This window comes from Vulpes vulpes, chromosome 11, assembly GCF_048418805.1.
Source record: "Vulpes vulpes isolate BD-2025 chromosome 11, VulVul3, whole genome shotgun sequence".
NCBI classification, from domain to species: domain Eukaryota; kingdom Metazoa; phylum Chordata; class Mammalia; order Carnivora; family Canidae; genus Vulpes; species Vulpes vulpes.
The window spans coordinates 81,710,991-81,777,500 of record NC_132790.1 but is presented as its reverse complement, the minus strand read 5'-3'; the positions used below and the strand labels follow the sequence as shown (position 1 = coordinate 81,777,500).

The window sequence follows — 66,510 nt, the reverse complement described above, 5'->3', positions numbered from 1 at the left end:
CTCTCTAGGACTCTGGCCCTCACACTTTCTGCTCCAGCCACACTGCCCTCCTTATTGCTCTGCAGACACCATTGGGCATACACCGGCCTCAGAGCCTTTGCATTTGCTGTTCCCTCTACCTGGAAAACTCTTCCCCCAGACTTCAACACTGCTAGTGCCCTTGTTTCTCTTCCCCAGGAAAACTTCCCCTAACCACCTTATCCAAAATTTCACCCTTTATGCAAATGTTCATATTCCCTTCCTTACTACTGTCGAACCAACTATGCAATTTACTTGTTTGTTTGGCTTATTTTCTATCTCCAGTGGAGGATGATGTATGCTCCATGTATGATGACCATCCCAGTTTGGCCAGGGCTCTCGCTATTCAAGCACTGAAATTACTATGTCCCAGGAAATCCTTGGGAAACTGAGATCGAGGTCATCTATAAGGCAAGGGTTTTCTCTATTTTGTTCACAACTTCTTTTTCTGGTGCCTAGCACATTGCCTGGCACTCAGTAAAATAGTGGCCAAATGAATGAATGAACAGCCACAGCGATCATCTGAGAATTTTAGTCAGATCACCTCTCCCAGGCTAAAAAATTTTTCAGTGGCTCCACATTGCACTTAAAACCTAAACTGCTCACCATGGCTACAAAGCCTGCCTATGCTGGCCCTCACCCGCAGCAAATGGTACCTTCTCTCCCAACATTGTCTCTGAGCTGGGGAGCCTACCCCCCTTCTAGCCTCCTCAAGGACACCAACCCTTCCATACATCTCCATCTTTGCTAGTTTTCTTGGCCTGCAATACACTTCCCTTGAAAGCTCCTGTTCATTCTTCAGTTCAGATGGGGTCCTCAGAGAAGCCTTGCCAGGCTGCCCTATCTAAGAGCATCCTCCCAGCCCTCCAGCTCTCCACCCTGTTTATTTCCTGCACACCACTCATCACTAACTGTAATCACTCCTGTTTGTTTGTTTATGACCTGCTGCCCATGAGGGCAGGAGCTGTCTGCCTCATTCTCTGCCACAGCACCACTGTCTAGAACACACTGCATGCTCTTAAATGTCTGCTGCGGCCATGCTCTGTGGTCAGAAAAGGAGCACAGGGAGCTGGTAGCAGTTAATTTCACTGGGGACCAAATGGGCTTTTTGAGCAATGAAGGAATTCTTTGGACTTTGTCAAGGAGGATCCTAACTGTAATAAAAATAATATATACTGTTTATTCAGCACTTAACATGGGCCAGGCACAGTGGCAAGCACCTTACATGCATCACCTCATTTAACCCCACAAGGACCTCATCATTATCTCCTCTTGAGTAAGGAACTAAGTGTAAAAGACACTGCCCATTGCCTGCCTAATACCCATTCTCCACATCTTCTTTGTTCCTAGAACCTTTGTGGGGGTGAGAATGTGTCCAAGCTTGGGTGACAGGTCACAAAAATTCTATTCCCTGCACTTCCAGACTCCCTTGCAACTAGGGGTGGCCATGTGAGCCTATTCTGGACAATGTGAAATAAGCGGGAGCCTACTGGGGAGAAAGTATTCTGAGAAAGTTTCTATTTCTCCCACATCCTTCTTTCTGCCTTAAAGTTATATGTTTTCTGGAGCCCTGGCAGTTATCTTGTGGCCATGGGTAAACAAGCCCAAGAATGAAGGCAATACAGCTAAGCTTGGTAAATCAGCAAAGGGGGAGCTCTTTGGTATTCTGACAAATCATCTGAATCAACACAAGCAACTGCCTATCTCCAGTCTTTGTGTTATGTGAGGGAAGCAAACCCCTATTTGTTTAAGCCACCCTTAGCCAAATTCAGTGCAGTGACTTGCAACTGAATGCATTTTGAATCAATAGACTGTAGCTCAGATAACCTTTGAAGAGAATCAAATCTAGAGAGGAAGAGTCTAGTCAGGAGGTTGACTGTGGAAGCCCAGCAATGTAATGACTGGAACTTGAGACCAGATTTTGTTGTGGTGATTGAAAGTAAACAGACCCTGAAGACATTGATTTTAATCAATTGAAAAAAAAAAAAAAACAGCAAAGGGGAAAAAAAGGGAGACAAATGAAGAAACAGATTCTTAACTATAAAGAATAAACTGATTGTTACCAGAGGGGAGGTATGTAGGGGGGTGGGGGAAATAGGTGATGGGGATGAAGGAGTGTGATGAGCACAGGGTGATGTAAGGAAGTGCTGAATCACTATATTGTACACCTGAACTAATATTACACTGTATATTAACTAACTGGAATTTAAATACAAGCTTAAAAAAATAAAGTCCATCTTGTCATAAGGGGAAGAAAGAAAGAATTGGTACAAAGATAAACAAATAAATCAATAGAATAGAATAGAATATCCAGAAACAAACCCATGCATATAAAAACAACTAGTCTGACAAAGCACAAAAGTAATGCAGTGGAGAAAGGACAGCGTTTGCAGCAAATAGTGCTGGAGTAATTGGATAAGTACATTGCAAAACAAAGACTATGAAGAAAGAGGAATAAGGGCCAAGGGGAGGAGAGAACCTGGAGTCATTTCTTGCACCATTCATAAAAATGAACACAAAACAAATCATAATCCTTAACATAAGAGCTGATACTGTACAACTCTTAGAAAACATATGAGCAAATCTTCATGACTTTGTGTTATTCATCATTCACAGAAGCTTTGTTTATAATAGCTAAATGCCAGACAAAAAAAGCAAATGTTGGGGCACCTGGATGGCTCAGTGGTTGAGCACCTGCCTTTGGCTCAGGACGTGATCCCGGGGATCCAGGATGAAGTCCCACATTGGGCTCCTTGTGGGGAGCCTGCTTCTCCCTCTTCCTGTGTGTCTCTGCCTCTCTTTCTGTGTCTTAAATAAATAAATAAATAAATAAATAAATAAATAAATAAATATCTTTTAAAAAAAAGGAAATGTCCCTCAAACAATGAATAGATTAACAAATGATAGTGCAACCATATAACGGAATACTGCCTAGAATAGAAGAAAGTGTTGATACACGCAATGGCATGGATGAAACTCAAGGGAGCCATGCTCAGTGAAAGAAGCCAGATAAAAGGAGTACCTATTGGAGGATTCCATTTCTATAAAAGTTTAGAAAAGGTAAATTCATCTATAGGAACAGAAAGCAGGGAAGGGCTATAAGGGGCACAGGGAACTTTCGGGGGGGATGGATATCTTCATTACCTTGGTTGTGGTGACAATTTTCTGGTGTATATATTAAGCCAAAACTTAACACATTGTTCCGTGGAGTTTATTATATGCCAATGATACCTCAATAAAACTGTTTTTAAAAACTATCCAGGGGCACCTGGGTGGCTCAGTGGTTGAGTGTCTGTCTGCCTTTGGCTCCAGTTGTGATCCTGGGGTCCTGGGATCGAGTCCCCACATCAGGCTCCTCGAAAGGAGCCTGCTTCTCCTTCTGCCAATGTCTCTCCCTCTGTGTGCGTGCGTGTGTGTGTCATGAATAAATAACAAAATCTTTAAAAAAAAAAAAAAACACTGTCCAAAAGCATGTAGGGGCTCAGCAGAGAAGCCCTTGCCAGATCCTTAGAGCTCAAGAGCAGAGCTCACTCCACCGCCACAGGCTGCCCCCAGATGGCCAAAGTCTGTTGGCAGGAGCTCTGTGTGTGAAAACTATGGCTGGAATAGCTGGAATTCTTCATATAAATTCCAGGAAATCCAGGGACTTCTGGGCACCATATGAAAACATGAGAGGGGGAAAAAAATGGCTCATTTTCTGAGAAAAATGAAGCATATTTTATGGGGTCATGGAGCCGCTGAAACACCACCACCAACCCGTTTCCTTAGTGCTTGTTGGGCTGGGAGTGGGTGTGGAGAAGAGAAGACCCCAGTTCTGTGTGCCCTTTCCAGCCAGGGTCTCATGCGGAAGCAGGCCACCATCGAGGCTGCCAGAAGGGGGCCAAGGAGATGGAACTCCTATAGGCATCCAGGGAGGTAGAGGCAGGCTGATGCAGAAGCCCCGAACTCAGAGACATGGGGGCAGGGAGGGAGCATTTAGGTGAGTGCAGGGGCACCTGCATGACCCTGAGGGAGGCAGTCACCTGCGGCTTTCCCTTTTGTGCAGACCGAGGTGGTGGCTGTTCCCAGCAAGGGCAAGCTCTTCTCGGCGGGTGGAGGTACACACGTGCACTGCTGCAGCTGCCCTGGCAGTGGGCAGGGCAGCAAATTCATGACCCCGTCTTCCTGACCAGATCAAACTCCATTAGCACCGTTTATCACCTCCTAACAAGGCCTCTTGCATCCAACAGATCCCTAGTGTTTTCCTAAACCAGGCCGTCATCTGGAAATCCCAGCCCTCGTGGAGCTTATGTTGCAGGGGGAAAGCAGACCATACGTGAGACGAGTAAGTAAACACAGAGTGTCAGGTAGCTGGAAACACAGTGCCGAAAAAGAAAGCGGAGACAGGCGATGAGGAGAAAGGGAGGGCCTGTGGGTGCAGCTAGGAGAGGAAGAGGTGGAGTCACAGGAAGTTCTTGGAGGACCCTTGTCTTGTCTCTCTGTGGTGGGTTTTTCCCTGAGAACAGAGCACAGAGAGTCCAGGTGAACTTTGCTGTTCCTCTGGAAGTTATTACCAAGACCCACTTGTATTTGTCAGAGCTTCTGACATCATGGCACCCCCTCACCCGCACACCTACCCACCGCAGGTTGTTCCTGGGGGCTGTTCAGCCCTGGGCCCAGTGGTGAGGTAACTGCCCTCCAAAATGTCGTACTTTCCTCATTTCCCTTCCAAGACTAGTCTCACTAATCCCACCTTCTAAACTCAGGAAGGTGCTGCCCCTCAGACTCTCATTACTTTGAGTTGTGACCTGGTGTATACCTTCCATTTATTCAGGCATATTTGTTTGCCCATCGTCATACCACACCAATTTCCATTTCTAGGCCTTTCTCTTATGCTGCTCCTTGCCTAGAATGCCCTCCTATTCAAACACTCTTCATTCTGAAAGGCAAAGCTCTAACCCACCTCTTTCCAGAACCATTCCCTGTCACGTCAGCCCTATGAATCCCCTCTTCTTGATGTCCGGCAGCGTACCACATTGAGGCAGTGTTGTCCCTATGCCTCCCTGTTATGCCCCTAATGCTGGCCTGGTCACCACAGCCAACTCGGGTCTTCCTCCTACGTCTCTATTTTTTTATATCCCTGAGATGCAAGCTTGTGCTTGAGCACACAGAAGGTACACCACAGATATCATTCATTTCTCCCTCAAAAACAAGACTTTGCTTTGTCCAGATTTTCTCTTCTCCATCTGAGAAATGGTTTGGAAAATTCCAGCAGGGGAGTGTTCAGCCTTATTTGAGTTGTGCAAGTGGGAAAAAATGTGCTTTTCCCCAAATTAACAAATTCCCCAGCCTTTCCTCTGAAAGCAACTCACAAACCTCTGTGCCCAGTGTGTAAACTTGCCAGTGTCTTCACCTCTCTGAAGAATGAATTGTCCTCCTGTCAGTATGTCTTATGCACCCACGCATCTGTGGGTGGATGAGGAGGATGGAATCAGAGTAGCAGTTAACGGATCTTGAAGCTGAACCATGTGACAAGTGGAAAGAGACAAGCCCTTTGATGCCCATGTCCCCTGGCTTTCCAGTGTAGTAAGGGAACAATTTCTTAACAGCAGTATGCCCCCAGCTGTCTCCATTCTCCCTCTGTATGTCTCCAAATTCACTCATCCATCCATTCAACAAACACCAAGTGAAAGTCCAATGGGGTTGGTAGTTTCTAAAATGGTTCCCAGTGATCCTGTTTCCTGGTACTTGTATTCTCGTGTAATTCCCCTCCCCATGAGTGTTAGGCCCCCTGGGCCTAATAACTTGCCTTGACTAGGATACAGTCAAAGTGATGGGAAATCTGGGCAGCCTGGGTGGCTCAACGGTTTGGCGCCGCCTTCAGCCCAGGATATGATCCTGGGGGCCCAGGATCGAGTCCCACGTCGGGCTCCTTGCATGGAGCCTCCTTCTCCCTCTGCCTGTGTCTCTGCCTCTCTCTCTCTCTCTCTCTCTGTCTTCCATGAATAAATAAATAAAATCTTTTTTTAAAAAAAAAGTGACGGGAAATCCAATTCAACACTAGTTAACAAACTTGCTCACACTCTGTCCGTGGCCTGTCTAGTTTACTCACTCTGAGGTCAGCTGTACATCGTGAGATGCTCTATGGAGAAGCCCGAGTGCCGGGAAATGGAGGGCAGATTCTGGCCGACAGCCTGGTGAGGAGCCCAGGCCATCCGTCAGCCGATTGCAAGACATCAAATGCTGCCAACAAGCCCTGGGAGCTGGAAGCCGCTCCTCCCCACTTGAGTCTTCAGAGGATAGCACAACCACAGCCGCTTTGCGAGAGACGCTGAGTGGGGGATCCGGCCACCTGCATCCATGTTCCTGACCTGCAGTCACTGTAAGATGATAAGTGTGTTGTCTCCAGCCTCTACGTTTTGGAGTAATTTGCTATGAGGCAGTAAAAAATTCATACACCAACTATGTGCCCTGGGACCTAGCAGAGGACAAAACATACATCTTTGCCTCCATGTAGCTGACAATCTAATAAAGGGTGGCAGATGATAAATAAAGACAGAAAAGAATAAAGCAGTGAAGGGGAATGGGAGATTGCCGGGTTTCCGGTGGCCAGTAGGTAAGGGGAGGTTGGGGCGGGGGTAGTGGTTTTAGCTTTTTAAATGGGGAGTTTGGAGAAGCCTGAGAAAGTCACATTTGAGCAGAGACCTGCAAGGAGAGCATGATCCATGGGCAACCAGGGGAAAAGTGTTCCAGACAGAAGAACAATCTAGAATGAGTTTTTGTTTTGCTCAGCAAAGTTAAAATTTCATTCTGAAGGAAAGACTTTCAGCTTCTCTTTTTAGCCTGTAGAAAAATAACCAAACATAGACAGCCCACCAGAAATGCATTCCAACTTTCTTCCGGCTCCAGAGAGAGCTCAGAGTCCAGACAGAGGTAAGCTGTGTTTCTATTTTGTTTGTTTCCTGTGTCCTTGATAGAGGCAGTTACTCAACTTGGCAAGGGGGTGCTTTGTGATGTCGAGGGGAGGAAGGAGCCTGTCTGATGCCTCTCTGCCCTGCCTTCCACCTTGGTGTGGCTTTCCTGCTTGATGTGGAATATAGGATGTGGGGGGCTGGGCTGCTCAGTTCACTCTGGGATCCTCGGGGCCTCCAGTTCACATTGGGCCCAACCCTCTCAGGGTCGAAGAATTCCAGCCAGGGCCACTCTGGCTGCCTAGTGTTGGTTGGAGCTGGGGGCACTGAGGACCACCCACTTGCATCTGCTTAGCCTGATCTGAGGACTTCATGGGGAGAGCAGTTTACAAAATGTTTTTTGAGTTGCCCTGTGAAGAAAGTAGGCCTGTTAAAGCTCTTCTTGTTGTGTGAGAAAGTGAAGGTTTGGGTGGACTCCGCGATTCTCCTTCCCTCCTTCCCCTACCACCTGCTCACAGGGAGGCTGGATGCGGAGGCCGATGGACAACGCTGATTTGTCACAGACGGTGCCAAGAGCAGCTCTCCTTCCAAATTCTGACCAGAGCCAGATCTGATCCTCTGGCCCGAGTCTGAATTGAATGACTGCCTCTGACTTCTGTCAAACACTGGCTTTCCTCGATGCCTCTCACACCCAAGTAACAGGGTGTGAACTTTCCACCTGGTCTGTGTTATCCAGAAGGACAGCCTGGCTCTACATGGGCCTTACCTTGGCAGCCATCCAGACACAGAGGGAAGGATGAAATAAAGACATTTCCAACCAGTAAAATTGGGGAGCTTTGACACTGGCAAATCCTCATTCAGGGAGCGCTAACAGAGCAAAAGGAAAATGACCCCACATGGGAGCATGGAGATGAAGAAAGAAATGCAGAGCAATGAGCAGGGTAAATATGTGGAAAAACTAAATGAATATTGATGATATATAAGAAAATCATAATTAGGGCAGCCTGGGTAGCTCAGTGGTTTAGTGCCACCTTCGGCCCAGGACATGATCCTGGAGACCCGGGATCAAGTCCCATGTTAGGCTCCCTGCATGGAGCCTGCTTCTCCCTCTGCCTGTGTCTCTACCGCTCTGTCTCTCTGTTTCTCATGAATAAATAAATAAAATCTTAAAAGAAAAAAGAAAATCATAATTATGTCTTGTGAAGTTTAAAATATACATAGAAATGATGGGGTGCCTGGGTGGCTCAGTCAGTTGAATGTCCAACTCAGGTCATGATATCAGGATCGTGGGATTGAACCCAGTGTTGGGCTTGGCTCTCTCTGCTTATCCCTCTCCCTTTCCTCCTACTCTATCTCAATTAAATAAATACATAAATAAAATATTTTAAAAATACATACGTGTCATTAAAATTCATGACAAGAACACAAAGATGGGAGGACAGTCATGGAGTTAATGTGTCCTGAAATCTTTACGTTATCCTGGAAGTGGCAAAAGTAGTAACGTATATTAAACTTTAATAGGTCAAAAAGGGCATATTGTAATCTCTAGGGTGAGCTCTGAAAACAATAATAATTATATAACAAGCTAAATGGGATGGAATAATAAAATCCACTTACAAAGTAAGAAAGAAGGAAAAGGGGAACATAAAACAAGTGATACAAAAGACAGTGACTTGGTGGGTTTAAACCCAAATATGTTAGCAATTTCATTAAATATAAATAGGCTAAGTGAGCCAATTAAAATTAAAAGTTGTCAACCTGGATTTTTTTAAAGGAAGGCTGACTCAGGGGATCCCTGGGTGGCGCAGTGGGGATCCCTGGGTGGCGCAGTGGTTTGGCGCTTGCCTTTGGCCCAGGGCGCGATCCTGGAGACCCGGGATCGAATCCCACATCAGGCTCCCGGTGCATGGAGCCTGCTTCTCCCTCTGCCTATGTCTCTGCCTCTCTCTCTCTCTCTCTGTGACTATCATAAATAAATAAAAATAAATAAAATAAAATAAAAAAAAAAAGGAAGGCTGACTCAGGGAGCATGCACCCTCTTGCCTGACTCCTCTTAGCCTTAACCCTGTCAATATTTGGGAAGCTGACTTGATAGCTGGAGCTGCAGTGGTCATCTTGCAAGCATGCGGCTCAATCTAGAAGCTGTGAGCAGGGATCCCTGGGTGGCTCAGGAGTTTAGTGCCTGCCTTTGGCCCAGGGCGTGATCCTGGTGTTCTGGGATCGAGTCCCACATTGGGCTCCCTGCATGGAGCCTGCTTCTCCCTCTGCCTGTGTCTCTGCCTCTCTCTCTCTCTGTGTGTGTGTGTGTGTGTGTGTCTCGTGAATAAATAAATAAAATCTTAAAAAAAAAAAAAGAAGCTGTGAGCAAAGGATGAAGGAGCAGAAAGATAAAAGGAGCCTGGAACACCAAAGATGCCAAGATCTACCATAACAGCCCTAGGTGACCCACCTTCAGATTTCATGCTTTGTGAGAGAAAAGTATATCCCTAACTTCTCCCATTCAGTAGGTTGCCTCTCATTTTATTGATGGTTCTCTTTGCTGTGCAAACCTCCTTGTTTGGGTATAGTCTCTGGAGTTTATTTTTTTTTATTTTTTATTTTTTTATTTTTTTTTATTTATTTTTTTTTTTTTGGAGTTTATTTTTGCTCTTGTTTCCCTTGCCTGACGAGACCTACCCAGAAAAATGTTGCTAATGCCAATGTCGAGGAGATTACTACCTACGTTTCCTTCTAGGAGTTTTATAGTTTCAGGTCTCATATTTTGGTCTTCAATCCATGTTGAGTTTATTTTTGTGTATGATGTGAGAAAGTGGTCCAGTTTCATTCCTTTGCATGTAGCTGACCAGTTTTCCTAACACCACTTGTTGAAGAAACTGTCTTTCCCTCATTGTATATTCTTGCCTCCTTTGTCATAGATTAATTGACCGTATATGCATGGGTTTGTTTCCGGGGTCTCTATTCTGTTCAATTGATCTTATGTCTATTTTTGTGCCAGGAGAAAAGGGGACCTTCATGCACTCTTTATTGGTGGGAATGTAAATTGGCATAGTCACTGTGGGAAAACAACATGGAGGCTCCTCAAAAATTAAAAGTACTATGTGATCCAATAATTCCACCACTGAATATTTACTCAAAGAAAATGAAAACACTGGGCAGCCCAGGTGGCTCCGCGGTTTAGTGCCTGCCTTTGGCCCAGGGCGTGATCCTGGAGACCCGGGATCGAGTCCCACATCGGGCTCCCTGCATGGAGCCTGCTTCTCCCTCTGCCTGTGTCTCTGCCTCTGTGTGTTTGTGTGTCTCTTATGAATAAATAAATAACATCTTTAAAAAAACAAAGAAAATGAAAACACTAATTGGAAAAGATATATGCACCCTTGTGTTTATTGTGGCTTTTTTTTTTTTTAGATTTTAAAACTTTATTTATTTGAGAGAGAGAGAAAGAGCATATGTTCACAAGCGCACCTGTGCACACATGAGTAATGGGGGCAGGGGCAGAGGGAGAGGGAGAAGCAGACTCCCTGCTGAGCAGGGAGCCCAATGCAGGGCTCCATCCCAGGACCCTGAGATCATTACCTGAGTCGAAGGCAGACACCTAACTGATGGAAACACCCAGATGCCCTGTGGCATTTTCTTTTTACAAGAGCCAAATTATGGGAGCAACCCAAGTCCATCCATAGATGAATGGATAAAAAAGATATGATACACAAACACACACACACACACACACACACACACACAGGAATATTACTCAGCCATAAAAAAGAGCAAGATCTTGCCATTTGTGACAACATGGATGGACCTAGAAGGTATTATGCTAAGTGAAGTAAGTCAGAGAAAACCAAATACCATGATTTCACTTATGTATGGAATCTAAACAAACAAATCAACAAACTAACAACAGAAACAGAATCATAAAACAGAGGATAAATTGGTGGTTGCAGAGGGGAAGGGATTAGAAGGTGGCGAAATATATGAAGGGAATTATTAGGTACAAACCTCAAGTTATAAAATAAATAAGTCAAGAAGATGAAAAGTAAGGCATAGGGAATATTATCAAAGATATTGTAATAATGTTGTGGTGATAGATGGTGACTACACTTATGATGGTGGGCATAAAGCAATGTATAGAATTGTCAATTCACTGTGAATATTGTGCACCTGAAACCAATATAACATTGTGTTTCAACTATATTTCAATAAAAATAAAATAAAATAAACCCCTAATTTGTTTAAGCCACTCTTTGTGTGGTGTCTAATACTCACACCCATGTACAATCCCTGATACACAAGGCTTAGGACATTATACCTGCAAAACTCACTCAACGTTAAACCAATTAAATCCACTGGGTTGTGTACCATGTAAAACCTCTAATGAGCACAGTGTGACCTCACTCTAAGAGCAGCGGCCACTTAGACCAATTAGACCTCAGGGGAGTTTAATTGATTGAGACCGTCACACAAATACCCCATAAGTGCCCATCCAAAAGCCAAAGGGATATTGCCATTGTGCTTCAAAAGCAACTTAAATAAGTTGGGCAGGGGGATTTCTTGTAGGCAGCCAACAATTATAAAACAATATGGATCCTGCCATGGCAAGAACAGATGTCCCTGAGTTTATTCCATTCATTCAACAGTAGTTATATGGCACCTACTACGTGACAAATATTGCTCTTGCCATCAGGGATACAGCAATGAACAAAACACAAAACTCCCCAGCCTACCACAGTTTACAAACAATAAGCAAATATGTAAGTGAGATTAATCGCATGGAGAAAGGTTAAAAGTTGATGGAGGAAAAAAGTGGAAGGAAGAGAACAGGGAATGGGGTAGGCTGCAATTCAAATAACAATTATTCAGTTTGATCAAGGAAGGCCATACTGGAAGGTGATATTTGATAAAAGACCTGAAGGGAATGAATAGGGGACAAATGACAAGGTAAAATGTTTCAACCAGCTTGTGCCAAAGCAAGAGGAAAGATTCAGGAAGGATATAACTTGTCCTCGTGAATACCTTTGGCTGAGGATGTTGCTGGAGTCCTCGTGAGGGGACACCTGGCATGTGAGAGGTGCCATTGCTACCTGGTTTGTGGTGAGAATTTACGGAACTGTTCTGCAGAGAGGGTGTTATTCCACATTCTGGATACCATTAGAAAGAATGTTCCATTTCATGCTCCCAACAACCCTCTGTATGAGGCAGGCTCTGTTACGATGCTGATTTTACAGAAGAGGAGAGGGAGGCTTGTCTTTCTGCCCAAGGTAGCAAAGCCAGTGAGGGCAGAGGGAGGCTTCCTGAGTTGTCACCATCAGCACCTCACAGGTCCACCCCTCCCTCTCCAGAAATGCCCATCAGGGTGACATGCAGGAAAAGCAGGGGCTGAAGACAGTGTGGAAGGAAAAGAAAGGGAGCAGAGAGCCAGAAGACTTGACTCCCCCTTCCACCTTTGAAGGCCTGGGCTAAGCCTCTTCTTCACCTCTGACTGTGACATTGAAGGGGGTTCTGTGGGCCCCGGGGGCAGTGGCAGCATAGGTACAGGAGACAACTGACCAGGTCTCAGCATTAAGGCTTCGCAGCTGCAGAGACCAAGGCCTCTTCCCTCATGCCTGCCACATCCCACCCGTCCACCCCTCTCCTCCATCTCTATTACTACCCTAGACCTTCCACCCTCGGCCAACTGTTCCTCACTGAGATGAGGTGGCTTTCTTGGCAGCACGTTTATAAGACCCTGACACAAAAGGAGGGGTCTGAAAAGTATAAGGGACAGTAACTCTTCTAGGGAGAATTTATGGGAAGTCTCTGTTTCTCTATCTTCCTGCCCCTTCCTCCCTGCAGACAATGTACCTATGTTGCCTCTGGCCTCAAAAGAAACTCTCCTTGGCCCTCTCCAGGGTCACTCTTTTGCCCCAGCTCTGGGTTTCACCTCTCCTCCAACACCAGCCACTTTGGATTTGGCCTGGGGTTGGAGAAGCGTTTGCCAAAAACATCTGAAAAAGCAGGCCAGGCAGCCAAGACCCACTGGGTTTCAAATAGAGTTTAAGCAAGGACTAAATGTGGACTGCCTTGTCCCTGCCTCCAGCAGCTCTCTTATTTTCCACCAGGATGATAGACTATGTAATTTGATTTGTCCATGCCTGATATCTCCTAAGATTAGTCTAATTTTTAAAAAGATTTTATTTATATATTCATGAGACACAGAGGGAGAGAGGCAGAGATACAGGCAGAGAGAGAAGCAGGCTCCATGCAGGGAGCCAGATATGGGACTCGATCCTGGGACTCCAAGATCATGCCCTGGGGCAAAGACAGGCGCTAAACCACTCAGGCACCCAGATGTGCCCTATCAGTCTAATTTCTTTTAGTCTGTCCTTGCTTATGTTGGTGCCTTCAACAAAATATATGGTTTCTCTCCAGTAGGGATTTTTAGACTCTTCATATAGGTTGATGCCTTTGTGAATCTCTGAAAGAGGACCACTATCTATAGAGTCTGTCTAGCACTTCTGACCGCAGGTTTTGGGGAGCACCTCACAGGGCTAGCACCCACACAACATACCATGAGAGCCCTTGCACAAAATCAGCCAGACATTATGATGCCTTCCAAGTGACTCCAGTGAACTGCCCAGTCAAACAACAAAACTGTTCAATGGGAATGAAAGGCCAGAGACTCTGCCCTCAGGAGGCAGTCAAGGTGGGACTGGCCTATTCTCCTGGTCACCCTGTCCTGTGAATGTACCAAGAAGAAAGGGCCAAGAGTGGAGGCATGGACGCCTCTAGGCCAGCCTTGTCCTGGATACCCAGGTTCGATGAAGGTAAGGTGGCATCTAAATGGAGTACCACATGCCTCCTAGAACCACAGCTCAGCCCCTGGACCTCTAAATCCCCTCAAATTGAAGACCTTCTTTGCAAGGTCTTGGTGGCAGCCCTGCAATATCAGGGCTACCCTGGGAACAGAGTACCATGTGTCATCCAAAGGACTACCAACTACACTACCATCACAAAATCACCCCTACCCCAGGCTTATCCCTACTCCAGGCTTATTGTTGGCAGATGTTTGGGAACCCAGCAAGCCCTGAAGTCGACGAACCAGTTGAACAACCCTGCCCTTGCCAGTTTCCTGCCCCAGGTGCTCACACCAGTCCTGACAAGGCCTGGAATGAGCCATCTCAGTGAGAAAAATCAAGAGGAGGCTGAGTGCAACCACATGGGGAGGACAGAGGGCACCTTCAGCCTGGCTCTGCCCCAAACCTGCCTACTGGGCAGGAAAGAGAGGAAAGGAAGAAGCCTGCCCCCTCAGCAAAAGAATTCAGGAGAGGAGAGAGAACAAGAAAGGGATGTCAACAAAATTCTGGAAGATGGACCGCAGACAAGTGAGGGTTTAGCTTTCTCCCCACAGCTGAGTGCCTGGGAAGGGAAAGAAGTAGCTCAGCAGAGCCTCGGACTATCTTAGCAAATGGAGATACTGGACTCCAGTATCTGGACACCTCCAAGACAGGGGCAAGGGTGCTGCCAAAACCAGGCAGGCTGGTTGAAAGCTTTATGAAGAGGAGGTCCCCTCCCTTGTCACACGAGAAGATCAGCACCTTATTCTGTACCACTCTCCTCCCTCCACCCCTGCTGCTAAGCTGGAGAGACTGAAGATGTGTTGGCGGGGAGGGGGTCTGACTTAACCCACTCCTCCCAACCCTCTTCTGCTTCCCTTCCCTGTTCTTCTCTCCAAACAATGACTGCCAGGCTTTCAGTCTCCAGGCAGGAGATTCAGAGGGTCCTTCACTGGGAGCTGGCTGGCCCGAGGGAAATGCCCTACACATTCTGTTATTTGAGGGTCCCCATCATCAAAGCCAGAACCCAATCCTATCCTCTTTTTGTTGTGGAGCCCTCCAGGAAACCAGCTCTGCATCCACACAGGGTTTCCATCAGCTGTTAAGTGCCTCCTTCTTAAATAGGACCAGACAGCCAAGAATCAAAGTCATTTGAGAGAAGCCTTAACTACGAGAAACAGAGACCAAAACAAACAAACAGAAAAAAATGAACTCCAAGGAAACAGAGATAATGTGAAGATTGGAATAAGAAAACAATTTTCATTATAATTGCTACTCCCGGGGAGATATGAGAAGATAATTAATTCATGAACCAAGATGATATTATAAAAGGGAATGCTGGATTGAAAACAGCTCTTGATAATTAAAAATGATAGCAAAAATATAGGAGGATTGAAATTTCCCAGAAAAATAAAAGATAACGGGGGGAAAATATTGCTTAAAATTTAGAGAATTATTTTGGGAGTTCTAACATCCAAATAACTGGAGTTCAAAAAAGAGAACAGTTAAATTGGAGAACGGTCACAACAAAATCATGTGGGAAACTTCTCAGCACTTAGGAACACGAGGTGCCAGGCTGCAGGACCCACAAAGGACAAAAACATATCAAAAGGCACAATACTGAGAAAGTATAGAACATCAGACATGCAGAGAAAATCCTCAAAGCTTCAGAGCAAGAGAAAACAGTTGATATCCAAGGATCTGCAATTAGAATCACATCATCATTCTCAATGGCAACAGTGGTAGCAAGGACACAATGACGCAACCCTTTCCAATACAGAGGAAAATTATTTCTAACCTAGGCTTTTATACCCAGCCAAGTAATAATACTGTATGAGGGTAGAATGAAGAGGTTTTCACCTCCCACGGATCCATTCTTAGGAAGCTACCAGAAGACAAAGACGAGGAATCTGGGAAACAGAGAAGCAACAGATGAGAAGTGAGGGAAGGGCCCATGATGGAAATAAAGGGAGGTCTCAAGATGAAAGCTGTTTGGTGAGAAGAGACAGCAACCCCTTCCAGCTCCCCAGAAGGGATGCATCAGACCAAACAGGACCTGATAGAGCGCCATGCATGGAATGGAATTTTAGGATTTTTGTCCATTTGAGCACAAGTTAATGCTAGTTATATAGCACACCAAGAAAATAGAAAATGAAGCAGATATTTAACTCCAAGAAAAAGAGAAAGTGTGTAAGAAACATGGCACAGTATGTGATTCGGCTATTAATACTATTTAGTCACAACAATGTAAACACTGAATAGTAATTTAACCAGAAAATTGCATGTAGACATGGGGGGTAGAGAGAATGGGGGTAGAGGGGCACCTGGCTGGCTTAGTCAGTGAAGCATGCAACTCTTGATCTCGGGGTTATGAGCTGGATCCCCACTTTGGGTGTAGAGATTATTTAAAAATTAAATCTTTAGAGCACCTGGGTGGCTCAGTCGGTTAAGTCTGCCTTCGGCTCAGGTCATGATCCCAGGTCCTGGGATCAAGTCCTACATCAGGGTCCCTGCTCCGCGGGGAGCCTACTTCTCCCTCTACCCCTCCCCACTGCTTGTGTTCTCTCCCCCCAGCCTCAGATAAATAAAATTTTTTTAAATAAATCTTTTAAAAAAACTTTAAAGAAAGGGAAAATAGAGGAAGAGGAGGTGAAGTGTGCATGTGTGTAACTGCGTGTGTGCATGGGTCTGTGGTGTGGTGTGTAAGAGAGCTATATCCTAATTTTTCTGGTGGAAAATAGTAGATAATACCTGAAACAGAAACACTGTGAAATAAAAAGGTCTATATTTTTAAAATTTAGGTTTAAACGGTAGAACACATAAGTGATTGTCTCTTGGGAATGGAATTTGATGAGGAAAGAGTGGAACAGGGCACTGATTTTTACATTATAGTGCTCTTTGACTTTTTAAATTTTTTTCTTTTTTGTTGAGGTATTGTTGCAATAATAAACTACACTTATTTAAAGCACACAATTTGATGTTTTGGCATATTTACAGCACACAGTGTCCCTTTGTAATCCCTCCCTCCCAGGATTACTTCTGGGGAAGGACATATAAGTGGCTTTGGCTCAGTGGCTCAACATTTCCTGCTTCTGTTTTAGTGAACCAAGGAGTCTGTGCTTCTAGCACAAGTTCTCCATATGCCAGCCTGGGGAAGACACCTCGCAGTCCATCTTGGCCTTCAGCTCAAGAAGCACCTCCTCCAGGTAGCCTGCCATGACACCCTCCCTGTGTGCATAGTACCTTCTTTCAAGATGGAACTCTCCACTGTCTAGCGTACTACACTCTTTCTCTCCTGCACCCAGTGACCTGTGCATCTGCAAGGACAGAGACCTCTTTCCATTCATAGGGCCTGACTCAGAGCAGGTGCTCAGGAAATATTTGTTGAATGAATACATGAGATACAAAAAAGAAATGCATGGAAAGATGAATAGGTAAGTGCAAGGTATTTTCCCATTTTCAATGATTTAAGGTTGCTTGTGTTAAAGATGGATGGTATCTCTTTAAAGACCATGCAAAAGCCCAGGAGAGGAGAGGCTGAAATAGGAGGAAAGCACAACTGGAGCTAATAATCCATACTTGGAGGAACCTGAGAGACACCTGTCCCCTGTATGAAACCCTGTTCCAGACAACCCCTGTTAACCCTTCTCAAGGACCCAAGACTCACCTTGGGAGCCCTGGGAGGAGCGAACTCAAGCAGCTGGAGATGAGGCTCACTAGGGGGCACTCTTTCATTACACTGGCCCTGCCCCAATGGCCACAGAACCCTGACCTGGGCTCTTTTCTACCAGGACCCTGCAAGCCCCGGGGGCCTCTTTACATGCCCTAGAGCTTCTGCCAATAACGGAGAGGGTCTTTCCAAGTAGCAGCCGCACATTCACCAAACCGGTACCGCTAAGTACAGAAAAGGCAGGTATTTGGGGTCATATCAAAGTTTCAGAGTGATCTTCCCGCCTTTACTACCTTGAATGTGTCAGTTCTTAGATCCCCAGCCCTTGACTGACAGCTGCTCAGGTAAGAATGAACTGAAAGATTCACTCCTGCAGTTTATCTGTTTATTCACTAGACTGGGGACTGTGGAGAGCCTGGGCTGTTACAGCCCCCAGAGCAGGGGGAGGAAATGGGAGCAGTGTTCATAGCTCCCTCGCCAGGGTGGAACCTTACCACCTGCAGGAATCATCCCAGCCTTGGGCCTGTAGGAACATCAGAAGTTAAGGGGCACCGAGGAAGACTGGGAGGTCGAGGGATATATGCAGTTTGGAAAGTCAAGGCTCCTTCATTTTTTAGGACAGTGCTCTCCTACCTCAACCATCGTGGGGCTTAATTCCAAAGATGCGCTGAGTCTGGGGGAATTAATCACCCAAACACACAGACTCTGTGAGGCACCCTGTACCTGATGGAGATTCTGGGCCTGATACCCAGAGTGGTAGGAGAGGATTGAGGAAAAAACCTGACTGGGGGAGGGCCGGGGAAGGGGAAATACAGAAGAACAAAAAGAAGGCTCTTAGCTTGGCTTTTGGAACTGGAACATTGGAACTTCCATCCCACTGTCTACCTAGGTTCTTCTGTGAGTTCACTACCTGCTCCAGATTCTGGGGTGCTTCCTGTTTCCCAAAACCTATCAAAGGAAGTGTCCAGGGGAGGCTGGAAGGGAGAATTCACAACTAGCAGAGTCTTCCTTTGATGTTGCCACCTGGGCCCTGGAGCCCCTCCTCCACCGTTTGGGAAATGAGAAGACCTATCACTTCCCAGCTCCATGGCTGCTACAGCCCAGCTCAAAGCTTGCCCTCATATTCCTGTTTGGTACAGCAGGACACAATGCCAGACTGAGGCCATATCACCGGCACAGATCCAAGGCTCAGCCCAGGTCTCGGCGAAGGAGGATCCCTTGCTAAGCCCCGTACACACCTATGTTGCAGCCACACCCCTAGGAGCTGAATTCTCCAGAGCAAAGGCATCAAGACTGGCTTACTCTGAGAATTGGGTCACCGCTGCATCTTCCCCGGGCAGGATTCCAGACTTAGGCAGCCACACTGTCACCTTGGAAGAATCATTACCTGCAAGGGGAGGGGTGTAAGAGAGAAGAGGACAACATAGGTGGAAAGGGACAAAGCTGGAAGGAAGAAAGCACTGGCTCACTAGAAGAGCCCCTCTTGGGCAGCCCCGGTGGCTCAGTGGTTTAGTGCCACCTTCAGCCCAGGGCATGATCCAGGAGTCTCGGGATCGAGTCCCACATTGGGCTCCCTGCATGGAGCCTGCTTCTCCCTCTGCCTGTGTCTCTGCCTCTCTCTCTCTCTCTCTCTCATAAATAAATAAAATCTTTAAAAAGAAGAAGAAGAAAGAAGAAGAAGAAGAAGAAGAAGAAGAAGAAGAAGAAGAAGAAGAAGAAAGAAAGAAAGAAGAAGAAGAAGAAGAAGAAGAAGAAGAGCCTCTCTTGCCTTCCTATAAGTGAAACTTTATGTACCAGCAGGCTGGCCAACCCTCTGTCCACCTGCGCACACCTGCCTCTGGCACATCTGAGCTGTGGTGACCCTTTCACCTAAACACCCTGCACAGCCAGTGTGGCAGCCAGCTCAGGCAGGCTTCACTTAGGCCCCTGGCTCTGCCCTGCCTGGGAGGCTCTGCCCTCCATCCTGCTTTCAGAGAGGAGGATAAAAGAAGAGGAGAAGGAGGAGGAGGAGGAGGAGGAGGAGGTATGTGTGTAAGTTTCCCACCCAGGTTTTGGGATTCCCACCCCCTCCTGTTGTTCTGGGACACAGAGGTGAGTGATCACAGAGGGCCACTGAGGCCTGCAGGAGGCCTACCCACTCACAGATGTACTTCCTTATCTCTAGCTGCCATGAGCAGCCCCTTTCTGCAACCATTTCAAGAATTTTGTCAAGTATTTTGTCAGGTGGCCCCCTGAAAGTCCCTGAAAGACGGGACTGTACCACATGAACTTTCCCCTGATTTTGCAACCCCAGTGTGCACATGCCCCCGCCTACTCTCATACCTCCACCAAGTGTCTGCACGAAGAATGCTGTCCACAGGGTAAAGGGACCTCTTCTTCTCTCTTCCCTTTCATTTCTAAAATTTCTACCGAGTATATCTATTTGGGACAGTGGCTTATTGGCCTTAGCTTCTCTTTGTGATATGGTCCTGGGCTGGTCAAATATCCCTTAGCTTGGCACAAATGACTTTATTTCCTCATTTACTTCCGAGCCAACCATTATTTGTAAGGCAATATTTGGCTAACAAGTAAATCACACACACATACACACATTTTTGGGGAGGGCTTTATTAAAAATTAACAATGTCCCTGGCTAGTAAATAGCTCTTTGAACTTACAAAGTTTTCTTGGCCCTGGTCTCTCCAGCAGGAAATCCAGGTGAAGGGAAGAAGAGAGGATCCTACTGGGTGGGAGGACTCAGCCTTGACCCTCCCAGTGGACAGGAGACTGAGTCCCTCTCATGCAGATGTCAGGAGGCCCTGTGTGGTCAGGGCTCAGGAATGACACACAGAACTGTGCGGGTTCTGTGGAGAAAGGCAGGTGGGGACAGGGTTGGTTAAGGGCAGGTGGGGAGAGTGTGTCTGAAAAGATGTGTGCCAGCACAGATGGGCCAGCCTAGTGGAAAAGTGAGGGAGTAAGAGTCCTAAGAGCAGAGGAAAGAACTGCATTCAGATGAAGAACAGCAGGAGCAACAGAGGTAGATACTAGGGGAAGGCCCCTGACTGGCAGGTGCCTACGGGGAAATGACAAAGAGACTGGAACAGAGAGAGCAGATGGAGAGAGGAGGGTTCCCAGGGTCTGTCCTGTCCCTCTGGGGAGCCTGGATTCTGGTGGCACCAGGACGGTTTTGAGAATGAAAAACTGGATGAGGGACAGCCCAGGTGGCTCAGTGGTTTAGCGTCACCTTCGGCCCAGGGCATGATCCTGGAGACCTGGGATGGAGTCCCATGCCGGGCTCCCTGCATGGAGCCTGCTTCTCCCTCTGCCTGTGTCTCTGCCTCTCTCTCTCTCTCTCTCTCTCTCTCTCTCTGTGTGTGTGTGTGTGTGTGTGTGTGTCTCATGAATAAATAAAATCTTAAAAATAAAAAAAGTAAGTAAGTAAAACTGGATGGAACTGGAGGGTATTTTGCTGAGTGAAACAAGTCAATCTGAGGACAATCATCATGTGGTTTCACTCATGTGTGGAATATAAGAAATAGTGAAAGGGACCATAAGGGAAAGGAGGCGGGAAACTGAGTGGGGAAAAGTTAGAGAGGGAGACAAACCATGAGGGACTCCTAACTCTGGGAAACAAAGGGTTGCAGAGGGGGAGGTGGGTGAAGGGGTTGGGGTAACTGGATGATGGGCACTAAGGAGGGCATGGGATGAGCACTGAGTGTTATATGTTGGTAAATTGAATTGAATTGAAATTTAAAAAGAGAAAAGAAAAAACTGAGCAGCCATCGGTTACTTGGCTTCATCGCTTCTGCTCCGCGTGACCCTGGGGCAAGCTAATTAACCTCCCTGGGCCTTGGTTTCCTCATTTATAACTCAGGGGTGATAACAGAATTCCCTGGGAGGATGATTTGGGAGCACTGCCTGGGATGACGAGGCGAGGAGCGGGTGGTGGCACACCGTGCACCCTGCGTAAATTCGGGGATGCCCATTACTACCTTTTTCCAGAAATGTTGGACAGAGCGCCTGCCGGCGGGTGATTCAAGTAGTTAGGTGGCTCAAATGAACCGGAAGATTCTCAACCCAGATTCACACTTCCTGTGGAGACAGGCCCTAAAAGAGCTGGCAAAGGTGTTTGTAAACAATAACAGGGCAATTCAAGGGTGGCCGCTGGCGGTGAGAGCAGTGGGGGTTCGGAGACTCGAGCCGGACCGAGGTAGAGTCCAACCAAGCCGGGCGGGTGTGGACCTCTTGACAGTCCTCCTCCCCTTGCACACACACACACACACACACACACACACCCGGGGCCCCTCTCCCTGCAGCAAAGCCCAGAACCCCTTGGGGACCCGCGACTGCCCATCTTCGGTGTCGTTTCGCGGATGGGCTGAAGGAGTGGGTGCAAGGTGGAGGTGGGGCCGGGTCGGGTGGGGGGGGGTGGCAATGGCCGAGGGGATGAATCCGTCCCCAGCAGCCCGGGGGCCCAGCGGCGGTGGCGTGGGGAGGCCGGGAGGGAGGCGCCGCGCGTCCCCCAGGGCCCTGCTCCGCCCGGGGACCGAGCTCCGGGACCGAGCTCCGGGCCGCGCGGCACCGCCTCCCGGGAGGAAGGCGGGGGCCGGGAGGAGGGCGGGGAGGAGGCGGAGGGCGGCGGAGGGCGGAGGAGGGCGGCGCGCTGAGAGGTTATTTGTGGTTCGCTTTGATCCCGAGGGGGAACCTGAAACTCTCACATTCCTGGCATAGCAGCCGCCTCCGGCGCGGGCCGAGTCTGGAGCTGCGCGCTGCGGCCCGGGCGGCCAGAGCGTCGGCGCCGCCGCCGAGTGCACACCGCCACCGCCGCCGCCACCGAGCCGGGCGAGCCGGGCCGGGCCGACCACGCCGAGCACCCGCGGGCCGCAGCGGTAAGGACGGCCGCCCGGCGCCTCGGGGAGCGCGGCCCGGAGCCGCGGTGCAGCCGGAGCCCCCGCGCAGCCCGCCCTTCCCGGGAGCGGGAGCGGGAGCCCGGCGCGGCGAGCGCCCCCGGGTGCGGTGCGCCCGTGCGAGGAAGCGCAGAGGCGCCCGCGGGCCCCCTGGGGCTGGGGGCGGGGGGCAGCCTTCGCGGAGAGCGGGGGGCTGATGCTTCGGGTCGTGCGCTGGGCAGAGGGGCGCCGCTGCGAGTTCGAGGTGCAGGGCGCTGGGGCCGATCTGGTTGGGGGCAGATCACAGGTGTCCTTGCCCCCCAACCAGTCCAAGAATTCCTCTTTGTCTTCCTTGGAAAATCCTCTCTGGAGCCTCGGAATGGCTCTCACTTAGAAGGAATGCGGCCGGCCGGCCAGCCCGGTGACGTCAGCGCTGGGGCATTCGGAAAACAAAGAGGGCTCGGGAGGCTGGGAGGAGGCGGACCCGCGACGCTTAAAGACCTTGCTGGGCCGCCGGCTACCCCCCACCCTCGCCCCCCGCGCGCTCCGGTGCCCGCGGCCGGCGGGGAGCCCGGGTAGGGCTGCATCCCTGGCTGCGGTGCAAGCTGACTTAGAGACCCTCGCGTGGGTTCCGTAGGCGAGGCCGAGCCCCGGCGCCAGCGGAGTTGTCTGCTCACCGGGGAGGGGGCGCGGGTTTTCAGGAAGCCGGGGTGCGCTGGTGCAGCAGAGGTGCATGGCCGGGTCGCGGTCACAGATTTTAGTAACGGCTCAGCCGAAACAATGTGCATCTGAGGGGTCTGACGGGGACAAACGCGGCACAGGGGCCCCGGAGGTGTTCCCGGCTCCCAGGCTCACGGCTGCGGGGAGGACTCGAGGAGCCCGTCCCGAAAGCTCTGCACGCCACCCCCACCCCCTTCTCCCCACCCCGCTCCCCACCGTCATTCTCGGCTGGAGAGTCAGCCCAGACTGATTACTTTAGGAAATGCCCCGCGGAGGAAACTCTAGGGCGAATTGATTGCAGTTTGTTTTGCCTCTGGTAACTCTGGAGTCTTGCATCTCCACGCGCTGGGGTGTAGGGAGAGGGGTGGCCGATTGGGTGCCAAGAAGGATGGGCACAGAGATGCCTTCCAGACTCCTCTCCCTCTCCTCATTTCTGGGCAGCCTGGAGGGAGGAGTAGATTGGCGATGGCTGCTCTGCCAACCTACCAAACCTTAAAGGCAGCAGGGCAATGGGGCTAGTTTTGTGGCCGAGAAGGGACCACATTCTTCCCACTGACCTCCCCCCATACATAAGACCTGTGGGGATAGGGGTTTTGTTTGGTTTTCTCTGAATCTAGTTAGGAGTTTTGTGTGGGAGGAGGCTGTGGAAGGAAGCTGGGTGAGGCAGGCAGCCTCGGGACATGAGCCACTGAGAGCCCAAGCTCAGAGGGCAATACCTTCCTCAGGAGATACTCCCTGCTCTTGAAGCTTCCAGCAGCCCACCCCCGCCCCAGACTCCGGTCCCTGCAACCAAGAGCTTCTCCCTCGCTCCCCTACTCCTCCAGTTAGCTCAGATAAGTGTTACGGATGGCAAAATGCTGAGTGCCCACCCTCTATGTGGCAGAGGGCCATCGGGGTCTTTTCCAAGTAGCAAGTGTACGTGTGTAGGAGGGACAGTCATAAAGTCTAAGACACGGTGCCGCCCTTTGTTTTTCCTGGAGCACCCATGCAGTTGCTGTCAGCACACAGACTATGACTGACCCACAAACCTTGACGGGTGGCATCTTTTTCACCTCATTTCACAAAACCATCGTCCTGTTGTAGCTTCTCCTTTGATCCCTTATTCGCCAAACCAGATGCATTTTTGTCCTTCCTGTTCACCTTGCAGAGTGACCGTCAAGGTCATCCCGTGACAGAGAGGGTTCAGCATGGTAAAGGTGGTAGAGGGTGGTGAGTTACCCGTGCCAAGGCTAGGGCTCAGGCATGCTACATTCTAGAGGGAGCTAGGGGCTGTCTGCCTACGGCTTCTACTAGGCTGGACTCCTTCTTTATCACCTGCCAATAAACTGGGGCCCTGTCTACCCCTAGACTGGCCTGCTCAGTGGTTGTAGCTGAACTACTCCTGCCCTGGAGTCTCTCCTCAGCCTTTTCACTGGGAAGCTGACTGCAGAGGCTGGGTGATGGATTACCTTGGAGGTTACTGGTGGCTTTCTTTAGTAAGTCTCCGTGCATATGACTGTGATGGTGGCCCTTTGCCAAGGATTTACAGTGCACCAGCACTCAGCAGCCATCGCCTTATTTAATTTTCACCTCCATGAGGCAAGTGTTACTCTGATGGAGAAACTGAGGCTCACCAGTTAGGTAATTTGCCTTAATCAGTAGGTGGCAGCACTGGCAATTGAACCCAGGCTTGTGTGACCCCCCCCCCCCCCCAACAGCCTTACTCTTCACAATCATGCTTTGGACCATACTGTAATGGAAAGCACCCCTTGCCCTCTTGCCCCTGTGCTCCCACTAATTGCTCTTCTTTCCCTCCTCCCAGGTGCCCTGGGGCCAGGTGCCACCGGCCATTGTCCAGGCAGCTGTGTACAAGGCAAGGAAGCATGAGGACGTTAGAAGACTCCTCCGGGACGGTCCTGCACCGCCTCATCCAGGAGCAGCTGCGCTATGGCAACCTGACGGAGACTCGCACGCTGCTGGCCATCCAACAGCAGGCCCTGCGGGGTGGGGCTGGGGCTGGGGGCACAGGGAGCCCCCAAGCCTCTGCAGAGATCTTGGCACCTGAGGACACTCAGGTGCTGCAGCAAGCCACCAGGCAGGAACCCCAGGGCCAGGAGCACCAGGGCGGTGAGAGCCACCTGGCTGAGAACACCCTCTACCGGCTGTGTCCACAGCCCGGCAAGGGTGAGGAGCTGCCCACCTACGAAGAGGCTAAAGCCCACTCCCAGTACTATGCGGCTCAGCAGGCGGGGCCCCGGCCACATGTGGGGGACCGGGATCCCCGAGGGGCCCCAGGAGGCCATCGGAGCCAGGATGAGGCCCTGCGAGAGCTGAGGCACGGGCATGTGCGCTCCCTGAGTGAACGGCTCCTGCAGCTGTCCCTGGAGAGGAACGGGGCCCGGGCCCCCAGCCACATGAGCTCCTCCCACAGCTTCCCGCAGCTGGCCCGCAATCAGCAGGGCCCCGCACCCAGGGGCCCACCTGCCGAGGGCCCAGAGCCCCGCGGACCTCCGCCTCAGTACCCACACGTTGTGCTAGCTCACGAGACCGCCACTGCTGTCACCGACCCACGGTACCGCACCCGCGGGAGCCCACACTTCCAGCATGCTGAAGTCAGGTAACTGCCCGCCCTGCTCTTTCAAGCTCTTGACTTTCTTCTGGTATCGTTCTCCCCTGGGGTGGAGAGCCTGCAGACACCCTGTGTCGGGGCTGGCAGGCCCCAGAGGAAGGCTGTTGAGACCCCCTCCCTGTCCCAAGAGGGAGGGGCTCAGGCCTGATGTAGAGGAGGACTTAGCCAGGGTCACGTGAGAACTTAGTAGGACCTTTTGCTTTAATTTGGAGTTGGATGCCATTGTGTGCTTAGCTGTAACAGTCAAGTAACTAGGGTCCCCCAGGGGGTACCGGTTACAGCAGGGGGTTAAAGGTTAGGTTTTCGAAAGAACTTGCTAAAGACAAGGGTTGGGAATCCTTGCCAAACGGTTTCCAAGCTGAGTTGGCAGGACATGGGACCTCCTTCTCTGGAGACTTTTAAGACCAACGGGACAGTCTGCCTTCTGTGACGAGTGGGAGGCATTCCTAACTGGAGGCAGGAAGGACCAGATGGCCTCCTTCAAGACCTCTCCCTGGCCTACACCAGGGCAGGAGCCGCCCTCCTACTACTCTGTGTTTCCTTTCACGTTTTCCCTGTGCTCCAGGTGGCTGGAACCCCTAGCAGGAGAGGACTTGGGGTCCTGATAAGCCCCTTTCTGTGGAGCCTTGGAAAGGGCTGCTGGGGAATGTGGACTTTGAACCTGAGTGTGAAGGGAAGCCTTTAGAGGATGGGATTTGGCTTACCTCTTTAAAAAGGTCCCCCCAGGAAGCACATAGGGGGAATGGATTCTAAGGGCAAAGGGTGCAAGGAGGGGACAGAAACCCCGGATAGTTTGCAGAAATACTGGTTCCTAGAAATGAGGCTCTGCCCCTGGCTTCTCACTCGGCCCGGCCCCTTCTGAGAAGCAGGGACACTGATCATTTCACACTCGCACCTCCCCCCTGGCTGGCCCAGGAAACCCCACCAGAGGGGCCTGCGGAGTTGCAGACTCCTTTCCCTGGAAGCTCAAGGCCGAAGTCTGGTCCTCTGCATGCTTGCTGAGTCTTCATTTAGTCACCCGCTTTCCCACCATTTGGCCTTTTCCTGGGATAGATGCCTTTCCTTGCTCTCGAGAAATGAGTGACGCCATGGTGTTGGCATGGAGGAACCAGAGGACAGGGCCTTGTGGGTTTTCTCCATCCTCCACTGCTCGTGCCCCCCACCTTATCTCCTCTCTCAGGGCTTGGTCAGGGAGAGTTTCGGAAGCTGAGTCGCGGGTTTCTTCTTTTGGAGCAGCCTTATTGAACCCTGTCAGGAAAAGATAATATCGTGGAAAGGAAGTAGACCACAGGAGAACAAAACAGGGAGGGCGGGGGAGGGGCAGGACAGGGAAGGGAGAGCAAGTGTGAAAGGAAAGGAGACTCTATTCTTTCTCAGAGCTAAGTCATCCCCCAAGAATGCCAGTTGTGTCTGCCTGGCCCGGTGCAGGGGGGAGAAAGTTCGTGAAGCAACCCTGAGAATGCCACATTTAGCAGTGCACCGAGAGCTTGCACATTCCAGTGGGGACCCTCTGCTCAGCCCTCACTGGAAGCTCTGCCTTAGGCAGTAAGAGAAATAGATCTGCCCAGCGTTTCCTTTCAGCTGGTCACACAAGGATTGTTCATTGGGAACTTGGGGCAGAGACTTTTCTTTTAGCCCAGGGTCCTAAGGGGAGCAGGGGAGAGGAGGCTGTGAGGGGGATGGAGGGCCTGAATGCTGAGGTGATGGACCTACAAGTGGAATTCAACTCTCATGAAGCTTCTGGAAAGCTCCTGGCATAACTGAGGCAGTTTGTTCTTTCACACTTGGAGTCACAAGACCCCGGAAAGGCCGTGTGACCAGCCTTGACGCCCATGCCTCTTGCTCTTTGCTCCTTCCCTTAATGGGGCTGAGGGTGACATTACAGCACTGCTAGAGGCCAGTGGAACATTGTCCCTCCACTCAGGCTATTGCAGTGGTCCAGAGGTGGCCCCTACGCCTAAGAAAATCCAGTGTGTGGACCACATTTACTCTTTAAGCAGACAGCATGTTGCAGTTACCACTAGGAGAGGTAGAAGATGGACCACCATTGTGGGAGCACGTGCTGTAGGCCCAGCATCCCATCAGGCCCTGTGTAGGCCTGGCCAGCCCCTCGAGGCTGGAAACACTCATCCTCATGATTTAGCAGAGCCTGCACCATGGGGATTTGAATTCCTATTTTGTCAGACTTTGGGGCTCAGACCCTTATCCCAATATTTATCTACACTCTGCCCTGAGCCACGGGGATTCACAAAAATGTTTCTGCAATGGGTGACGAGACCCAAAATAGGGAGTAGAAAATGTGAGTGTGCTACACTGGCAAGTACTAGCGTAAGAGGCTTATAACAGACACAGGAAGTGGCCCAGAGTCCTGGAAGGCTGTGTACAAGGTCCAGGACTACTCAGGCTGATCCCCAAGGCTGGGCATGAAACAAGCATCCTGATGTTAACCCCCACTAGCCCCACTCCCTTGGCCCTTCAGGGTCTCGGATAGACGCCTTCCCCACTGGACACTGCCTCCTGTTCGTGGAGACTTCCCAGTATGCCAGGAGGGCTGGGCCCACCCAAGGCTGCTCAGGGGTGGGAGCCACAGGGGCCTGCGTAGTCTCTGAGCGCCATCTCTTCTGTTCCCCAGGATCCTGCAGGCCCAAGTGCCCCCTGTGTTTCTCCAGCAGCAACAGCAGTACCAATACTTACAGCAGCCCCAGGAGCACCCCCTGCCACCACACCCAGCTGCTCTCAGCCATGGCCCCCTAAGCGCCCTCAGCCCACCTGAGGTGGAGGGGCCGGCTAGCACCCAGGCCTCCTCGGCCTCCTCTGGCAGTGCCCACCTGGCCCAGATGGAGACTCTGCTGAGGGAGAATGCCAGGCTTCAGAGGGACAATGAGAGGCTGCAGAGGGAGCTGGAGAGCTCAGCGGAGAAGGCTGGCCGCATCGAGAAGGTAGGCCCTGCTGGGGCCTCAGAGGGCGGGGGCCTGCTCTCTACCCCCATATCCTTTCTCCTCCCTCCCTCACTGACTCTAGACAGCTGGGGAGCAGCCTCAAGGCCAGCAGAGCAGGCCTGGAGTGTGAGCAGTTGCTGGCCAGTGGTGATTAGAAAGAGCCCATTCACCAGCTCGCTGCACACCCTTCCCCTGCACACACCCCCTCCTGTGGACACCTCCCACAGAGAGCCCTTTGTGTCCCGCACACAACAGCAAGTCTGTTCTGGGCCAGCCCTGGCCAGAAAGAAAGCCCCTCCTCTTGGAAAAAACGAGCTACTTATTGGAATCACAGGCCAGCTTGGAGCACGTGCGGAACCTGCCAGCAGCCAAGTGGGAGGGGCAGCTGGGGCCAGGCTGGCCCTCTGCGGTGCATGGGGATGGCCAGAGGAGGAAACGCTCCAGAAAGGAGGCAGCTCAGCCCAGGGGCCGGCACCCTGTTCTTTAGAGGAGGTTTGCCATCTGTGCATTCAGTTCTGACAGGTGGCCTCGGGCCTCCTATGGCTGTCCTGTGGTTTGAGCTATTCTGGCCCCTAGAACGTGGCTGGAGTCTTTTTGTGCCCACTCCTGGCCCATGGTGCTCAGATTCTCAGTAGAAACTGGACAAAAGTAAAATGCTTCTTTCTGGACATTGGGTGCAGGAAAGCTATGCTTGGTCAGTCAGAGGCAGCCCCTTCCAGGGTACCTGGCCCTGGGTTCACTCGGCATCGGGGCCCTGGCACAATTGAGGGGACCCCTGCTTGCTGGTTCTAGCATCTGATTCAAATCTGGAGGCCACAAGCTTCTGACCGTCCCACTATAACTACCTGGATTTTTTGCTGTTGCCTTTTATCCTGTCCTCTCTCATCCTTTCTGATGGAGAGTCGGAGAGCAGCCTGGGCCTGTGGAGGGGACCCTGAGGCCACACAGGGATCTCTCCCCTTCCTTCAGCTCTCCTGTCTGCCTCTTGCAGCTGGAAGGTGAAATCCAGCGGCTCTCTGAGGCCCACGAGAGCCTAATGAGAGCCTCTTCCAAGCGGGAGGCCCTGGAAAAGACCATGCGGAACAAAATGGATAGTGAAATGAGGAGGCTGCAGGACTTCAACAGGGATCTGAGAGGTGAGAGAGGTCGCCCGAGGTGAGGGGGTGGTGAGCACCTGCGGAAGGCTTGAAAAGAGAAGTTGTGTAAATTGACTCAAAGGGGGCCAGGCTGAAACTCCTTGGGGGCCACCTTGACAGGGGGCAGGCTTGTCTCTGTGCTACCCGTTGGGGCCTCTCATGGGACCTCCTCACCTTTGTGGCCCAGAGTGCTCCCTCCTCCTTAGGCCCTGAGCACACCCAGGGCTTCCCTATCAGCCCATCCCCGGTTTAGAGGGTGCAGCCCCACAGGCAGGCACCTGATACTCAAATATTTTTTCTCAAAACATTTTTCCTTCATTTGAAACAGAGAGATTGGAATCTGCGAACCGCCGCTTGGCAAGCAAGACACAGGAGGCCCAGGCAGGCAGTCAGGACATGGTGGCCAAGCTGCTTGCTCAGAGTGAGTAGGGCTCACGCTCAGATGCCCATACAGATTATGTGGGTGGTGACACTGGAACGGTGACTTTGGATGCGGAGGATCGGCCCTCCGGCCTGTCAAAGCAGTGCTTCGAGCCCGGGATTACTGAATGCCTACTATGCACTGGACTGTCCTGCTGGGAGGGGTGGCTTCCAAGGAACGAGATCTGGTTCTCTCTTATTGGTGAGGTCAGTGGCTACAAGAGGGACAGCCGGGGCGCGGTGATTTGCTGAGCTGTGGTGCTGTTTCAGTACCGTCTCCTTCAGAGCTAGAGGGGCAGTGGGCAGTGGCGAAGTCCAGATAGCCCTGGAGGCAAGTGGGAGCAGAGAGAAGGAATGGTGAGTTCTCCCAGGGAGTCCTAGGCAGCAGAAAGGTTAGGGGTGCCTGATTGGAATGTGAGAAACTGGGGAGCATGATGCAACTGAGCCATAACCAGGTGACCAGGTACCTGCAGACAACCAAACATGGATTCCTGGAGCTTAACCAGCAGTCTGAAGAAGGAGTTTGGGAAACTCCTCTAACACGGGTGGTGGAAGTCTTCTGAAAGAGAGTGGATGAATTTGCTGTTGACTAGTCTAGTCAGTCAGTCATTTGTTCATTAGCAGAACCACGCTAAGTCCCCTTCTGGGCATTGGGCAGAGGGTGGGAGCAGGCCTGGGGGCGGGGGGATGTACCAGGGTAGGGAGGTCAAGCTTGAGAAAGGAGCAGGGTCTTCTCACCACAGATTCAAGGGAACCAAGGCGTCCCTGGCCTTGGAGACTAGTGACTGGGAAGTCCCCACTGGCCTGAGAGAGAGGCTCTGTGGGGAAGGCAGGGGCGGAGAGGTGCCCACAGGTGAAGCAGCGCAATGGCTCAGCTCAGGTGGAGGTGGAGGTGGAGGTCCATGGAGTGGTACCCTAGGAAGGCTGAGCTCAGCAGCAGGAAGGAGCTCTAGCACAGCTGGGCGGGCAGTGAGTACGTGCCAGGTGCCTACTGTGCCGTTGTGGCCTTGGGGCGTTTGCAGACAAATGGAATAGGGGTGGCTCAGTTCCTGGTGAGGCTGGCTTTGAGGAAACCTACTGTGTGTGAGGGGCCTAGATAGTAGGGGGGTATCTAGAAGTTGGGGGTGTGGGGGAGCAGCTTGAGGACTGAGCTCTGGCAGGCAGCACCTCCTTCCTCAAGGATGGAGCCTGGAACCCGACACCTAAGGGATGGGGTGGGGGTTGGGCAGGAGGTGGTGGCCATGACTTGGGGTCCCGGGAGGGAGGTGATGGTAGTGGGGCAGGACCACAAGGGGGCTGGAGCCCTTGGGAGTCTGGGGGTGGAGGGGTGAGTCGCTGGCAGGGTGCAGAGTGGGGCGGCCTGCAGGGGAGGGGAGGCCTTGGGGGCGCGGTGCTGCAGCAAAGGGAAGTGGCCAGGCAGGTTTCAGGGAGCGGGCGGAGGGGGGCCGGGAGGCGTTTCCGCTCCCCGGGGAGCGCGCCGGCTGCTGGGCTCCTGGCTGGAGCCACTAATCTGGCAGCCGCGGGTGACCTGGATGCCGGGCATTCCGGAGCCCCGGGCTGTTCCGCGCCCCCCGCCCCGGCCGCCGCCGAGCCACTGGGACAAAGGGACGGCCGCGCCGGGGGCTTACTCCGAGGCGCCAGGCCGACCCCCCCCCCCCAGCTCGCCTCCCAGCGGACCAGACTGGCCCCTGGTTTCACCCTGGAGCCCGGGGATGGCCCGGGCAGGAAACAGAAGGCGGCGCCCCCCACTCCTCTCTGCAGGGGCTGAGGAAAGCCAAGCAGCTCTTCCTTGTTCCTTAATACCCGCGGAGAAAAATAACACAAAGTCCCAGGGAAAAAAATGTCTCTAGTTGACCTCACTTTTTTTTTCTGGGGTCCCTCAACAGTAGTAGGAAGCGGGAGCACTGTCCCCCGAGCCACCTGCTTTTGGCACAGACTCCCAGCTTTGGCTGCTCGGGTCTGGCCCTGGCCTCCCTGAGACCTAGCTCTCCTAGCTCTCTATCCTTCTAGCTCCCTATTCTTCTTGAGCAGTTTCTACTCGCCTGAGCCTCGGGTCTGGGGCCAGACGATGGGGCAGTCGTGCTAAGACTGGGAGGAGAGGCCGCGGCTGCCTGCAAGCTCTGTAAGCTTTGGGTTCTGTGAGCACATACAGGACGGGGTCCTTGTCTCTAGGCCCAAATCCCCAGTCTGCTCTCTCTGCCCGCCCCTCCACCGTGCTGCTCATGAGATGCCGTCAGCCCACTCTGGATGCCTCAATTTCAATATTATTGAGCTTCCTCATCTTTTCACTGCACCCTAAAGGAGAAGGCCACCCTAGGCCCAGATTTCCAAATCCAGAAAAACCCAAATTGAGCCAGAGCTGACCTGAGTGCCCTGTGTCCTCTTGCCTCCAGGAATCCATGAATCCTCCCTTTGCCTACGCAGGTCCCAAGGCTTCATTCTTTCATTCCAGAACCTATATTGTTCAATACAATAGGTACTTAGCTACATGTGGCCCAAAGATTAAAATTATTAAAATTAAATAAAATGAAAAATCTGGTTCCTTCCTCACACTTGCCATATTGCAGGTGGTCAATAGCCACAAGAATGTAGTGGCTGCTGCACAGGTTGGCACATATAGAACAATTTTATTACAGCAGAAAATTCCACGGTACTGTGATAGTGCTGCTCTAGAGCCCACCCCCTTCTGCCCTCCAGTAAGGCAGGCAGCTGACACCCTCCTTGGGGGGCCAGGCTGGACTCCCAAAGGGCAGGTGCATGGGAGGTGGATTTACACCCAGAGCATCAGCTGGAGGACTGAATGGCCTGGCTTGGGCCTTGCTTGGCTCCACAATGTAAAGTGAGTCTCTGAGCAGAATTCTTCTGGGGAGCAAAAAAGATGATTTGGAAGTCGGGAGAGCTAGGACCTTAGACACAAATCTTTGGACCAATGTCATTTTCATTATGCCACAGATTTTGCATTTCTTTATAAGCCTGGTTGTCTACATTGCAGTGGTCCTCCAGACCAGGGGAGAAAATGTAGCACTATGTTCGGAGGCCCTGGTGCACAGAATGAGTCCTGGAGCCCACTCTGAGAAGACTCTGGGTGGGGGGGCCCCCCACAGCCAGAAGCAGCCTGGTCCTCTGGAGGCCAGGCTGACATGGGTCCCCACTTTAGCAGCACCATTCACCTTTATTTCTTCCCCAATATGTTGGGGATCACATATCCTCCCTCAAGGGGCTGTTGAAGGCTTCAATGGAATAAGATGTGTAAGTGCCTGGCTCATGCTGAGGCCAATGATGCTTTTTTTCTCCCTTCTTCATTTGTTCTCTTACTTCAGTGAAGGTCATGAGCCTTCTCATGTGTCATGAGTTCCTATCACAGTTCCCATCTGGCCAGTCTCTAGCCTCATCATGAGGCTCCAGGAAAATTGTGAATGTGTATTGAAAATGGTGCCACTTGGCACAAGTAGACAGTGTTTCGGGGCTGTCCTTGTCCCCGCAGAGAGGCAGTGTAGCCCGCTTATTACCGCAAGGGCCCAGGTCCAGTGCTGCCATTTATTTGTGACTTAACCTGTTCCTCCTCTGTAAGGTGGCAATGGTGATAACAGTGCCTAACTCCAGATTGTGGAGAGGGTAGGATGCAGTCGTGCTCATCCAGCCATCAGTCCAGAGCCCAGCCTGTGGTAGGCGCTCAGTGGGACCAGTTAGGGAGGGTGGTTGCCGTCCCTGACTGAGCCCCCCTCTACCTCCCCACCGCAGGCTACGAGCAGCAGCAGGAGCAGGAGAAGCTGGAGCGGGAGATGGCCCTGCTGCGCGGTGCCATCGAGGACCAGCGGAGGCGTGCGGAGCTGTTGGAGCAGGCTCTGAGCAACGCACAGGGCCGGGCTGCGCGAGCCGAGGAGGAGCTGCGCAAGAAGCAGGCCTACGTGGAGAAGGTGGAGCGGCTGCAGCAAGCCCTCGGGCAGCTGCAGGCTGCCTGTGAGAAGCGGGAGCTGCTGGAGCTACGTCTGCGGACGCGCCTGGAGCAGGAACTCAAGGCCCTGCGTGCACAGCAGGTGAGCTCAGAGAGCCTTGGAGGACCCCTTGGAAAGCCAGAGTGATCGGTGTTCCAGCCTTGCCTCTCGGCTGGATGCCAGCCTTGGGGACTCAAGACCTGGGCTTCGGTCCTCAGCAGCAGGGGTTAGCATCTTTCGTCTCTAGAGAAAGTAGCTCAGGAGCCTTGATGTAGAAGACTAGCTAGCTCTTACCTGTCTCCCCAGGATGGAGAGACAGTCACCCAGATCTGAGTCTTTATCCTCACTTTGGGCCCCGTTAATAACTCTAGTGTTTACAAACCAGAGAAGTTCTGTCTCCACGCCCAACCTTACTCTCCCCACAGAGGTAGAGTGACCAAATGCCCTGGGCTGCCCAGGTGGGTCCTAGTTTACACCTAGTTGTCACAGTGTAATTATGAAGAGCACCCCTTTCCCAGTCTGGAAGATACTTAATCGGGTCCCCTATGCAAAGGCAGGCCTGATCTTCCCTACCCTCTTGGCCACAGGGTTGTGGGAAACCACAGCACCTGCTTCATCTTTGGTAGTAGCGGGGCATGGGGGCAGGTGTGCTGGGAATGGCCGAACAAGCCCCCGTGCATAAGTGAGAGTCTTTGCGTGGGGTGAGGACCAGTGGCGGCCACACCCCAACCCCTGCCCTTGATCACAGTGGTCCCTTCTCCGCAGAGACAGGCGGGCACCCCCACTGGTGCCAATGGTGGATCCCCAGAGCTCAGTGCCCTGCGGCTGTCAGAGCAACTGCGGGAGAAAGAGGAGCAAATCCTGGCGCTGGAGGCTGATATGACCAAGTGGGAGCAGAAGTATCTGGAGGAACGTGCCATGAGGCAGTTTGCCATGGACGCAGCGGCCACGGCCGCCGCCCAGCGTGACACCACTCTCATCCGACACTCGCCCCAGCCTTCACCCAGCAGCAGTTTCAACGAGGGTCTGCTCACCGGCGGCCACAGGCATCAGGAAATGGAAAGCAGGTTGGGCATTGGCATTGCAGGCCACCTGCGGTGGGGGTGGGGGTGTCCGATCCCTGCCATGCTTAATCCCTGATAAACCCCCTCTCTCCACTAGTCCTTCATGCTTCTGGGCTGGTTTCCTGGGTGTTGGCACACCAGATGCCACCCACATGTTCTTTCCCAGACTCCTTGGTCTGCAGAGGACCTTGGCTGTGGAGGTGCTGGATGCCACCTGGCCTCTACTTGCTGCCCCCTGTAATCAGAGAGTAAGACTTTCCAACTGAGTCCACACCAGGCACCACCCCAGAAGGCATATGGACTGGTCCCTCGCTTGGGGATAGCTGGTGTTTTCTGTCCAAAAACAATCTCAGAGGCCCCACAAGATTTCTCTTTGACCTATGTCTGACTCAAAAGCACAAGCACATCAACTGAGCCCATTGGATGATCAGCCGCTCTGGGGTATTGCCCCACGGAGCAAGGGTTGTGCCATTGCTATCATCAGATGAATCTAACCCACCCTTGACCTCCCTTTATTGGCATAAAAAGGGCCCAGGGCCTCATGCAGTGGTAGTTTTCAGGCCTTCAAATTACAGAACAGTGAGGACATTTCTGAAGGCCCCCTCCTGGCCCCTGCTATAAGGGCAAGAGAGTACAGCCTCGGCCGGGAGGGCTTTCCCTCCAGCTTTCATGAGGTGGGGAGGGTGGAGGCCACTGGATTTGCTGGTCTGACCACGTGAGCGTGGCCTGTCGTCCATCAGGTTGAAAGTGCTCCATGCCCAGATCCTGGAGAAGGATGCGGTGATCAAGGTCCTTCAGCAGCGCTCCAGGAAAGACCCGGGCAAGGCCACCCAGGGCTCCCTGAGACCCGCCAAGTCTGTACCATCTGTCTTCGTGGCTGCCGCGGCGGGCACCCAGGGCTGGCAAAGTCTTTCCTCTAGTGAGCGACCAGCGGATGCCCCTGCCCGGCTGGCTACAGGTGAGAGGAGGCGGATGGGAAGTGCAGGTAGAGGGCTAGGTTGCCCTCAGGCCTTTGCTCTCAGGAGTGAGGCTCAGAGGAGCCAGGGCTTCCTGACCGCGTGCCCAAGGGAGCCAACTTACACTGTGGCTCCAGTGACCCTGCAGCCCACAGTAGTCCTGACGGTGTGAAGGGGCATGCATAGTCCCCGTCCCCGTCTCCGTGCCTTCTATCACCCTGGATCCCAGCCGCTTGCCATCTAAGCAAAAATAGAGCTTCCTGTGCAGATGTACCTTCCAGGCAAGCTCCTCTGCTCCTCTGAGCAGTTCTAAGATTTAATCCACAAAGAAAGGTCCTGCCACTGAAAAAGTTTGGAAACCAATCTAACCTGATAGTCCTTGGTATCTGGAAACAGGAGTACTTAATCTTTTTTTTTTTTTTTAAGATTTATTTATTTATTTATTTGTGATAGACACAGAGAGGGAAAGAGAAAGAGAGGCAGAGACACAGGAAGAGGGAGAAGCAGGCTTCATGCAGGGAGCCTGACGTGGGACTTGATCCCGGGTCTCCAGGATGGCGCCCTGGGCCAAAGGCAGGCACTAAACCGCTGAGCCACCCAGGGATCCCCTGGAAACAGTACTTAATCTTAACTGAGGTTCTCGCAAATCAAGAGCAACCTGTACCACCTCACACCCCGAACCGGTACAGTTAACGTGATGTGCCCTCCATGGGGCTACCACTTGTGGATGAGGCAATAACTATCAACCTCCTGCCTTTCCAGCAGACAGGGCCCCCGAGGAGGAGCCAGTGGCCGCAGCTCCCCTCCCTGCGCATGCCAAACACGGGAGCAGAGATGGGAGCACCCAGACCGATGGTCCCACAGAAGGCGCCTCTGCTTGCCTGGGACTGGATCCCGACAGCCTCCTGGGGTACAGCGGGGGCCAGAGGACAGCCTCGCTGGGTGAGTCCCCCTTCCCCAGACTTCTGTGCGTGGCAGGGCTGCGGGCACGCCGGGGTGTGAGCTGGAGCACCAAGCCCCCTTCATTCCCAGACCCCTCTGGCTCATGGCGCTCCATGGGGAGCCGTGCACAGTGCTGGACGAGCAGGCTGTGTGGGCCACCTCCGTGTGGACGTGAGGGCCGGTTGGACGCATGACTGGAGAAACTGAAAACCCTGATCACAGACAGATCCTGAGTTCAGAAAGAAAGCCCCCGCGTGGGAAGCGCTTTGTCTCCTCTTCCATAGCCTTCCTTACATATTTTATTGCCAATCTAAGCATCTAAGATCAGGGAGCTTGGCGAGTTGGCCGATGGCAATCTCAAGTTAGAGGAGTTTGTTTAAAAAGAGTCCAAGACAGAGATATTTGAGAAGATGCCTTTTAAATGTTTTGCTTCCCTTTCACATTAGCCCTCACATGTGTGTGTGTGCCTGTGCCTCGCCGTCCCAGAAAACCACAGGCACGGAAAGAATGCTGCAGCTTCCCTCCCCCAGGGCTCCACCTCCCTCTGAGCCTCCAACCAGTTTAGAGTTATAAATAAATGTTTCTTCCACGTTGGACCTTGACGGCCTGGGTGGAGAGCTGGGTGGGAGGGAGGCTCTCAGAGCCTTGTGCTTGATTGGCCAGGTTAGGGGCACCCGGGCACCTGGGCAGCGGAGGGAGGCAGCGCTGGGGAAGAGAGATCCTGTCTTTAAAATGTGCCAGGATTTAAAAGGACAGTCTTGTAACGCTCGCTGGCATTTGCCTGTGCTCTTGTCTCCTCCAGATTCTGTTGCTACATCCAGAGTCCAGGACTTGTCGGACATGGTGGAGATACTGATCTGAAGGAAGGAGGTAGTGCTGGGGTACTCCGAACCATTCCCTGTCTCCTCTGCCCTCTGCCCCTCGCGGCCATTCCAGCAGCCCCCCCGACGGCTGCTGCCCCGCTCTCCCCAGCCGGGCACTCCTTCCCATTGAGCATCTGGTGCCCAGGGCTTAAGAAGGATGCTGCCGGGGTGAGGGGAGCTGTGAGAGCACCTGCACCCAGAAGACCCTCCTCAGCCCCACATCCCTCCTGAGCCCATGCAGAATGAGGATTCCCAGGCTGACTGTTGGGGTAGCGACTGGAAACCCAGAAGGGAGCTGAGCCCTCTCTGGACGCCTCCCCTCCCCGCCCAGCTGGCACTCAGGCAGGGAAGGAGGGGATACATTGGTTTGGAAGCCTGATTTCCAAAGATGGCTGCCCATGGACATCAGTAGGAAGTTGGCCGTGCTATTCCCCTGTGGCTCAAGTGTGGTGCCAGCCAACCTTGTCTGCTCCTCAGCTCCTCACTGCCTCCTTGAGGTCACTGAGACTGGCATCTTTGGGGGACCACTGAGGATGTTAGTCCTACAGAAGCCACAGCCTCACCCCCTCACTTGGAGTGGATAGGGGTTATTTCAGTGGACTAGAATAAGCTGTGCAGTTTGTATATAACCCCCTTCTTGTGGAACAGAAGATTGAAGCGTGAGGCTTCAGATTCGTGCCCTCTCTATTCCCCCGTCCCTGTCACCACGGTTCCTGTAACTGCTGACCAGCCTCCCAGCTCTCTCCCCTTCTCCAGTTCTTAATACCGGTTGATCCACACGACTTGGCTGTCTTTCCCTCCACCTTGAGCCCTGTTTTAAATGCCCATGGGACCCTTATCACCAACCTCTTGAAGTGGCTCCACAGTTCCTGTCCCTGGGACATCCTGTCAGTTTGGTTACGAACCCTGAGCCAGATGAAATGAGCCACCACACACAGACATCTGCCATGGGGGGGCTTCCCAGCACCAATTCTCTTGAAGGAAACTGGAGAAGTTGCCTTGTTCTCATCAGAGTCTTTGTCCCCACCTGGAGGGATTGGGAGAGGGAGCTATGCTGGTGAGAACTGATCAATGAGCTACAAGATGGGACTCAAATCGTCCTCTGAATGGAGCCCCCGTCACAGAATGGCGCCCATGAGGCCGGCTCCTCAAGCTGCTGGTGAGCAGCGCCCTGAAGCAGGGCCAGTGCTTTGGAATCAGAGCAAAGCATCCACATGACAGCCTGCCAGCAGCAGTGACTTTGACTTCTGCTCTTAAAGAGTCCCCCAGCTCAGCCCCAGGACTGATTGGTGGGTTTTAGTAGTTTGTCTTGACTGTTTTTTAGTTTTCCTTGAATCTTTGTTTTATCCTTTACTGTTTTTAGGTTCGGTATGTGTTCTCTTATTCCCATGATTCCTCAAGTTTCCTTTTTAAACATTTGCATTTGCTGGACAATTGCATATTTTTTTAAATCCCCCCCCCCCCACCCTTCTTTAAAAGCTGAAAGATACATTTGGTTCATGTGCATTGTTTACAAAGCAAAAAGAAAAAAAGAAAAAAAGGCAAAAAAATATTGTGAAAGGAAAAAAAAAACAACTTAATATATTTTGGATTAATATTTGGTATTTCTTTTAAAGTATTTTTTTGTGCTGTGAACGTTTTCTGCCAAAGACCATGATGTGTGTCTGTATGTTTAAGTTATCGTAAATATTTAAAATGTAAACATGGCTGTTTTGTTATGCCACCCTCTACCAGGACTGCTGCTGCATTCCGCTGGGTATAACAGTATTTTAATAAAAAAAAAAAAAAATTTAAATGTGTCTTTGCCCACATGAGAGACTACCCTGGGATAGAAAGAAGAAAAAGAAGGCAGCCCGGGTGCTCTCGGCGATTTAGCGCTGCCTTCGGCCCAGGGCATGATCCCGGAGACCCAGGATCGAATCCTACATCGGGCTCCCTGCGTGGAGCCTGCTTCTCCCTCTGCCTGTGTCTCTGCCTCTCTCTCTCTCTCTCTCTCTCTCTCTCTCTCTCATCAATAAATAAATAAATCTTTAAAAAAGAAAGAAGAAAAAGAAAGGGTTGAGGATTTGGCGGGCCACCCATGTCATCGTCCCTGAGCACTCTTGGCTCTGAACTGTACCCTCACTGCCCCCTACCCCATGCTCCCAAGTGCCTTGGTCCTTAAACACTGGCCAGACCATACCCATGAAGGGCAGCTCAGGGTCACTGCTGTTTCTCTCAATCTGGGAGGGTCTGGCAGGTGGGCAGCCTCTCCATTTTGCTTTGTCCTAGCTGGTTTTATTTGGCCACATGCTGTGCTTACTCCACAGTAGGATTGGCTGTCCAAAGGTGGTTTTATCCTCCGCCCCCCAGCTCCACCCAGCACAAGGAATTCCAGAACCATCCAAGAGACCGGGCGCCGTGCTTGCCCTTGTCTGGATACAAGCAGAGGGTATTCGTGTGTGCGGAACGTTCTGGGGGCCTGCCTCCTACCTTACTATCGTATCCCCACTCTTGCCCTTTGCCTGAGAGAGCATGTCACTCTAATCCATAAAAGAGAAAACCATTCTCAGTCTCAGTTGTTAATTAGAAGCGAAGTATCTGTCTCCATGAGCCAGTCAGCACAATCAGGTTCCCAGTCAGGACTTAGGCTAGCAGTCAGGCTGACCACGAGGCAGCAGGCCATACAGGCTATGGGCACTTGAGGGGAGCAGTTGCCCCCCGCCCATGGCTGTGGGTGGAGTATTTTCAGGGCAGATGTAGGGACTCAGTGGCAATGTTGATGTGTAACCCATGTTTTCCTGAGCCAGCCTACCTGCCCACAAGAAAAGGGAGCAAACGAGGAAGAATTGGGACTATCCAAGGACCTTTTTCCAGCAACTTTGCATCACCAACTTTGATGAGCCCCAGCACATGGGAAGCTCTCCTTGCAGGATCCCCACCCAACACTGTGCCGATGCAACCATCCCCACCCTGTGGCCACACCAACACCACAGCCCTCTCCAGCCTGCCTCCGCCACCAGGGCCGCACTGATGCCTGTCTTCCTCTTATCAGGCTCTGGCTTAGGGTTTGCTATGGGGACAGTTTGCTCTCTGAGGTGTCAGCCATGGGGCTCTTGTTCCCACAACTCTTCCCTCAACCATATCAGCCCACAGCCTTTGCTAAGATGCCGGTGCCTGTAGAGGGCATTCCAAAGGATGCCCTCCTGTTCTCCTCCACCTGTCCCCAAAAGAGCTTTGGGAGGGCAGCCCACAACTGGGTACAGGAAGCCCTGACAAGAGTGCCATCCCATCCGCAGCACCTTTGGCCAGGGACTCTCAAAACATCTGTGCCTTTTGTAAGAGCTAGTCTGCTACGAGTCATTTTAGTATTTTCTTGGCACAGACCAGGAGGGACGAAGAAACCCTCATGTGCCCAGTGCATGTGCATACATGTGTATTGTTTATGTGTCTTTGCACATGTGTGCCAGAGCACGTGTCAGAGAAAATGATGAGAAGGGCACCAATATCTGCTGGCTAGTGCCCTTGTAGGGCAATGGGACCCTCTAGCCCCAGCGTCACCAGTGGGTCTGAGGAGCCATTTCTTCTCAGCAAAAGGATTGAGGAGGCTTCTCAGTGCACTTTGAAATTCAGCCTAACAAAATTCTGGAACTGGTGGAACTGCAGGCTGTGGTGGGGCTGGGCAGGCTCCTGGGGATGGGAGTGTTTGCAGCCCACGTGCCCAGCACTGGTGATGAGGGAGCTTGGGTCCCACGGCTGGCTCTGCTGGGCCCTTTGGAGGCCAGGTTTCTCCAAGAGAGATAGCCCTGCCCTGCCTGCCCTGCCCTCACCAGTGTCTCCACTCACAGGGCTGGGGTGCGGCTCAGAGGGGCCCACACTGCCTGCCCTAGAGGGCTGGAAGGCCACCTGTCCCAGCCGTCTCTCTCACTTCCCAGTTAATCGTTAACTCTTCCCCTGGCCTGGGCATGTGTCAGGCTCAGAGGGCTTGGCAAAATGTGCCATGATAAGGGCAGTAAATTGGGGCCCTGTCACCCAGAAATGGCGGAAGCCACTTCACTGCTCCCAAGGACCCCAGCTGGACAGGAAACCTGTTTGCAGTGCCACCGTCTTGTTTCCTACTCCGTGAGGACACAGCCAGGACACAGTGGTCCCAGGACAGCACTTGCTGCGTGTGACCGACACGGAAACCCTGGCACCAAGCGGTGCCTTCACACACCCACCATGCCTCGATCCAACATGAGAGAAAAGCACCACGACAACCAGGCTCTCTGCATCCCTTTTATTTTATTTCATTTTATTTTTTTGAGATATAAATCACCTACCATAAAACCCATCCTTTTAAGGTCTAAAATTCAGTGGTATTTTATATCACAGCATTCATTTTAAACCAGCAGCCAAACACGGGTCATCAGCAAATGTCCCACCAGTGGGCCATATGGACAGAATTAGAAGTGCTATTTGATCTGACGCATTCACACTTGTGGGCTCCTGTTTCTCAGGATGACACTTTGACCTTTCTATAGCGGACAGTCTCCTTCCACCTGGCCCAGCCCAGCAGCTCCAGCTCACCCCTCCAGGCTGCAGAGAGGACACAGTCTGCTCTGCCCTAGAGCCCTCCACCATCTTACCCCCAGGCTGCCAGGGCGGAGGTCCCAGCCAAAGATTTGGGAAATAGGCCTGTGAGGCCTGTGAGCCCTGACCTCTTGCATTCGCTGTCTACTCGACGTTCTCCAGAGTCAAGGAGCATTAAGGAGGGATGGGTTTGGGTTTGTGAACCTGACGCTTATATAATAATGGGGACCCTCTCTAAGAGAAAGAATGCAAAATGGCAAATATAAAATTAGGTCTAAGGCTTGGAAGGGGTTTTTTTTCAAGCAAGCATCTTGCGGCAAAAGCTCCATTAACTCCACAGTACATCTGTATCCAGGCATGGGCATCGTATCTCCCGAAAGAGATTCTCTGGGAGGCACCCATGACTCCAGCTCAACCTTTTCTCTCCCCCATGAGGCTCGGGGCTGGGGATGAATGAAGCTTCAGTTTTTCCCCACCAAGGACAGATAGAGTGGTGTTTCTAGGCACCCACCTTAACCTAACCCTCTCCTCGAGGGCCAACGATGCCCACACAAGGGGACCTGGAGTCCAGCAGGGAGAGAGACATCGCCACAGAGCCTGGACAGTAGGGCCGACGAGCTTGCCAAGGACCAGAGCTGTGGCTGGCCCACATCTGCACCCTGCTGTCACCTGCCAAGCAATCTCCAGCTCTGAGCCAGAGCTGGCGGCGAGGGAGACATCCGTCAGTTAGTTCTGGGGGTGCCTGGGAGCCACGCCACTCCATGGTGGCCTGACATTCTCTACGCATTCCCTCCTCTGAGGGCCTGTCAGCAATCCATTCTGACCTGCCACGTGTCACAGACTGTCCTCAGACAAATGCCTCTTGCAAATCCAAAGGCTCCTACCTGGGGCCACATTCCAGGTGGTTGGGCAACAACGTGGACACCTCCCCGCGCAGGTTTACCTCTCCTTGCATGAACGCGGCTGCTTCTCCAGCTCTGGGAGGCCCTGCCCAGGCTCTCATCTGCAGCCGTTACTTGCTCAACACGATGCGCTGTGGAAATCGTCACAGCATGTTGCATCAGCGGCATAAATGCCAAAATCTCAACCAGAGAGTGACGAACCGCAGCAGCCACAGCCAAGGTTTGCCTTGAGAACTACAGCAACCGTCTTTAGTTTAAAAGAAGAGAGACAGCCCTCCTTCCCAGAGGTTTTTCTCTAAGGTTTGGGTTCTCTGCCTCGATGAGACTGACTTCCCTTTACCCAGTCCTGTGTCTCTGTAAGTAGGGGCCCTCGCCTCACTCCTTCATCTGTCGCTGTCCCAGATGAGTGCCCAGCATGATGCCAGCCCCCTGGCAGGCACTGCAGCACGGTGGTGAATAAAGCACACTATAGGTGTAAACATCTTTACGCTCCCACCCCCGTCTCACCCTCACACCCTGCACTGAGCCCGGCACAGGGGCGATCCTAAGTGTTGGCTGGAAGAGGAGTCTTGGCAAGAACTGCCCCCCGCCCTGTCTCTGTTCCTGGCACCCCATTCCATCACCTTCCTGTGCACACCCAGAAAAATGGCCCTGAGTCCACTGCTGTCTCCCGGACCTCCAGGCCTTTGCCCGTGATGTCCCTTTTCTCCAGAAAGCCCTCCTCGTCTCTTGTCTCCGTCCTTTGGCCTGTTTAATTTAAAACTCTCCCATCAACATCCAGCTGGAGCATCGCTCCCTCCTGGCAGCTTCCCCTTTCCAATTCCCTGATGTTCTCCAGGACCACGGGATGGAGGAAAGGAGACGCAGAGACTGAGCAGACGTTAGCCTAGGGCTCTGCTCGCTTGATCAGGAGCAGGTGAGCTTTTTGATTATAGAGAGGTGACTGCTTGTCCCTGTGTCGGGGTCACAAGTGGCCCTGAACACTGCCCGGACAGTAGCCCCTTTGTATGTTGTAGCTAGGGGGAGCCCACTCCCCTCCTTCTCAGCCAAACCCCCACCATTCACTGGAGGTACCGGAGGATGAAAGGGATTCTGTGGGTGGAGTCTTGGGGTCAGAGAAGGAGAAGCCGAGCCCCGAGGGCCTGGGCCAAGGTGGAAAGGAGGGGCTGGGCAGGCAGCTGTGGGTGTGTGAGCCCAGAACCGGCCCTGCAGGATGGCTGGCTCCTGAGGCAGGCCCAGCACTGCCAACCACGTGGGCCCCGGGCAGCCCCAGCCGTGGGAACAGCTGGTGGGACCAAACTCCCTCCACCTCGGAGAGAGCCACTCCTGCCTGGCTCTGCCAGCACCGGCCTCCCTCCGGGAACAGGCCAGGGCCAGAAGCAGAGGCAGCGTGGAATGCTTTTTATCAGGATGACATTCCCAGCCAGGCCCTGTGGTACTTGAGTCCCAAGAACGACTCACAGGGTTCAGACTAAGAGCACTGTGCTCGCTGCCTGGTCAGGAGAGGGGTCGGGGGGACAGGGAGCACTTGCTGCCTTCCCACCCCGTGTGCAGCTGACATGCTCCCCTTTGCGGAACCCCCTCCCACATTCGCTCTCTCGGCAACTATCCATTAAGCACACACTGTGTGCCAGACACTGTTCTAGGTGCCGAGGAGATCATAAAGCAGACAAAACCCCTGCACTTTGGAACTTGCATTCAAGTAGTGGTGGGGTGGAGGACGACAACCGAATACATTTTGCAGACCGTGTTAGAACAATGGTTCTTAAAACCGGTGTGGCGGGGCACCTGGGTAGCTCAGTGGCTGAGCATCTGCCTTTGGCTCACATCGTGATCCCGGGGTCCTGGGATCGAGTCCCCCAACGGGCTCCCCACAGGGAGCCTGCTTCTCCCTCTGCCTATGTCTCTGCCTCCATCTGTGGGTCTCTCATGAATAAATAAAATCTTAAAAAAAAAATTGGGACAAAAAGACAGCTTATTTTCTCCTAATTTACATCTGGATTTCTGGGCAATGCAGATTGCCCTAAATTCTATAGCATCTGTGGATGCCACCGTACCCTAAATGCTTATGCCCCGTTTCTATGCTCACTTCCTCATGCAATGCTGGTGCACACTGTGCCAGCAGGTGGTAAGAGCTTTGGGGGAAAGCAGAGAAGGGCAAGAGGGATGAGGAGTTCAAAACAAGGTGGCAGGGCTGGGCTGGGAGGGGGTTGCAATCGTAAGAAGAGGTTATTGAGAAGGTGATATTTGAACAAAGATCTGTAGGAGGTGAGAGAGAACACCACACATGAGTCTGAAGAGGGTGCATCAAGATTTGATAAAAAGTAGTTTTACAACCAGGATTTTGACTGATTGAGGCCTTACTGATAGGCCAGGGACAAGGGGCAGGAAGTGAAGGAGCACTGTAAGGGGGCGTGAAATAGGGATCCCTGGGCAGGGGAGGCCCCAAGGACAGCCCCACCCCCAAATCCTACGGAACCTGAAGCTCCCTGAGGTGGCTCCTGTGCTTGGGGCAGGCCTGGGGTGGTCCATGAATCCTCAGAGTCCTGCGCAGCCTCTCAAGCCCAGGCGGGGCTTCCCTGGAGCCACTGTGATGTGGAATGGGTACACAGTTTCCCTGAACCTGGTCTCTTCCCTTCTTTCTGAACCTTCTTCCTTCATGAGCCAACTCTCAGTACCTGATAAGAGGGTCACCCAGAACACCAAACACAGGCCATTTTCTTGGTAAAAAGAGGTTTGTTTGTTTGTTTGTTTTTGCCATGCTCAATGCATCTACCTCCAACTTTGAACAGAGGAGGCACTTTCAGCCTAGGAGGTGGTTGGAGCCCTGTTCCTGTGTTCACATAGGAACAAGGCCATGACTGTAGAGAAAGTTCCATTCATCTAATTTGTTTCAGCATCTCATCCCAGGGAATGTGGCACACTGGATGTGTGGAGATTCCTTTCTTTTGCTGAACACACTTTCACACCCGCAAATGCATACCCAGTCATATATACACACTTCCACAGCAAACACACACCCAGACTCAAAATATACTCATGGGCTTGGCCACATGACACCTCCCCACAAACATCCATTATAAACTTTCTGGTACACTAAAGTGGCCATGCACACTTACACACATACACACGAACATATTCTTGCGGACTCCCACCCATAGCCACGCCCACCAAAGACACCCCCCCGGAAACACGCACATGCTCCCTACACATGGAGACTCCCTATCTAAGAGAGTTTCCATCTGGGGCAAACACACAGTATCCACAGTGAGCAGCAGACGGATGGGACAAATTTCACTTATGTGTCCAGGTGCCTCCACCCATGCAGCCACAGAGGAGCAAGAAGCAGGTTCGGCCCCTCACCACTGGGCCTTCAGGAGGGCAAGGCTTGGGTGGGGTCAGATTTGGGCAGAAGAATGCCAGAGCTTCTGGCCACTGACTCAGGGCCTGGAGCAGACAGCCTTGTGCATTCCAGACATGTAAGTCACCACGAGAAGTGCTGGCCTCCATGTCGAACCCAAGGTCAATTGGAAAAGACTTGGGGAAAACCCAGCCCTCGTGGGGCAGCAGGTGTTCAATAGGTGCTGCCTTTCGTTCCAGCCCTAAGGTTAGGTCTATGCAGCCCTAGGAAGTAGGTGTCAGGGGCTTTAGAGGGGCTGCGATATGGGATGGATGGGGAGGCAAGAGGTCATATCTCTGATACTGTTCTTATTGAATGCAAGTGTGTGCTGGACACTGTGTGGGTGTCCCCGTGTATTACCTTGCAGGATACAGTTCTGCACAGTAGAGATTATTGCCTCCATTTCGCAGATGAGGAAGCTAAGTCTCAGAGGGCTTAAATAAATGACTCCAGATAGCCAGCCGATAAGGGCAGAAGTAGGATTTGAGTCCAGGTCTGTCTGACTCCAGAGCTCAGACTCTTACTGTACCCCCATGCTGAAGCTAAGACTTACACTTTAAACTGTCACAAGTGAGAGGAGCCTAAGGAGATATGAGAACTAAATGTACTATGGAATCTTATATGGGATCCTGGAACAGATAAAGGACATTAGGGAAAAACTGAGGCTATCTGAATAAAGTATGGACTTCAGTTAATGATAACATAAGAATGTTGGTTTATTAACTGTAACCAACATGCCCTACTAATTAGATATTAAAAACAGAGAAAACTGGGTGCAAGTACACAGGAATTCTTGGTATTATCTTCGTAATAATTCCGCAAATCTAAAACTATCCTAAAATAAAAAGTTGATTAAAAAAAGAAAGTAAATTTTACTTGCCAGAAGCAGAAGGCCACAGATAACTTACATTCCAAGGTACCGCCTCTGTGCTCAAGGCCGAAAAAGGAAGGGCCTCTGCAAAGCGTCTCACCCCCTTGTCTCATAATAAAAGGCCATTTTGGATTTTGTACCACTGACTTCCTATCACCTGCACCACCTGAAAATAAAGACTTTAATTGCAGGGCTGTTATGGTCAAGACCACCTGGATCCCCTTCCTCAATGAGACAAAAGGGCACTGAAGGCAGACAGAGCCAGGCAGAAGGGCACAAAGCTCTGGGACTCTGCAAACTGGCACAAATTGCTGAGGCTGCAGCAAGGAAGACTTACCCGGTCGGCTTGCTCCCCACTTGCAGTATGGCCCCAACAAGCTGATGTTCCCATTTTCTGAACTGTTCCCATCAGAATGTAGCTTTTGAGGTATAAGTCTTACACTTCGTTTGTTAAATGCATTTCTAGGCATCTTATCCTTTTTGATACTACTGTAAATGTAACTATTTTCTTGATTTTTATTTTAGAGTTGTTTATTGTTAGTGTACAGAAATAAAACTGATTTTTGTACATTGATTTTGTGTCTTGCCACCTTGCTGAATTTATTAGTCCCAATCACTTTTTAGTGGATTCCTTAGGATTTTCTATAGATGGGATTTTTGCCATCTACAAATAGAGTTTTACTTCTTCCTTTCCAATCTGGGTGCCTTAGATTTCATTTTCTTACCTAATTGCTCTGACTACAACTCAAGTACATATGTTGAATAGGAGCAGTAAAAGCAGATATCCTTGTCTTGTTCCTGATCTTGGGGCAAAAGCATCCAGTTTTTCACCACTAAGTACGATGTTAGCTGTGGGGGTTTTGTAGATGCCCTTTATCAAGTTGAGAAAGTCTCTTTCTACTTTTGGTTTGTTGGTTGTTTTCATCATGAAAGAGTGTTCAATTTTACCAAATGCTTTTCTGCAACTATCAAAATGATCATATGTTTTTGTCATTAAATTTATTAAAATGAAGGATTACATCGATTTGTAAGTGTTAAACCAACTTTGCATTCCTAGAGTAAATCCCACTTGGTCATGGTATAGAATCTTTTTTATATGGATTCATTCTGTTAATATTTCATTGAAGACTTTTCCCATAGGAATATAAGCCTAGGAAGGCTGAGGCCACATCTGCCCTGCTCGCTGCATGATTCCTAGTCCCAGTAGCAGGGCCAGGTACAGGGAGGACTCAATGAGCCCTAACAAATGAATGGAAGAATGAATCTATAAAATGCAGGCTCTCAACAGTTTCCAAGGAGCTCAGGTTAAAAATAGTGACCATTACATTATCACAAATGTCTGCGTGTGCTGATCCTTTTGAACCACAGAGGCAGGGAGATTATGAAAAATCCAAGCTTAGAATGAAGCCCTTCCCAGGTGAGGGGACATTGGGCAGCTTGGTCCCCCAGGCCAGGATACCTTTTCTGGGGCCCAGACTCCAGAGGGAGAAGCTACTGGGGACTTGGACCTTCCCTCCACATGCAGATCCCCCGAGGCTGGGGAAACATGGCAAGGTCTCAGGGTGCTGACATGTGCTCTAGGGATCCTAAGAGCAAACACAAGACAGATAAGTGCATGTGTTAGAGATAGCAGAATCTTGACTGTTGCGTCTGGGTGGGGGTGACGGGATTTCTGGACACTGCAGCAGCCACGCCTGTCCCCACTGACAGGCCTAGCCTTAATACAACTTCTGAGCAGGTTTGTAAGTTCACTCTGAAAACAGAGCTATTAATCTGAACCCAAAGGAGTTGGCAGAAGGATTAAACAAGATAATGTATGAAGAGCCCTTAGCGTGATGATGCCTGGAATAGAGTAAGTGCAGTAAATCACTTCTTATCATCATTATTTTATGCATATCATTATTTTTATGTTTATGTTTATTATCTTAAAAATTGTTCCAGGACTGGTTCAATCAGTAGAGCATGTGACTCTTGATCTCAGGGTCATGAGCTTGAGCCTACGTTGAGTGTAAAGATTACTTTAAAAAACTAGTATTTAAAATTATTCTAGGAGGAAGTGCACTGACAAACAGGTTCTCTTGTAGTTTCATTTTATTCATAACTTTAGCAATCCTACGATAGGTGCCACTTGACCAATCTAAGACCCAAAGAACATGAGTAAGCCACGGCTCCCATCCCAGGAGCAGCCATCAAGGTTCCACCTTCACCTCCTACCTCACAGGTGAAAATCTTCAGGAGAAGCCCAAACATTTTCCCTTGTCTTCCTGAGTAGGAGCTTTAGGGGCAAGGAAAGCTGCCCTTCCTTTTGCCCCCTCCATCGTCCCTGATCATATGTCAGGCTGGCTTTTGACTCTCACAATAAGAACAGTCCAATCACAACACAAAGGCAGTGGCACAAGAAGGCACCATTGGAAGAGAGCTGGGCATGACCAGAGAGCCAGGGCAATGCCTCTGCCTGCCCACTCTAAGAGTGGATCCCAAATTCCTCCTTCCCCATGTGATGGGAATTCCTCTCTGGATTCTGGCATCAGGCCTGAGCTCCTTATCTCCTCCACACTAGCCTTATCTGAGCAATCCAGTGAATCCACCAAGAATGTATTTGTTGCCCTTCCAACAAGCAGAGTGTTTGCAGAGCTGGCCTTGGGCTCTTCTTTTCCAGGAAGCAGATCAGCCAAGCTAGATCAGCAGAGCTAGCCCCCAAGACCAGGGCCAGCTGTGCCCCTTCAAACTAGGGGAGCACAGCTGAGTACATTCTGTGGAACCACATTCCAGACCACCCCACAGACTCTACTGATGGTGTGGATTGCAGTGCGGTTTCGGCCATAGTTCACTGAGACCTTGAAGGAAATGGAAAAAGAACAGTCGAACAACAGAGGGAGAACCGAGGCATCAGGGGACATGAGGCATAGAGGGTAATGGAGAGTGTGGCCTGACATGAGGAGGCCATGAGTGACTATTTGGAGCAAACTTTTGTGGCTAGAGAAAGTGTCAGGATTGTCTGTACAAGGATGTTCTTTACAGCATTGTTTATAACAGTGACTACTTGAAAATACGTTCAAGGTCCAGCCACAGGAGAGAGATAACTAAATTATGATTCAGCTATGCACAGGTAAAATCTGACAGCGGGAGGTGAGGGGGGGAGGGATGTGTTGACAAAATTCATAGGATGTTTAGGGCAGTGAAACTATTCTCTATGACACTATAATGGTAGATATGTGTTATTATACATTTATCAAAATCCACAGAATATACACCACCGAGACTGAATGATTAAACTGTGGACTTAGGGGGTTTATGATGTGTTAATAGACATTATTCAATTATAACAAGTGTAGCCCTGTGGAGGGGATGTTGATAAGGAGGAGTGTATGCATGGGAGGCGGCCAGGAGGCGTATAGGAAATTTCTGCACTTTCTTCTCAGTTTTGCTATGAAACTGAAACTGTTCTAAAATAATAAAGTCTTAAAAAACAAAAAACTCTGACAGCTCATAGGTTTTGTTTGGCTTTAAAGGAGAATGGGATTATTTGCCAACATTAAAAAGACTGAGAGATTTTATGCGGAAAAAAAAAAATCGAGGTGGTCCAGCTTCTCTTGAACACCAGAAACTCTGCCAATTCTGGGTCCTCACATCCACTTGGTAAAACTCTGGCCAGAGTAAGAGGCAGTGGCCTGCTCCGTTTAAGAGAGGAAGCCCTGCAGGAGGCTAAGGTTTCTACCTGGCCAAAGTCAACTGTGAGGTTTCATACCGTGTCCATCGGATTTCGGTGTAGATCTCTTGGTCATGCTATTCTCTTACCTGGAATATTCTCCCCTTTACCTTCAACCCTTTGCCAGGTTAATTCATTTTGATCCTGTAGGAATTACCCTAAATGTCACTTCTTCAGGGAAGGCTTCCCTAAATACTCCAGACTAGGTTAGGGCCCTTTGTTTTGTGTTTTCATTGCATCCTTGTAAAACTCTTGACTGCTGTCACGGAAGTATTTGTGACAGCTCTCCCTTACAGAAGAATTCCACTTAATAAATTTAGAAGAAATAAGGAAATATGAAATGACCATTAGAACACTGGATCTCTGCAGACAAGATCCACCCACAGATATTAAACTTCGTGGGCAGAATGGCTAAAATTAACAACTCGGGAAATGACCAATGTTGGCGAGGATGCAGAGAAAGGGGAGCCCTCTTACGCTGTTGGTAGGAATGTAAACTGGTGCAGCCACTCTGGAAAGTAGTATGAAGGTTCCTCAAGAAGTTAAAATTAAAGCTATCCTATGACCCAGCAATTGCATTACTAGATATTTACCCAAAGGATACAAACATTGTGATCTGAAGGGGTATCTGCACCCCAGTGTTTAGAGCAGCAATGTTCATAATAGCCAAAATAGGGAAAGAGCCCACATGTCCACTGACAGAAAAATGGATAAAGAAGATGTGGTGCATATACACAATGGAATATTACTCAGCCATCAAAATAATGAAATCTTGCCATTTACAATGATGTGAATGGAAATAGAGGGTATTGTGCTAAGTGAAATAAGCCAGTCAGAGAAAGACAAATACCATATGATTTCACTCATATGTGGAATTTAAGAAACGAAACAGATGAACATAGAGGAAGGGAAGGAAAAATAAAATAAGAGGAAAATAGAGAGGGAGGCAAACCATAAGAGACTCTTAATTCTAGGAGATAAACTGAGAGTTGCCAGAAGGGAGGTGGGTGGGAGATGGGGTAACTGAGTGATGGGCATTAAGGAGGGCACATGATGGAATGAGCACTGGGTGTTATATGCAACTGATGAATCATTAAATACCTCTGAAACTAATAATACACTATATGTTAATTCATTGATTTTTAAAGAAAAGAAAAATAAATAGACTTAGTGGGGAGAATTTTAAGAGGAAACATGATGTTTGCATAGTCTCAAAGTTCTCTCCACCAGATTTTTATTAATGACAAAAGGGAAAATAGTAACTTTAGAGTAGAGAAACCTGGCAGATTTCATCGTAGGCTAAGTGACCAAGATTAACATCTTCAGTCGTAATAGATAGACATCGTGTACCTCCTGATATCATGTGCTGAGAAGAGCATGCCACTTCTGCAGCATCCTTTCTGATAATGTATAACCTCAATCCAATCATGAAAAAACATCAGACAAACCCAAATTAAGGTATCTTCTATAAAAAAAAAAAAAAAAGGTATCTTCTACTAAGTAACTGACCAGAACTATTAAAAAATCTCGAGGTCACAAAAGACTGAAAAAATCATCACAGATTGGAGGACACTAGGGAAACATGACAAATAAATATGATAAGGACATTGGATTAGATCCTGGAACAGGAGATATATATATAAATGGAAAAGGAAGTCCATACTGAGTAGTATTGCACAAATGTTAATTTCTTGGTTTTCAGAATTGGAAAACCGTTGTGGGAGATGCTAATGTCTGCGGAAGCTGGGTGAAGGATATATGAGAATTCTACATCATGTTTGCAATTCCTCTGTAAGTCGAAAATGGTCACAAAATAGAAAATAAAAAAAGGGTTGTGTAGTCTTTGCTCAAAGCCTGTGTCTCCTGCTAGGATCTAAAGTTCATGAAGACAGAGACTGTGACTGCACTGTCTTTTCATCATTGCATCCTGGGGTTCCATAAAATGTCTGACACATAGTGAGTATTCAATAAATACAAGCTGCTGAAATAGACTCATAGTTATTTTTTAAAGGTTTTTATTTATTTATTCATGAGAGACACACACAGAGAGAGGCAGAGACATACACAGAGAAAGAAGCAGGCTCCATGCAGGGAGCCCGATGTGGGACTCCATCCAGGGACTCCAGGATCACGCCCTGGGCCAAAGGCAGATGCTCAACCACTGAGCCACCCAGGCGTCCCGACTCATAGTTCTTGACATAGAAAAAGTCCATGGCATAATCATTGAGTGGGAGACATAGGGCACAAAACAGTATTCATATATTCATATAAATGAAGAGACTTATGATTTATAAGCCAATGTTGACTGTAGTTGTCTCCAGAAGATAAAGTTGTGGTAATTTTTCTTTCTTCTTTTTACTTTGTTATATTTTCTAAGCATATCTAAAGGTTCACAAACTGCTTTTATGGGCAGGAAAAAGTGTGTGCACACATACATACAATTATATCTGCATTTTAAAGGAAGCCATGAACATCATGCCAGACAGCCCTGGAGGCAGACCTCCAGAGCTGAGCAGAAGATGTGCATATCTGAGCCCTGGGCAGTGGTGACAATGGCCAGCGCTAGATGTGCCCAAAAGGGGAACTACCTCCCCTCTGCTTCTCAGCTTCTCCACTCCTCCAGCTGGCACTCTCTGAGCAAAGCTTTTGAAATAGTGTATTAATTTTCTACATCTGCTGTAACAAATTGCCACAAACCATGTTGTTTCCAACCACAGAAATTTATTATCTTATTCTATTGGAGGCTAGAAGTCTGAAATCAAGGTGTCAATAGGGCCATGCTCCCTCCAAAGGCAGTAGGAGACAATCCTTTCGCTTCTTGTTAGTTCCTTGTGGCTCCTGGCAATCCTTGCCATTCCTTGGTTTATAGCTATATCACTCCCCTTCCCCAATCTCTGCCCCTGTTATCACATCGCCTCTTTCCTGTGTTCCCTTTGCGTCTCTGTATCCAGATCTCCCTCTTCCTACTCTTATTAAGACATCAGCCACTGGACTTAGGGCTCTTTCTAACCCGAAATGACCTCATCTTAATTAATTATACTGACAAAGACCCTATTTCCAAATAAGGTCACATTCACAGTACTGGAGATTAACACTTGAATTTATCTTTAGGGGGCACACAATGGAAGCCACTACAACTAGGAACTGCCCTGTACCCATTATCTATCACCATGCAACACGCCACCTCAAAACTTGGCTGCTTAATGGCCACAATAGCCAAACTGTGGAAGGAGCCTCGGTGTCCATCGAAAGATGAATGGATAAAGAAGATGTGGTTTATGTATACAATGGAATATTACTCAGCAATTAGAAACGACAAATACCCACCATTTGCTTCAACGAGGATGGAACTGGAGGGTATTATGCTGAGTGAAGTAAGTCAATCGGAGAAGGACAAACAGTGTATGTTCTCATTCATTTGGGGAATATAAATAATAGTGAAAGGGAATATAAAGGAAGGGAAAAGAAATGTTGGGAAATATCAGGAAGGGAGACAGAACATAAAGACTCCTAACTCGGGGAAACGAACTAGGGGGGGTGGAAGGGGAGGAGGGCAGGTGTTGGAGGGGAATGGGTGACGGGCCCTGAGGCGGACACTTGACGGGATGAACACTGGGTGTTTTTCTGTATGTTGGTAAATTGAACACCAATAAAAATTAATTTAAAAAAAAAAAAAACTTGGCTGCTTAAAGCAGCAACAATTTTATCTTCTCACAATTCTGAGAGCCAGCAGTTTGGGCTGGGCTCAGCTAGGAGATTCTTCTGCTAGTCTCGCCTGAGTCATTAGTGTGGCTACAGTCTTCTAGTGGCTCTGCTGGGGCTGGCAGGTCCAAGAAGACCTTATTCATGGCTGGCTTTCGGTGCTGGGAGTAGTCGTCTAGTGAACCCCAAGAGGGATGGCACTTATCTCTTCATGTGGTCTCTCGTGTTGCAGCAGGCTTGCCCAAGCATGTTTACATGCAGTTTGGCAGATTCTAAGAATACAAGAGCAAAGGCCACAGGACCTCTTGAGGTCTAAGCTGCAGCATTCTAGTGGTCAAAGCAGGTCACAAGCAAGCCCAGATTCAAGGGTGGGGGAAATAGACTCCACCCTTTCATGGGAGAAGTAGCAGAGTCATGTAGCAAAGGGACATACATATAGAGATGAAAGGAGTTACTGAGCCCATTTTGCAAATAGCCTACACAGACCCCAAGCTCTGGGAGGAAAAGAACTGATCGATGCAGGCCTTGCCTTAAGAAACAGGTATAACCTTGACACCAATGAATTGGAGAAAGTCACTGTGTTAGGATGAAGGCAATGCATCCCCTAGTGCATATGTGGGGAGAGAGTAGGAGGTGAAAACTGAGAGGCCCCCTTGCCCACCAAATCCCAGGTCAAGGGCCATCTCACCATCATCTGCTTCTAAACAATGACCCCCATGCCCTAGGCCCTTCTGGCTCTCCACAAGCTCAGATAATCATTGTCTAACCCCACAGCAAGGATGGCATGATCTCAAATCCCCAAAGCAGCAGTTATGTCCTCATGTGCAAAGCTGATAGAGGCAAGAGAAGACTGTCCAACAGGAGAGTTGGTGCAGAAATGGGTTTACAACTGAGTCTTGGCAGAGTCCCCTCTTCCCTCTTTCACAGGCCAACACTTGCCCTTTTCTCCGGAGACTGCCCAGGAGAGATCCAACTGCCTTGGCAACAAGGCCCTCATCTGTGTAGGAGGAAAGCCTTCATGGACTCACATATCATACACCATACGGAGGTGGAATCCTGGCTGCTTTCATTACTGAGAGACTTTGAGCTTCTTTCTTCATCTGTGAAATGTTGGGTGATAAGGGTTTGGTAAGAGTTGATGAGAATGATTTGCAAACACCCCAGAAGCAGTGCTATTATCTATAAGGACATATGCTGCTCTTGGCCCATTCATTTATTCATTCATTCACTCATGCAATGTTTAACTTTGTTTCATCTGCCCAGAGCAGTACTTTCCTCCTAAGATCTGCTCTTCACTTTTCTCCAACTTTCCACTCTAAATGGGAGCTGCCATCTTCCTAGATGCCCTCCTTCTAGTGGTTGATTCAAGGATGGGTGGCTGACTCAATCTGGGCCAATCAGTATTCTTCCCTGGGTTGTTTGTTTTTAATGTGAGAATGTAGAGGTGGCTTAGTTCCCCCAAAAGTTTGGAGCCAGAAAGTTCTGGAGTCATTGGTGGGCATGACTCTCACCACAGGGAAGAAGTAGAAGAGGTGCAGGAAATGCAAGTGAATCCTGGAGCTGTGTCTATTGTTAGTTCCAGTTCTTTCTGAGGCCAACCTATATCCTCCTCTTCCTGGAGTTATGAGACCTTCCCCCCCAAAATTCCTTTTTGTCTAAACTTGTAACCAAAAGAATCTTGACTAACACAGTTGATTTTTTCAATGTTTATTGAGCAATTCCCTTTGCCAAACTCCGGAGATACAACAGAGAAGACCTGGATCCTCTCCTCTGGGAGATCATAATCTGTTGGGAGGGGGGCTACATGAGACAACAGGCAGTGTGATGGGGGCTGCCATGGAGCTGACATGCTTCACTTTGCTTGGGGGAGATGCCTACCCTGGGCCTGAGGCCTGTGGGTGAGTATCCCTGATGATGGAGGAGGGTGAGGAAAAGATGGGGGACATTTTAGACAAAGAGGTTAAGGGTGTACAAAGACATGGGATGTGGATCAACACAGCCCCCCTGGCAAACAGAGGCTCAGGTGGAGCAGTAGGCAGGGTCAGATCAGAAAGGCCTGGTAGACCAGGCTTGACAGCATGACTGGAGTGGGCAGTTGCTAAGGAGCCAGGTGCCTCCAGGGTCATCCTTACCAGGTACAAGATGCACCAAGTGAGTCCCAGGGCAGGCTGGCGGGGCTGCTCACAAGGTGTTAGGGTGGTTATTCACTTTCCACCTATAGCCTTGATTCTGAAGCTTGGGATGTACCTCTGGAGGTGGCCAGCAAGTGGGAGTGGAGTTCAACCATGCAGACAAGCTTAGCCTCCTCCAGCACCCTCATGCCTGGGCCCTGTTACATCCTTCTGTACATCCTGACCCCACACAGCAGCCAGCTTACTGGCCAGCAGTCACATCCAGGTGGACTGGATTTGCAGTAGATACCATGTCCTCTGCTCTCATGAAAGCCTGGAGCAGACTGCCTTGGCAACAAACACATATGTTTAAAACTTCAACAACAATAAGCGAGCCCTTTGGTTCACATGGAAGGGAGGTGGAGGACGCAGAGGGGAAGACCTTTCTGGAGAACCCTCAGCTGCATACGGCCAGAGGGATGGTCTCCTTCTGAGGGCCAGAGCCTTTCCTTGCAACTTAGCACGCCAAGCAAAAAGGCCCTCACTCCAGGGGCAACCAAGAAGTCAGCCCCCGTGGAGCCCATGATGGGGTTACAAGAACAGGTGGTCACCTCAAGGCAATGGGACTGTCTGGACACACACACCCAAAGTTGCAATCAGAGATCAGTGAACATCACTGGGTGGGGGTAGTATGAGCAGATGGAGGGCATAGGTCAAATGACCAGAGTCTGTGAGGGCTGAAGTACATCCTCTAGCACACAGAACCCCATTTCCCCACCTAGCTCCCACAGCACCCCATTCAGCCTCCGGTAGTAACAGGTATATCTAATTCTGTAAGTCATTTATTTGCCCACCAGGCTCTGAGAGCACTGAGGAAAGGCCTGCTGTTCACATTGCAGCCCCAGCTCTAGTCTAGGCTTGGCATGGGGCAGAGGCTGGGAGTGGGAGTTCTCCGTGAATAACGGACATTTCAGAAGTTCTCCCAAGAAAGTTAGTGGCAGGGCTGGGCTAGCACGACCCAGAGATTGGAGGGCAGGGTCTCAGACAAGAGAGACAGGACGTGCAGTGGATTCAGACCCAGAGAAGTTGATGGAGATAAGTTCTGGGAGGGGGAGAAGGACAAGTGAAGCCAGGGTGCCCCCCAGCAGTGTCCCATCAGAAGATACCCAGAGCAGAGAGGATGGAGATGCAGGGAGGTGATCCTGTGGGAGAGAGCCCTGTAGGGGCAGAGAGTTCCACAGGTGAGGGGGCTCAAGGCAGAACATAGGGACCCAAGGTCCTGGGCCCCCATAGAAAAGCCCTAATGTGACTACTTGAAAGATGCCAGTACTGGTCAGGACATCTCCTTAACACCTAACTTGTGATGATCAAGGTCCCACATCCAGGCTCAGAGAACCCCAGGAGCAGGGGTGGCTGGACCCCCTACTTAGGAAGGCCGGAGAAGCTGGATCCTGGTAGAGCCAAGTAGACGTTGTGCTCAAACTGGTGAGCAGATTGTGGGAGTCTGCAGGCTGAGAAGGAGATGCTGTGTGGGGTGGAAGGGCTGCTACCATTCTCAGTGACCTGGTTAAGAGTGAGACATCTGAGCCCACTCAGCAGTGCACTGAGCTGGTAGGAGGAGGTGGGGGGAGGTGGGAGCCATGAGGCTAAAGGAAGGAACCAGATGGGCTTGAGACGTCAGAGCACCTCCGTTCCTGGAGCAGCAAGTGGAAGACGAGTGGGACTTACTGGGTGCTGGGTGGCCTCCAAGGCCCAAGCATTGGAGCAGAAACAGAAGGCAATTCACCAGAGGGAAGAGAAAGAGGGAGGCTGGAGAAGGGGCACTGGGACCACATCCCAGAGGGCCTCTCTGGCTGCAGCCAGAGACCAATGTTGTCCTACTTGCCCGGAGGGGACCAGGAAAGGATTGGAAGCAGGCAGTGGCAAGGGCAGTTCTGCCTCTTAGGAGGAGCCGCAGACTCACCCCATCAACCCCCCACCATCCCCACACCAAGGCCCACAGCACCCTGCACAGTGGTATTTCTTAGGCACTCTGGCCTCAGGTTCCCAACAGACACCTGGGGGAGGCTAGGGGAGGTAGCCACAGAGGCAGCCAGATAGGCAAGGTGCCCATGGGCAGCTCCACCCCCGGGGGCACCCACCCCAAGATTCCCTGCTAGGCAGTGACCATGGGAGAGATCAGGCCCAGGCTTGCCTGTTGCCTGGACCCTGGCCACGGGATGAAGCGTGACCATCACGCCTTGGACCTCACCCATGGTGCAGTTCCCATCAGCAGCCCATTGGCTTCTCGGGGCGCTGGGCCTGGCCTGCAAGCCTTCCCCATCCTGCCTGGCCCTCCCAGCCCTGGCTTCCCGTTGGGCTGGTCTGACTGAGCTAGAAGGCCCTAGGGCCCCACTTCAGGCCCTGCCCTCACCTGTACCTGCGTCAGTGCTGCCTGCCTCCCGCCTCAGGCTCAAGGAGGGACTACCTGGGCCTTCAATAGCCCCCAGTTACCCAGGGTTCCCTGATCCCATCACCCGTCAGGCCGTGTGGAATGGGGTGTGCTCCTGAGCACTGCTCCCCCCATCTCTGCCACTGCTCAGCATCTGCGAGGGGTGCTGGGCTCCCGGGACCCCCCTCAGCTGAGGACCATATCACTGCCCCTCTGCACAGCCCCAGCTGACAGAAACCAAGGAGATACTTGGGGCAGCGTTGGAGGGTCCCCCGGCCCCTCCCCTGGGCACAGGCATCAGCCCGCCCCTTGCTGCCTATGACGAGGCTGAGCCATAGAGCCATAGTCTGAGGCATTTCCTCAGTGCTCCTGGGAAGGGGATTTTCACCATGTGGGGCTGACATGAGGACAGGTGATTCACCACTTTCAACAGCAGAAGGATGACACAGCCTACAGCTGGCTCCAGGAGGAAGGGAGGAAAGGAGAGGGACACCAGGTAAGAGTCCAGCGGTTGTGAGAGGGAACAGGAATCCCACGGCCAAGCATCATTTCGAGGACCCCCCTAATTCTGGGCCAGGCACGGATGGTGCAGCAGCCCTGCCTTGGAGGAACTCAAGCTGGCTGCAAGCAGATGATAAAAAAAACTCGTAGTATGTGGAACAGGTGTTTCTAAAGTAGGAAGAGGAGACTGTATAGGAAGCCAGAGCAGAGACCCCTGACCTGGGAGGAGCCAGAAAACCTCGCAGAGGAAGAGCATCTCAGTTCAGGCCTGCAGGTTGAACTGGCCAGTTAAAGATGGGGAGTGAGACTGGAAGGCAGGACGGCCAGCGTGAAGGCAGGAAGAGCAAGGCCCGGGGAAGGCCCAGGCGATGTTCCGTGTGCCAGAGAGAGTCAGGCCAAGACAGCATGAACCCCAGGAAATGCCTGCTGCCTGGAAGGGGGCTCTTTGGTCAGATGGCCACTGGGTAGTTTGTGGGGCTGGTTTCTGCTAGGGCTCTTGGCCAGGATCGTGCCCTGCAGAGTACTCACTCCTGCTTCTGTCCCACGAGCCCCGGATCATAACTCCAAGGCTAGAACCACAGGAACATCCTATTACATCTTCCTGGGACCCCCAGCCAAACCTGCATTTGCTTTCCTGGACTAATTTTGCAAACAGGCGCCCTGAAGTTCAGAACATCCAAGGGACTTGCCTGATGTTATGTGGCACATCAGGCACAGAAATGGTCCAACCCTGCCTGATGCCAGAGCCCTGGGCGACGTTAATATGCGTCACACTGGTGTCACACACATACACAACAGGTTCCCTGGTCATGTAAACTTGGGAGGCTGGGTTAAACTCAAACAAGGACTTTCCTGCAGACCTTTTCAGGGTCTTTAACGTACTATGGGTGACAGGAGAGCTACAGCATGGAGAGATTCCCAAATGCATTTGGCCATGGAATCCTTCTGTCCTTGCCAGAGCTGTTGTCTCCAAGGAACCCACCCAGGGGCCTTCTGGTCTGGATGGTAGAGTCAAAGACTGAACTTTGGACCCCTCCCCGCTTATACTTCTTGCATTTGGGAGTGTTAGTTTGCTGGGGGTTTTACATGAGCTTGGGTAGAGCAGAATGGAGAGGCCAGGCTCCCCGACCCCAGCCTTCACAAGAGCCCTCTCCACTCTGTGCACATTGCCTGTGGCCTTGGATCACCTGTCCATGGGTCGGGAAGGCACTACCTCAGGCAAAAAAGCATTCCAGGTCACCAAGGGCACCGGCATGTTTGAGGAATGCTTCTAGGATGTGGCGACATTTTACCCATGAAAGATGAGTAGGAGAAGAACAAAGACACAAGGGAAGAAGCCACTTTACAGGCAGCACCAGGGCCATTGGGACCAAGGCTGGGAGGGGCCAAGAAAGGGAGCTGGTGCTGGTAGTGGAGTTTTTGAAAGTTATTCAAAAGGGATCTGGACTTGAATCCAGGGGTATTAGAACCACAGAAGTTGCTTGAGACAACCTGAGTGATTTGATCACTCCACAAATAATTCCAGCCTAGAATCACTCCCAGTCATTCCCAATCATTCCTTCCTCCCCATGAGCTCCGGGGACCTGCACCCACCTCCCTACCACATGACCTCAGTCACTGCCTCTGACCTCCCGACTCACCCCTGCTAGAGTGTGCCAGGTCTGATCCAGCCCATACCACTTCTTACCTTGTCCCCCTCCCTGCCCCCTCCTTGGCCTGGTGTTTCCCCTTGGTCCCCTACAGATGGCCTCTTATTGCCCTAACAGAGAACCTCTGAACCACGTGGCTTCCAGGGTTCTTCCCTTCAGAGCAGACTCCTCAGGGGAGCTATTTGCAGCCAGCATCTCCCTGTTTACTAGGCACTACCCCCTCCCAGCACATTTAAAGAAGGGTAGTGGCTCTGGGGTACCAAGCAATGTCTAAGCATCAAGAAAATGTTGGCGGTGGCCCCCCTGCTCCAGAGAACACAGGATGACATTCTCTCCTTGGCCCAGTCTGCTCTCCATCTCAGCTTTCCTGGAGCTTGTCTCTGGCTCTCTGGGAAAGAACACATCAACGAGGCCAAAGACTAGCCCTTATGGTCAGCCTACCCAGGATTCTGGACTCCTGTTTCATTTGCGATTGGCAGATGCCAAAAGCCACCTGGGGGGAGAGGGTAGAGACAGAAGAAAGGGCTCTTACTGGGGGTATCAGACCTCAGTGACCTGCTGCCTCGACCCCATCCTTGGGATGCTTAAGGGTCCAGATGGCTGGGTTAAGGCTGCTGTCCCCTCTGCCCTCAGGGCAGGACAGGGACAGGGCTGGCGGCCTCCGAGGCTTTGACTGACATGCTTTTTTTCATGGGTTAGTCCTTTGATGTAGTGTCCTTCTATTTCAGAGGTGGCTTTTCCCATCTCTACTGGGAACCTGGGGACAAGGTCACTGGTGTCAATTCCTTTTACATAAGTCACACTCGGACACACACCCAATACCTTGATTCTCTGTCCCTTAGAAGCCTTAGAATCTCTTGAATCTGCTGACTGATTCTCTGCTGGTATGTTAGGTATTTTTACAATTGTTCTAAAATCTCATTATCTCAGCCTTCTGACCAGGCTCAGTGACTCATCCTGGCTGAATACATGACCGGCCACCAACAGGTCCCCTGCTGCCCTCACTCACAGGAGCGACAGAGAGCCCTAGGCAGTGAAAGAGGTTTCTGGGTCTTCCACGTACTCTCCCCTCCTGAGGCTCAGGCCATGGGAAAAACACAATGATAATTAGAAAGGAACGGTCTTGACCACATAGGATAATTGTAAACACTGAATGGCGTTTCAAAGAAAAACAAAAGTAAAATTATAGGGTTGACAAGCTGGGAGGGGCTCGGAGATAATCTCGCTCATTGTCTCTAGCCAGCACTTACCACATTAGTAATTTTATACTTATCTGTGTTATTATTTGCTTAATTCACTCAAGAAACATTTACTGAGCACTCACTACAGACCAGGCACTATTCTAGATGTAGCTTGGGCTACGTTAGTGACAAAGCAAAGATGCTGCCCTCTGGGTGCTTCCGTTCCAGCTGAGGAGAGGGAGAGAGAGAGACAACAGTAAATGACATCACCTTAAATGAAATGATAGAAAATGTCAGAAGGTGCAAGTGTAGGGAAAACAGATGCAGAAGAGCAGGGTACACAGTGTGGGGCTGGGGGCGAGCTGTAGCTTTCAGTAGAGTTAGCAGAGGGGACCTCTGGAGGAGCACGGCAGGAGAAAGAAAAGCTGGAGTGAGGGCCTATGAAAAGAAGAGGCAGAGGGTGGCAGGACAGCAGGTCGGGGAGGCACCAGGGACGGGATCATGTAGGGCCTGGTTCACTGTCACCACTCTGGTTCTTCTGAGGATGAAATGCAGAGCACTACAGAGGAGGATAGTGACGTGATGGGACTTCACACCTGTCAGAGCCCCAGGAGGGCAGGGCCAGTCTTCAACCCATGCCTGGGGAAGGACATGGTATCTGCCAAGAGCTCAATAAATACTAAATACAAATAAAATGAATGAATGAATGAATGAATGAATGAATGAATCCAAGACCGAGATTATGCCCACACCTTCCCAGGGAGATAGGAACGTGAATATTTCAGGACAAATATGTTTCCAATCTGGTCATTGTATTTGGATCAGAGATTCATGTCCTATATCCCTCAGGGAGTTTTTTGAATCCTCCCTCCCAGAGGATACCCAGAGCCCTCCCCCCAAATCCTAATTCCCAGGTTAGGTGGGGCCCAGCATGAGTACGCAGTTCTCACAAAAACCCACCCTCAAGCGAGAACCATCAACGTAGACATTCCCAGATACTTCCAAATACTCAGTACCTGGCATCATATCCAGCCCCAGGGCACACATTAAATGAATGAATAAGTGTTTGTTGACTGAATCCATAGATGCCTTAAGTGCATGAAGAGACGAATTAATTGTCCTTTTCCATTTTCAACTCAGATGTTTGGAATTGTGTAAGCAAAGAGCTTTCCAGAGAATGAGAAACCAAAGGTCATTGCTGTCTGCTGCTCCCTCCACCATCCCCCAAAACATGCCCTGCCGCTCCCTCTTCTCTGGGGCTCTTCCCCTTCCCTGCCCTCAGTGAGGGGGAGCACGGGGTGGCCCTATATCCTCAGAGGGTCACAGGTTGCCCTTCCTCACCCAGTGCGTGGCCGCAGAGCCTGGAGCGGGCGGGGCCTCCCAGTGCATGAGAGGGTTGCTGGGGAATAAAACTTGACCAGCAGGCCCCAGGCTCCCAAAGGAAAAGGATGCTGAGCCTGGGGAGCAGAGGCGTGGGGCCTGGGGCCGGAGGGGCTCCGGGAGAGGCAGCCATTCACTTCCTTTTCTGCGCACGAAGGTTCCACCCACATTCCAGGGACAGGCACAAATTCTTCCTGCAGGAAATGCTGAGGCTATGAGGACAGTCCTGTCCGCCCCTTCCCTTCTTGCTGCTCCCCATCTTGGCCAGCTGCCTCCCTCTGGAGCCTGGTGCCTCTGCTCAGGGCGTCTGGGGCTCACAGATTCCTGGCCTCTTGCTTGCAGGTGTCGGCTGCCAGAGATTTTTGCATGTAAACAGTAAAGGGCCCCTTATTATCTTAACATACTTGGAATAAGTACGGCCATTTTTTTTTTTCTCTTCCCAGAATTCAAAAAAGGCCAGAAATTCCACAAGGCTCTGACTCAACTCTATTTTCTCCTTCCTCTTGCTTTCCCACCTCTACCCTCATGACCTTGAAAGAGCAGCCCCAGGAGCCCACACTCTGCAGCGAGGTCTGAGGTTGCTGCCACACGTGGCGGCCAGAAGGCATCCCCTAACCCAAGCACCCACTTTGCCCCCCGAGGCAGCAGCTCTGACCCACAGGAGAGCGGGTAGTGATTTGCTAAGGGCCTAGCACAAAAACCAGGCAGACTGCGTTTTAATCCTGACTCCTTCACTTATCAGCTGTGCAGCAAATGAGTTATGTCTCTGCACCCCAGCTTCCTCGTGTCTGAGATGGGTGTGTCAATAGTTTCTTTCTCTCGGGTGGACTGTAAGGATTAATTGAGTTAGTGCACGAAGAACAAATCACAAACAATAGCTCTAACTACTGTATTCTCATTAGTGTTGAACACCTGTCATATACCCACTACGGTAGAAGGTTCCAGGCAGTCAGAGACCACCTCATCGAAGAGACAGTCGAGAAGACAAGCTTTGGGTTACACATGATAAAATGTTGTTTGAGACTGAAGGAAAGGCAAGAGCAACCCTTTGCAAAGAGATCAATTTCACAGAGGAAAGAGACCCTTACAAAGGTTTTGAAGGTTGAATATGAGTCCTCTAGACAGATGAAAGGGAAAGGACATCCCGAGTAGAAGAGATAGTGCATCCCAAGATTCAGAGGTCCAGCTAGCCAGCTGGGTTTGGAAGTCCAGGGTGTTGGAATCTCAAGGCAGGAAAGGACGAGGGTGACAAGGAAGCTCTCAAGACCAGCAGAGTCCCATCCTAGAAGGCCTTGGAGGCCTTGCCAAGAAGAGGTCTAGACTTTTCCCTAGAGGCACTGCCCTATAGTGCAGGGTTTCCTTTCAGGAAATTCTCTAACTGTAGTAGGAGGGACCAGGGGGCAGATACTAGAAGAGACAGAGGCTGGGTCAGGGCTAGAAGTTGGAAGCAAGAGGGTAGAGCAGTGGCCCCCATGCTTCAGTCATTCCCAATCCCAACTATTATTTATGTAATATTTTCCTTTATGTTAACTCATTCTTTAACTCTTTATTTCTCTTCTGTTATACCATTATAACTACTGTTTCATTTTTTTCCTAACATATATATAAATGCTACACTCTTAAAATGAAAAACATATGTCACTTGCCACTGGTAATCACCTCTTTGCCACCAGGGGCACCTGCCTCAGGCTTTGGGAGCCATCCATCCTGCTGGAGCTCCTGCTAGAGGTAAAAGAACCTGATGCTAGGCCACAGCAGAAGGGATGGGGGATCTGCTCTGTGTGCTGTCAGCCAGGCCAGCTTCCCACAACCCTGCTTCAACCTTCAGGGCCTTTGCATCATTGTTTGGGGGCTGGACAGTGCACACCGTCACTGCTCTTCCGAAAACAAAGACCAGACAAGACTACCTGCCCATGGTGGCCCATGGACTAAGGTCATCGCTCACTCATTTGGGCTCTAGCTTAACTTGGGGCACAAACAAGTAAAAGGTCTTCCGTGAGAAGAAGACCCAAAGATGACTTGGTTGTGGAATCCTTTATGGGCAACTGCCTTGTGCTATATTAGTGAAAAATATGCAGGGGGAGGGAGAGTGAGGAGGAGGATGGGTAGGCAAGAACACATCATCTGATTTGTTCAAGGAAGGAGGGTCTTGTGAGGCAGGAATTATTGTACCCATTTTACAGATGAGGCACCAATCTCAGAGACATTAAGCTACACTCCAAGGTCATTTCTTTTTTTTCCCAAGGTCATTTCTAGTAAGAAATAAAACTAACTCCAGACCTGTCTG

At 50.8% G+C, this 66,510-nt stretch overlaps 1 protein-coding gene across 2 annotated transcripts; it reads left to right on the top strand.

Moving 5' to 3' along the window:
- The first annotated feature begins 22,081 nt into the window (after positions 1-22,081).
- AMOTL2 (angiomotin like 2) lies at positions 22,082-39,634 on the top strand. Of its 2 annotated transcripts, none has more exons than XM_072726902.1 (10): positions 22,082-22,255; positions 24,774-25,568; positions 28,213-28,519; positions 29,511-29,655; positions 29,984-30,076; positions 33,817-34,112; positions 34,776-35,077; positions 35,815-36,032; positions 36,793-36,972; positions 37,775-39,634. In XM_072726902.1, exons 2-10 carry the CDS (start codon positions 24,835-24,837, stop codon positions 37,831-37,833), a joined length of 2,334 nt encoding a protein of 777 aa, XP_072583003.1. In that variant the 5' UTR covers positions 22,082-22,255; positions 24,774-24,834; the 3' UTR covers positions 37,834-39,634. The 2 variants fall into 2 exon arrangements, with proteins under 2 accessions (XP_072583003.1, XP_072583004.1); XM_072726903.1 differs by having other exon boundaries at positions 36,796-36,972; positions 37,775-39,630.
- The last annotated feature ends 26,876 nt before the right edge of the window (positions 39,635-66,510 follow it).

Bases quoted from the DNA above. Each gene is read 5' to 3' on its own strand.
- AMOTL2 (XM_072726902.1), top strand. From the start codon at position 24,835: ATGAGGACGTTAGAAGACTCCTCCGGGACGGTCCTGCACCGCCTCATC. The intron at 34,113-34,775 runs GTGAGCTCAGAG...CCTTCTCCGCAG, and splicing joins AGGCCCTGCGTGCACAGCAG to AGACAGGCGGGCACCCCCAC. The intron at 36,033-36,792 runs GTGAGAGGAGGC...CTGCCTTTCCAG, and splicing joins CCCTGCCCGGCTGGCTACAG to CAGACAGGGCCCCCGAGGAG.